This window comes from Patagioenas fasciata, chromosome W (genome assembly GCF_037038585.1).
Source record: "Patagioenas fasciata isolate bPatFas1 chromosome W, bPatFas1.hap1, whole genome shotgun sequence".
Lineage (NCBI taxonomy): Eukaryota > Metazoa > Chordata > Aves > Columbiformes > Columbidae > Patagioenas > Patagioenas fasciata.
In genome coordinates this window covers 2,819,228-2,891,316 of record NC_092559.1, presented here as the reverse complement: position 1 = coordinate 2,891,316, position 72,089 = coordinate 2,819,228, and the positions used below count along the sequence as shown (strand labels likewise).

Sequence of the window (72,089 nt, the reverse complement as noted above, 5' to 3'; positions counted from 1 at the left end):
AGCAAATACTACACTGACAGATCTGAAACAGGACTTTAAATTACTTAGAGTCTTTTAAGGAGGAATCTCTAAATTTGGTTTGTGATTCTGAGTACGTAGTCAAGGTCCAACGCACGTATCTGATTCTGAACTGGTTTGTTCTTGTTTTTGTTTTTTTTTGTTTGTTTGTTTGTTTTTTTAAACAAAAAGGGGGGAGAAGTAGGGATAACACCACAAAATCAATTGTCAAAAGCATTGTATGTGATGAATCACTTATATCTAAGTGGTGCAGCCCAAATTTGCCCTGTGATGAAACACTTTGCAAGTATGACCCAAAACCATGCTAAATCAGGAAGAACCTACATTAGTTATAGTCATATCACTGGTTAATGGTAAATGGAAAAGGCCACATCAATTGATAACCTAGGGAAAAGGTTATGCTTGTGTCATTACAGGCTGAGGATTCAAGTGGATTCAACGAACAGGACAGGAGGGAGATAAGTTGTGAGGACTATTTCGGATGTAAACCATGGATCCTAATTCAGTGTTATAGATGCTCACAGACCCGGTGGTCTAGAAGCCTATTAGCAAGCAGGTGGTGTACCTTCTGTGGAGAATGGCAATTTGAGCAAACAGCAGGAGAATCAAAAGGGTGATATTATACTTAGATAGTCAATGCAAAAATGAGGTAAAATTATGAGACATTCCTACCATAGTATCTACTGCACTCCTTCTCCCTAGTCTAGCAGCTGGTAAAGCTTTAGGAGACATATCAAAGTTAAGCTATTGGTCTTTTAAACAGGCTGATCTAACTTCTGAGATACTAACTCAATTAATAGTAGATGTTGATGGTATTAGGCATGTTACACTTCAAAATCATGTTGCTATAGATTTTTGTTGTTATCGTAAGGACATGGTTGTGATGAATTTAAGAGAAAGATGTTGTATTAACATGTTTAATCATTCTGGATCTATTCATAGTACTTTAGACAAACTAACCCAGTACGTTAATAAGATTGTCATAGTAGAATTAGGGTTTGACAAATGGTGGGTAGTTGTTTGATCTTATTATGTAAGGTTTAGCTACATTATATGTAACTGTAATCATTGTTGTTAATCATATGTTGTATGCTGCAGTGTATTTCAAAGATGATTCAGAGCGTTGTAAACAAGGCCTGTCTGGTTCAAAAAGAAAAAGGGGGAATTGTGGGAGATTTGAGGGATTTTCTTGAGGTTGTTGTGTGGATGGGTTTCTATTAGATGGAGATTTATTTATGAACTAGCCAGACTTAAAGGAATTTCAAATAGTTGCATATATAAGGAGGCTTTTTTCTGTAATAAATGGCTTTGCGTGACTCACATTGAATCAGAATGCTGAGTCCTTTATTTGATCCAACAGATGGTCTCTATCAGGCTTTTTCAGCTTCTGTCTGACTCTGGAGGGCTCTGTAAGCCCCTTTTCGGCTCTGTCAGTGTCTGTCACAATGTGTAAGGCTCTGTTGGGCTTAGCTGGGCTCTGTAGGGCTGTGTCAATCCCTGTCAAATTCTGTCAGGCTGTTTCAGGCACTGTCAGTCTCTGTGTGGCTTTCCAAAATCTTTCGGTCTCTCTTCTGCTCTGTCAGGCTCTGTCAGGCTCTGTCATGCTTTTTCTGGCTCTCTTTTGTCTGGAATGTCGGCCTTAGTTGGCTCTGTCAATTCCTATCAGGGTCTGTTTGGCTCTTTCAAGCTCTGTCTGGCCCTGTTGGACTCTGTCAATATTTGTAAGGCACTGTCAGGCTGTGTCAGGCCCTGTCAGGCTCTGTCAGTTTCTGTCGGGATCTGTAAGGCCCTGTCAAGATGTGTTAGGCCCTGTCGGGCTCTTTCAAGCTGTGTCTGGCACTGTGGGCTCTGTCAAGATCTGTAAAAGCTGTGTCAAGCTGTGTCAGGCCCTGTCAGGCTTTGTAATGCTTTTCTGAGTTCTTTGAGCATCTTAGTATCATCTTCTGCTTTATACAGATCACAGGCTAAAGCATACCACCATACATTTAAACAGTAATTACTCTAAGTAGCACACACTCACACAGCTCACACAGACATGGTTGGTTGGTTGGTTTTATGACTTATGATTTACTTTATAATTTAGAATAGAATGCATGGAATGCCCAGGCACTTACAAAAGATAACACACAGTTACAGATCAACTATTACTCTTTTTTCACTGACTATTACCTTTTCCAGCAGCTGCAAAAAGAGACATCTCTGCATTATCTTTCACCCCACTATAATCATCAGCCCCCACTTCCCACGTACCTTTACCACTGTGGACACACTGGCCATGCGTGAGGCATCTCATCGCTTCTTACTGGCTCCCCACCAAATGCAATTAAATGCAATTTTATTAAAACATGCCTTATTGGCTGTTTTTGCCTTATGTCTTTTGTCTGCTCCCACAAATGAACAATTGGGAGCAGAGTTCTTCCGAAAAAAAAAATCGGGGCCCGCTAAAGCCAGCCGTTCTCATCTGTTCATGCAGCCAAGCAAAACGGCCTCCTGGCTGGATCGCCAAAATGAGGAGCTGAAAAAGACCTTACAACCCATAAGATTGTAAAGAAAGTATGTATTTACAGCACTGGACACACAGGGATTAATTTCATGTGTGTAAATTTTCAGTAGCTGTGAGCTTGGTTAAACGCAGTAAAGTGTTACATATTCATGAAAGTTTTAGGAACGGCTATACATATTCATAACCTCTCCCCGAGAAGGTGGTTCTTATTACAATGAGTTGTAGGAGACCATTTCTATAGTCTCCACCTCTGGCTCCTCCTGGTTGCTGCTGCGCAGTGATCGTGAGCCCGGGTCCTCTTCTCTGTACATGGTCACCTTTGGTCCAGTGTGATGAGTTGGTTGGGACTCAGACTGCTGAGTTGGTTAAAACTGGCGTATCTCCTGTCCTGTGCTCAAGTTTCTGTTACCTAGTTCACCCAAGGATTATTATCTTTGCAAGGTGCCAGCAAACTCCTGTTTCTTGCACAATAAATTACACAAAGCTAAGCAAGCTAGGCAATAGTAATGCAAGTTAAATGTTTGCTCTCTGTTAGCTCTTTAAGTCCTTAAGTGTTAGTTCTTTAAGTGTTAATTAGTTAATTGTTTATTCCCTGTAACACTGCTGGACTCTACATTTCAGCCAGGTGCTGTCAGGATTTGATGGGCCCTGTCGAATTCTGATGGGCACTGTTAGGCCCTGTGAGACTCTGTCGGGCTCCATCAGGCTTTCTCATTTTCTGTTGGGCTCTGTCAATCTTTGTCAAAGTCTGTCAGGCTCTTTCATGCCCTGCAGGCTCTCTCAGTTTCTGGTAGGCTCTGTTAGGCCCTGTCATGCTCTGACAGGCCCTATCGGACTCCTTCAGGCCCTGTCATGCTCTTTCGGGCTCTTTTATGCTTTATCTGGCTCTGTTGGACTTTCTCGAGCTTTGTCGGTCGCTGTCGAGCTTAGTTCAGCTTTGTCAATTCCTTTCCGGTTCTGTTGGGCCCTTTCAAGATCTGTCTGGCCCTGTCAGGCTCTGTCGGGATCTGTAAGGCTCTGTCAAGTTATGTCAGGCCCTGTCAGGCTCTGTACTGCTTTGTTGAGCTCTCTTAGTCTCTGACTCACTTTGTCAGCCTCTGTCAGGTCCTGCCAGGCTCTATCATTCGCTATCAGGCACTGTCAGGATTTGTCGAATCCTGTTGAGCTTTTTTGGGCTCTGTGAGGCCCTGGTGTGCTCTGTGAGGCCCTGGTGGTCTCTGTCAAGCTTTGTCGAGCTCTGTTGGGCTCTGTCAGGTTCTGCCAGGATCTGTCAGGCCTTGTCATGCTCTGTCGGGAATTGTCAGGCTTTGTTGGGCCTTGTCTTGCTCTGTGAGGTCCTGTTGGATTCTGTCAGGATCTGTTGGGCTTTGTTGGGACCTGGCGTGCTCTGTCAGGCCCTGTGTAGTTCTGTCAGGATCTGTCAGGATCTGTTGGGCTTGCGCAGGCTTTGTCGGGCTCTGTCATGATCTGTTGGGCAATATAAGGTTTTGTCAGGATTTTTGGGGCATGTAGGGCATTGTCAATCTGTGTCATGCCCTGTCAGGCTCTGTGAAGCCTTGCCAAGCTCTATCCATGTTTTTTTTGGCCGTGATGAGATCTGTCTATCTATGTTGGGCTCTCTAGGGCATTTTTGGGCTGTGATGTTCTGTATCAGGCTTTGTCGGCTTCTATCTGACTCCGTGGTTCCTACTCGGGCTCTGTTGGGTTTTGTTTGGCTCTGTCAGGCTCTACAGTACACTGTCAATCCCTGTCAGGTTTTGTCAGGCTTTTTCAGGCCCTGTCGGTCTCTGTGTGGCTTTGTCGAGATCTGTCGTTTCTCTCGAGCTCTGTCATGCCCTGTTGGGTTCTGTCAAGCTTTTTTGGGCTTTTTCTGCCCTACCAGGCTTTTTCAGGTTCTGTAAAGCCTTGCCATGCTGTGTCAGGCCTTGTCAGACTCTGTTGGGTTCTGTCGGGCTTTGTCAGGCTTTTTCAATCCTTGTCAGGCCCTGTCAGGCTTTGTCAGTCTTTGTCAACCTTTAGTGCCATTATTCAGGCTTTGTCAGGATCTGTTAGGCTTTCTTGGGGTCTATAAGGCTCTGTGAGGTCATGTCAGGATTTGTAGGACTCTGTCGAGTTTTGTCAGGCTCTGTTGGGTATTTTCAAGCTCTGTCAGGCTCCATTGGGGGCTTTTGGGTTCTTTCAGGCTTTGTTGGGCCCTGTCAGGCTCTGTCAGGTTCTGTTGGGATCTGTAAGGCTCTGTCAAGCTTGGTCTCAATCTTCGCCTTTGGCCCTCTTGCATATACGAACAAGGCCAAGGGCAAAGGAACGGTTAAATCCTTTTGAAACTGTGGGAAACTGCAGCGGGTCTGTGGAATCCTTGACAGAAAGTATGGGAGTAGAGATCAGCCTTGAAGAAGGATGGGAGTAAAGGAGTATCCGGAGATATGGAGTTGTACCCGTGAGAGAGAAGGGGATAGAAGAATATCATGGATGATAGCAAAATTAACCAATGAGATGTTAGTGCTGTAACTTGTAACCAATAGTGAAAAGACACATGAACTGGTAGAATTGTATAAAAATGCACTTGTAGCAATAAATGGCATCTATTACTTTCATCCTGGAAGAACTTGGTCCATGTTGTTTGTCCGTCTCAACCGCGACATGAAACCCTGTATGGGAGACCCTATAGTTTACAGAAGGGGATGTCTGCACAAGAAGGGGATGAATTTATGGCTACTTATATGGTAGTATTGGGTAAACAACTTAAAAAAATTGGGAAACCTGTTTGGAACTCGGAACAGGGGTTTGGATGGGCCAGTACATAACAACCAATTGGGAGATTATGTGTATGTGAAGTCTCTTGCAGAAAAGACTTTGGAACCACAATGAGAAGGTCCATTTCAAGTCATCCTGACATCTTTCATTGCTATCAAGATTAAAGAACAGAACGCCTGGATCCATCATTCTAGAGTGAAGAAAGCCTGGAAAACACCATGGAGGGTAACCCAGGTGCAGCCTGGAAAATTGTATTCTTCGCAATCATAGCTTTAGGACACGGCTGGCATGGAAAAATTGGCATGTAAAGCTCACCCAAATGATTGGGAACAATTTGAACCTTTCAGACTGTTGGATATGCACAGTTCTCCCAATAGGAATGGAATTTCCACTTTTCAGAGTACCCCATCCATAATGGAGTAGAGAAGGGGGTGGGGGGGAAAGTTGGATACAAACCAGAAGCAAACCTGTCTTTATGGGCAGGACCTGAGTAAAAGGATAGGAAGACATTTCAAATTGGTACTTTGGAATCAAACTGAAATCACAATTTATTCTAGATGTATGAAACAGGTAGAAACAGATATTCAAAAGATATGGGAACAATCTCAGATCTTCCATCTAGTTACTAGAGACAATATAATACAACATGGGGATTCTCTAATTTATGGGAAGGCCTCACTTCCTGGCTTCCCAACTTAACCTAATTATGATCCTTATTTGTAGCTTTAGTGGGAATATTAGCTTTAGGGATACTGGTCTGTATGATGATGAGGTGTTTCTTGTGGTGTTGCCACAGTACCGGGAATGCTTATAGCAACTGGAAGAAACATCAACTAAGACAGGAGCTAGAATCTAAAAAGTGTTTTGTAAAGACATTAGATAAAGAATCATCACATGACTAAAAGAATTTACTGACCTCTTAGAAAAGGGGGGATTGATACAGGGAATTAACAATTAATTAACTAACAATTAACTAACTAACACTTAAAGACACTTAGAGAGCAAACCCTTTAACCTACATCACTATTGCCTTGCCTTGCTTAGCTTTATGTAACGTATTGTACGAGAAACAGGACTTCACTGACGCCTTGCAAAGATAGTCCTTGAGTGCATCCTTGGTGCATCTTTGGGTGAACTAGAAAACAGAAACTTGGGCACAGGACAGGACAGCCTGCAAAGCACCATGAAGGGTAATCCAGGTGCAATCTAGAAAATTGTATTTCTTATGGTCATAGCCTTAGCACACGGGTGGGATGAACATTGGCATGGGCAAGATCTGAATAAAATCGTGGGGGGACGCTTTAAATAGGTATTTTGGAATCAAACCAATCAGAGTATATATATTACATTACCCACTTCTGCATAACCGAGTTTCAAGTTTGTAGTAATTAACCAAAACCTTTCTGAAATTCTTTCAAGAAATTAGGTTATGTCCACCTTGACATGTTTTGGTCCTTCTGGACCTTCTGGGTGACCTTTTGGTCCCTTTGGTCCTTTTGGTCCTTCTGGATGACTGGCCTGGGTAGCACTTACTACCTCAGCAAAAAGAAAGCCAAAAGAGAAGACAAATGCTACAACTGCAGTGAGCAGGGTCACCATGCCAAAGAATGCAAGTTCCCGTTGCAGCCCAGAAGAGGCCGTTTCTTCCAGAGCACCAGCCATATGGTCGCCAGCTGCCCCAAAAGACCTTAGCAGCGCAGCGGACAAACACCGGGAGCCTGACCTTTGCATTAGCATTAAAAATCTGTTTAAGGATAGAGATGGGTTTTCTAAGGTAGAAATAGCCTTCTTACCTGTGGCCAGAGAAGACATAGATAAAGAATCATCACCTTGGTAAAAGAATTTACTACCCTCTTAGAAAAGAAGGAATGATACTGGGAATTAACAATTAACCAATTAACACTTAAAGAATTAACACTTAAAGATTTAAAGAGCTAACACTTAGAAAGCTAACCCTTTAACCCGCATCCCTATTGCTTAGCCTTCCTTAGCTTTGTGTAACTTATTTTATGAGAAAAAGGAGTTGGCTGACACCTTGCAAAGATAATAATCCTTGGGTGCATCCTTGGTGCATCCTTGGGTGAACTAGGTAACAAAAGTTTGAGCAGGACAGGACAGGACAGGAGATACACCAGTTTTAACCAACTCAGCAGTCTGAGTCCTAACCAACTAATCACACTGGACCAAAGGTGACCGTGTACAGAAAAAGAGGACGCGGGTTCACGATCACTGTGCAGCTGCAACCAGGAGGAGCCAGAGGTGGAGACTGTAGAAATGGTCTCCCGCAACTCATTGTAATAAGAACCGCCTTCTCGGGGACAGGTTATGAATGTGTATTTGTGTTCCTACAACTTTAATGAGTATGTAACACTACACTGCATTTAACCAAGCTCAGAGCTACTGTAAATTTACACACGTATTAGGTGAAATTATTCCCCGAGCGCCTGGCGCTGTGAAAATAACCATAACTCTTTACAATCTTACGGGTTGTAAAGTAATTTCCGTGCCTCATCTGACTCCGTCAAGCTGTGTCAGGCCCTGTCGTGCTCTGTAATGCTTTACTGAGCTCTTTCAGGCTCTGTCGAGCTTTATCGGCCTCTGTCAGATCTTACTGGACTCTATAGTTCGCTGTGAGGCCCTGTTGGGTTCTGTCAGGATTTGTCTGACCCTATAACACTCTGTTGGGCTCTGTCAGGCTTTCTCAGTTTCTGTCAAGCTCTGTCAAGCTTTCTCCAAATCTGTCGATCTCTCTCGGGCTGTGTTAGGGTCTGTCGGGCTCTGTCAAGCTCCTTTGGGCTCTTTCTGCCCTGCTAGAATTTTTCAGGTTCTGTAAAGCCCTGTCATGCTGTGTCAGGCCTTGTCAGGCTCTGTTGGGCTTTGTCACGCTCTTTCAATCCCTGTCAATCTCTGTCAGGCTTTGTGAGGCCTTGTCGGGCTTTCTCGGGATCTATCAGGCTCTGTCAGGCCATGTCAGGATTTGTAGGGCTCTATTGGGTTTTGTTGGGCTCTGTTAAGTATTGTCGTGCTCTGTCAGGCTCCATTGGTGCTTTTGGGCTCTTTCAAGCTTTGTTGGGGCCTGTCGGGCTCTCTAAGGTTCTGTCAGGATCTGTATAGGCTCTGTCAAGATGTGTTAGGACCTGTCAAGCTTTTTCAAGCTCTGTCTAGCCCTGTCAGGCTCTGTTGAGGTCTGTAAGGCTCTGTCAATCTCTGTCAGGCCCTGTCAGGCTCTGTAATGCTTTGTTGAGCTCTTTTAGTCTCTGTCGCACTTTGTCAGCCTCTGGCCCTGGACTCCATAGTTCACTGTCAGATGTTGTCTGGATTTGTCAGGCCCTGTCGACTACTCTCGGTCTCTGTCAGGTCCTGTTGGGCTTTTTCAGGCTTTGTTGGGCACTGTAAGACTGTTTGGGGCTCTCTCAGGCGTTCTCAGGTTCTGTTGGACTCTGTCAAGCTTTGTCTCAATCTGTCGGGCTCTGTCATGCCCTGGCAGGTTGTCTCAGTTTCAGGTAGACACAACAGATCCTGACAGATCCTGACAGGGCCCGACAGAGCCCAACACAGCCTGACAAAGACCACCAGAGCTTGACAAAGCTTAACAGAGCCCAGCAGGGCCTGACAGAGCCTGACACAGCTCAACAGGGTTCGACAAATCCTGACAGCGCTTGATAGTGAACGACAGAGAGCGGCAGGACCTGACAGAGCATGACAGGGCCCAACACACCCTGACAGAGCTTACCAGGGCTTGACAGATCCTGAAAGAACCTTACAGAGCCAACCAGGGACTAACAGAGTGTGCAAGAGCCACACAGAACCCGACAAAACCCAACAGAGCTTGACAAAGCTTGACAGAGCCCACCAGAGCCTGACAGAGCATGACAGGGTCTGCCAGATCCCAACACAGCTCAACAGGGTTCAACAAATCCCGACAGTGAACGATAGAGCCCAAGAAGGCCTGACAGAGACTGACAAAGCGTGACAGAGCCTGAAAGAGCTCAGCAATACATTACAGAAGACGACAGGATCTGACACAGCTTGAGAGAGCCTTACAGATCCCCAGAGAAGCTGTCAGAGACCGATAGAGCCCAACAAAGCTTGAAAGAGCCCAAAAGCACCCAAGGGAGCCTGACAGAGCTCAACAATACCCAACAGAGCCCGAAGAAACCTAACAAAGCCCTTCAAATCTTGACATGGCCTGACAGCCTGATAGACCCTGAGAAAGCCTGAAAGAGCCCCACAAAGCCTGACTAAAGGCAAGAAAGTCTGACAGCATCTCACAGAGCCCAAAAGCCTGACAGAACCTGACAGGGTCTGACAGTGTACGACAGGGCCCAACAAAGCCCCACAGAGCCTGACAGCGCATGACAGATTTTGACAGACAGATGTCAACAGAGCCCAACAGAAGATTCGACAAAGCTTGACAGAGCCCAACAGAACCGTATAGAACCTGAGAAACATGACAGACACCGACATTGTATCACAAGGCTTGACAAAGCCCAACAGAAAACAACAGGGCCTGGGGATATAGCGGAAGATTTGGCGAGGAGGTTAGTTAAATGTAAATACACTCAAGTGACTTGCACCTGTCTGTAGAACAAGCACATACATCACACTATTTGTTTTACTGACCTTGTGTGCTTGATGAGCAGAACCTCTGTGTTAGGCCACATAGGCCTCTGAGAAACTCTAGGCACCTTATCACTATGTCTGAGATTCCTGTTTTGTTGTGAGAAAGAGTGGGAGGCTGCGCCTGCCTGAAGCCTTGAAATACAGGTGAGCTCAGCAGGCCTGGCGATCTTCCAGCAGGGCTGAACTGACCAGCGCCTGTGTCCCCGCTTGTGTCACCTCTGCCTGGGAGCTTAGGTGTGGCTTCGGAGATCCCCCAGTAGAGAGGTAACTAAAATAAAATTTGCTCTTTGCAAATGCATCCATGGCCTCTGGCTCTTCTTGCAATGTGCCTGCGTATGTGTACACATTTGGCGTTAGTCAGCAGTCGGTAGAACCAGCCATGCTGTGGTTTGCAAAAAAAACGGGGACAGGGGAGGCCTCGAGGGTGACTCCCCAAATTCCAGGATGGCCCAGTACGGAGCGCTGGGCTCCCGTGGCGGCTCTCCTGTCTGAATTCACTCCGCCGGAGGCATGGCCTCAGCTTGATGATGGGGCGGTGATTACCCCCCAGGTAATTCAAGCAACTATGCTAAAGCTTCCATGGAGAGCGGCATCAACTTCTTCTCGCAAATTAGCGGGGAGATTGGGATGGTTATTTGTTACCAGTCTTAGAGCTCTTGATCGTGATGTTGTTGCATTGAAGAGTAAAATAAGAGAATTGGAAAAGGAGGTTGAGATTTTACAGGATGCAAAGGTGATCGCACAAGAAGTAATTACTGTTCAAGTAGAGCGGTGCTATGAGCTGCAAGATAATGTAGACCGGTTGCTAGCATGTATTGCTAAGGAACAAAAGGAAAAATATGCCAAAACTGAGTTTTTGTGTTCTCAGGTTTGTACTCTTACCACAAAACACTCTCGGAATCCACAGGAATGGGATGGAAATATTTGGAGTGAATCCTCAGACTCCAATATTGAGTCTGAATTTGATCAGTGTACTGTAGAGCCTGACAGAGCCAAACAAAACCCAACAGAGCCCGAGTAGGAACCACGGAGTCAGATAGAAGCCGACAAAGCCTGATACAGAACATCACAGCCCAAAAATGCCCTAGAGAGCCCAACATAGATAGACAGATCTCATCACGGCCAAAAAAACATGGATAGAGCTTGGCAAGGCTTCACAGAGCCTGACAGGGCATGACACAGATTGACAATGCCCTACATGCCCCAAAAATCCTGACAAAACCTTATATTGCCCAACAGATCATGACAGAGCCCGACAAAGCCTGCGCAAGCCCAACAGATCCTGACAGATCCTGACAGAACTACACAGGGCCTGACAGAGCACGCCAGGTCCCAACAAAGCCCAACAGATCCTGACAGAATCCAACAGGACCTCACAGAGCAAGACAAGGCCCAACAAAGCCTGACAATTCCCGACAGAGCATGACAAGGCCTGACAGATCCTGGCAGAACCTGACAGAGCCCAACAGAGCTCGACAAAGCTTGACAGAGACCACCAGGGCCTCACAGAGCACACCAGGGCCTCACAGAGCCCAAAAAAGCTCAACAGGATTCGACAAATCCTGACAGTGCCTGATAGCGAATGATAGAGCCTGGCAGGACCTGACAGAGGCTGACAAAGTGAGTCAGAGACTAAGAGAGCTCAACAAAGCAGTACAGAGCCTGACAGGGCCTGACATAACTTGACAGAGCCTTACAGATCCCGACAGAGCCTGACAGGGCCAGACAGATCTTGAAAGGGCCCAACAGAACCGGAAAGGAATTGACAAAGCTGAACTAAGCTCGACAGCGACCGACAAAGCTCGAGAAAGTCCAACAGAGCCAGATAAAGCATAAAAGAGCCCGAAAGAGCATGACAGGGCCTGAAGGAGTCCGATAGGGCCTGTCAGAGCATGACAGGGCCTAACAGAGCCTACCAGAAACTGAGAGAGCCTGCAGGGCATGAAAGAGCCTGACAGACTTTGACAAAGATTGACAGAGCCCAACAGAAAATGAGAAAGCCTGATGGAGCCCGACAGAGTCTCACAGGGCCTAACAGTGCCCATCAGAATTCGACAGGGCCCATCAAATCCTGACAGCACCTGGCTGAAATGTAGAGTCCAGCAGTGTTACAGGGAATAAACAATTAACTAATTAACACTTAAAGAACTAACACTTAAGGACTTAAAGAGCTAACAGAGAGCAAACATTTAACTTGCATTACTATTGCCTAGCTTGCTTAGCTTTGTGTAATTTATTGTGCAAGAAACAGGAGTTTGCTGGCACCTTGCAAAGATAATAATCCTTGGGTGAACTAGGTAACAGAAACTTGAGCACAGGACAGGAGATACGCCAGTTTTAACCAACTCAGCAGTCTGAGTCCCAACCAACTCATCACACTGGACCAAAGGTGACCATGTACAGAGAAGAGGACCCGGGCTCACGATCACTGCGCAGCAGCAACCAGGAGGAGCCAGAGGTGGAGACTATAGAAATGGTCTCCTACAACTCATTGTAATAAGAACCACCTTCTCGGGGAGAGGTTATGAATATGTATAGCCGTTCCTAAAACTTTCATGAATATGTAACACTTTACTGCGTTTAACCAAGCTCACAGCTACTGAAAATTTACACACATGAAATTAATCCCTGTGTGTCCAGTGCTGTAAATACATACTTTCTTTACAATCTTATGGGTTGTAAGGTCTTTTTCAGCTCCTCATTTTGGCGATCCAGCCAGGAGGCCGTTTTGCTTGGCTGCATGAACAGATGAGAACGGCTGGCTTTAGCGGGCCCCGATTTTTTTTTTCGGAAGAACTCTGCTCCCAATTGTTCATTTGTGGGAGCAGACAAAAGACATAAGGCAAAAACAGCCAATAAGGCATGTTTTAATAAAATTGCATTTAATTGCATTTGGTGGGGAGCCAGTAAGAAGCGATGAGATGCCTCACGCATGGCCAGTGTGTCCACAGTGGTAAAGGTACGTGGGAAGTGGGGGCTGATGATTATAGTGGGGTGAAAGATAATGCAGAGATGTCTCTTTTTGCAGCTGCTGGAAAAGGTAATAGTCAGTGAAAAAAGAGTAATAGTTGATCTGTAACTGTGTGTTATCTTTTGTAAGTGCCTGGGCATTCCATGCATTCTATTCTAAATTATAAAGTAAATCATAAGTCATAAAACCAACCAACCAACCATGTCTGTGTGAGCTGTGTGAGTGTGTGCTACTTAGAGTAATTACTGTTTAAATGTATGGTGGTATGCTTTAGCCTGTGATCTGTATAAAGCAGAAGATGATACTAAGATGCTCAAAGAACTCAGAAAAGCATTACAAAGCCTGACAGGGCCTGACACAGCTTGACACAGCTTTTACAGATCTTGACAGAGCCCACAGTGCCAGACACAGCTTGAAAGAGCCCGACAGGGCCTAACACATCTTGACAGGGCCTTACAGATCCCGACAGAAACTGACAGAGCCTGACAGGGCCTGACACAGCCTGACAGTGCCTTACAAATATTGACAGAGTCCAACAGGGCCAGACAGAGCTTGAAAGAGCCAAACAGACCCTGATAGGAATTGACAGAGCCAACTAAGGCCGACATTCCAGACAAAAGAGAGCCAGAAAAAGCATGACAGAGCCTGACAGAGCCTGACAGAGCAGAAGAGAGACCGAAAGATTTTGGAAAGCCACACAGAGACTGACAGTGCCTGAAACAGCCTGACAGAATTTGACAGGGATTGACACAGCCCTACAGAGCCCAGCTAAGCCCAACAGAGCCTTACACATTGTGACAGACACTGACAGAGCCGAAAAGGGGCTTACAGAGCCCTCCAGAGTCAGACAGAAGCTGAAAAAGCCTGATAGAGACCATCTGTTGGATCAAATAAAGGACTCAGCATTCTGATTCAATGTGAGTCACGCAAAGCCATTTATTACAGAAAAAAGCCTCCTTATATATGCAACTATTTGAAATTCCTTTAAGTCTGGCTAGTTCATAAATAAATCTCCATCTAATAGAAACCCATCCACACAACAACCTCAAGAAAATCCCTCAAATCTCCCACAATTCCCCCTTTTTCTTTTTGAACCAGACAGGCCTTGTTTACAACGCTCTGAATCATCTTTGAAATACACTGCAGCATACAACATATGATTAACAACAATGATTACAGTTACATATAATGTAGCTAAACCTTACATAATAAGATCAAACAACTACCCACCATTTGTCAAACCCTAATTCTACTATGACAATCTTATTAACGTACTGGGTTAGTTTGTCTAAAGTACTATGAATAGATCCAGAATGATTAAACATGTTAATACAACATCTTTCTCTTAAATTCATCACAACCATGTCCTTACGATAACAACAAAAATCTATAGCAACATGATTTTGAAGTGTAACATGCCTAATACCATCAACATCTACTATTAATTGAGTTAGTATCTCAGAAGTTAGATCAGCCTGTTTAAAAGACCAATAGCTTAACTTTGATATGTCTCCTAAAGCTTTACCAGCTGCTAGACTAGGGAGAAGGAGTGCAGTAGATACTATGGTAGGAATGTCTCATAATTTTACCTCATTTTTGCATTGACTATCTAAGTATAATATCACCCTTTTGATTCTCCTGCTGTTTGCTCAAATTGCCATTCTCCACAGAAGGTACACCACCTGCTTGCTAATAGGCTTCTAGACCACCGGGTCTGTGAGCATCTATAACACTGAATTAGGATCCATGTTTTACATCCGAAATAGTCCTCACAACTTATCTCCCTCCTGTCCTGTTCGTTGAATCCACTTGAATCCTCAGCCTGTAATGACACAAGCATAACCTTTTCCCTAGGTTATCAATTGATGTGGCCTTTTCCATTTACCATTAACCAGTGATATGACTATAACTAATGTAGGTTCTTCCTGATTTAGCATGGTTTTGGGTCATACTTGCAAAGTGTTTCATCACAGGGCAAATTTGGGCTGCACCACTTAGATATAAGTGATTCATCACATACAATGCTTTTGACAATTGATTTTGTGGTGTTATCCCTACTTCTCCCCCCTTTTTGTTTAAAAAAACAAACAAACAAACAAACAAACAAAAAAAAACAAAAACAAGAACAAACCAGTTCAGAATCAGATACGTGCGTTGGACCTTGACTACGTACTCAGAATCACAAACCAAATTTAGAGATTCCTCCTTAAAAGACTCTAAGTAATTTAAAGTCCTGTTTCAGATCTGTCAGTGTAGTATTTGCTTTATCAAAACATTGGCTGTTAATACTAGTGGAAATACAGCATTTGAAATTTCCTTGGAGATTCCTCACTTGCACAAGCAGATCTGCACCATCTAAGCAGCTTCTTGTAGGCCATGCAACTAAACAGAATTCTCAGAAAACGTTATTTGAGCTTACAATTTACTTAACAAATCTTGACCCAAGAGAGGTATAAGGTTTTATGGCAAATACAAGAATTCATGTATTAAAACTTTGTTCCAAATTTGGCATTCTGTTGGTCTCAAAAAACAACCTTTCTTTCATTCTCTCCCATGACCTCAAAAACTAGCATGGTGAATTTACTAAGAAGTCTCTTACAACCAGTTACCACAGAATAAGTCTACTAAAAAAAAATTTGGTTTAATTTCCCAGTTTCATTAGAACTATGGATCCACTGGAAATGCCTCAATTTTCAACCCTCAGCCTCCTTCATGCAGTATTACAGTTCTCTAGCAGTAACATTGCTGGATGGGGGGGGGGAATAAAACCTCCCTCTCGCCCACGGGACCGTGTTTGTATCTCTGAGACAATACTCGGCAAGTATATTGCTTTTGTTGCCAGGTAAAGGCAAACTGGTCTTGCACTGAGGTGGCAGGTGGGGTGGAGGGTGGGTGCAGTGTTGGCGGGGGGGCTAGGGCTGGTTGGCTTTTCTGCATAAGCATTAACTTTTGCAAGCAGCAAAAAATTTGTGATGGCATGATCCCGCTTATTTCTGATTGTGGGATACCAGCTTGTACTAAATCATTCCACATTAGTGTTCTCATCACCTGTGCTGTAACTCTTCTCAGTTTTGCCAGATTTCCATTATCCACCACCCAAACAGAGGGTCCTGAAATTACAGCCCCAATTCCCCTCAAGGCATTTGCTAGAGTGCCTGCATTACCTGTAGCATTTGTCACTGCTACCCTGTCCGAATCAGATCCCATAATCAATGCATACACCACCCCCATCTGCTGCACTAAATCAATACTTTCCTCCACTGTGCACCAATTTCCACGGGACAACACAGATTCAACAGGTTCAGCATATGCTGTTAAAACTGCTGCACACAAACACTGATACAGCATAGGTGCAATAATATCTTGCCTGTCCGGACCTCTGACAATTTGTAGCTGAGCATATTGTTGTTGTATCTGATCATCATAGGCTATAGGGCTTAAGAAAACTTTTTCATCTGCTACTAAATGGATAGACACAGCTCCACTATCCCAAGCTGGCAAAATCTGTGCCGGAATTCCTTCCCCGCTCATCTGCTGAGAGATCTCTGAAAATGCCGTTAACTCCTTCAGAGAGTGAGCATGCGCGATCTGCCCCCCCTCATCTGCTTGTTCCTGCTGCAGCATCATTTGTATGGGGGGTTGTGCTCCCACCACTTCCTTGCCATTTAAGTCAGGATCAAATTCAGACTCAATATTGGAGTCTGAGGATTCACTCCAAATATTTCCATCCCATTCCTGTGGATTCCGAGAGTGTTTTGTGGTAAGAGTACAAACCTGAGAACACAAAAACTCACTTTTGGCATATTTTTCCTTTTGTTCCTTAGCAATACATGCTAGCAACCGGTCTACATTATCTTGCAGCTCATAGCACCGCTCTACTTGAACAGTAATTACTTCTTGTGCGATCACCTTTGCATCCTGTAAAATCTCAACCTCCTTTTCCAATTCTCTTATTTTACTCTTCAATGCAACAACATCACGATCAAGAGCTCTAAGACTGGTAACAAATAACCATCCCAATCTCCCCGCTAATTTGCGAGAAGAAGTTGATGCCGCTCTCCATGGAAGCTTTAGCATAGTTGCTTGAATTACCTGGGGGGTAATCACCGCCCCATCATCAAGCTGAGGCCATGCCTCCGGCGGAGTGAATTCAGACAGGAGAGCCGCCACGGGAGCCCAGCGCTCCGTACTGGGCCATCCTGGAATTTGGGGAGTCACCCTCGAGGCCTCCCCTGTCCCCGTTTTTTTTGCAAACCACAGCATGGCTGGTTCTACCGACTGCTGACTAACGCCAAATGTGTACACATACGCAGGCACATTGCAAGAAGAGCCAGAGGCCATGGATGCATTTGCAAAGAGCAAATTTTATTTTAGTTACCTCTCTACTGGGGGATCTCCGAAGCCACACCTAAGCTCCCAGGCAGAGGTGACACAAGCGGGGACACAGGCGCTGGTCAGTTCAGCCCTGCTGGAAGATCGCCAGGCCTGCTGAGCTCACCTGTATTTCAAGGCTTCAGGCAGGCGCAGCCTCCCACTCTTTCTCACAACAAAACAGGAATCTCAGACATAGTGATAAGGTGCCTAGAGTTTCTCAGAGGCCTATGTGGCCTAACACAGAGGTTCTGCTCATCAAGCACACAAGGTCAGTAAAACAATTAGTGTGATGTATGTGCTTGTTCTACAGACAGGTGCAAGTCACTTGAGTGTATTTACATTTAACTAACCTCCTCGCTAAATCTTCCGCTATATCCCCAGGCCCTGTTGTTTTCTGTTGGGCTTTGTCAAGCCTTGTGATACAATGTCGGTGTCTGTCATGTTTCTCAGGTTCTATACGGTTCTGTTGGGCTCTGTCAAGCTTTGTCGAATCTTCTGTTGGGCTCTGTTGACATCTGTCTGTCAAAATCTGTCATGCGCTGTCAGGCTCTGTGGGGCTTTGTTGGGCCCTGTCGTACACTGTCAGACCCTGTCAGGTTCTGTCAGGCTTTTGGGCTCTGTGAGATGCTGTCAGACTTTCTTGCCTTTAGTCAGGCTTTGTGGGGCTCTTTCAGGCTTTCTCAGGGTCTATCAGGCTGTCAGGCCATGTCAAGATTTGAAGGGCTTTGTTAGGTTTCTTCGGGCTCTGTTGGGTATTGTTGAGCTCTGTCAGGCTCCCTTGGGTGCTTTTGGGCTCTTTCAAGCTTTGTTGGGCTCTATCGGTCTCTGACAGCTTCTCTGGGGATCTGTAAGGCTCTCTCAAGCTGTGTCAGATCCTGTCGTCTTCTGTAATGTATTGCTGAGCTCTTTCAGGCTCTGTCACGCTTTGTCAGTCTCTGTCAGGCCTTCTTGGGCTCTATCGTTCACTGTCAGGATTTGTTGAACCCTGTTGAGCTGTGTTGGGATCTGGCAGACCCTGTCATGCTCTGTCAGGCTCTGGTGGGCTCTGTCAAGCTTTGTCAAGCTCTGTTGGGTTTTGTCGGGTTCTGTGTGGCTCTTGCACACTCTGTTAGTCCCTGGTTGGCTCTGTAAGGTTCTTTCAGGATCTGTCAAGCCCTGGTAAGCTCTGTCAGGGTGTGTTGGGCCCTGTCATGCTCTGTCAGGTCCTGCCGCTCTCTGTCGTTCACTATCAAGCGCTGTCAGGATTTGTCGAACCCTGTTGAGCTGTGTCAGGCTCTGTCAGGCCCTGCTGGGCTCTGTTAAGCTTTGTCAAGCTCTGGTGGTCTTTGTCAGGCTGTGTTGGGCTCTGTCGGGCCCTGTCAGGATCTGTCAGGATCTGTTGTGTCTACCTGAAACTGAGACAGCCTGCCAGGGCATGACAGAGCCCGACAGATTGAGACAAAGCTTGACAGAGTCCAACAGAACCTGAGAACACCTGAGAGAGCCCAAAACAGTCTTACAGTGCCCAACAAAGCCTGAAAAAGCCCAACAGGACCTGACAGAGACCGAGAGTAGTCGACAGGGCCTGACAAATCCAGACAACATCTGACAGTGAACTATGGAGTCCAGGGCCAGAGGCTGACAAAGTGCGACAGAGACTAAAAGAGCTCAACAAAGCATTACAGAGCCTGACAGGGCCTGACAGAGATTGACAGAGCCTTACAGACCTCAACAGAGCCTGACAGGGCTAGACAGAGCTTGAAAAAGCTTGACAGGTCCTAACACATCTTGACAGAGCCTATACAGATCCTGACAGAACCTTAGAGAGCCCGACAGGCCCCAACAAAGCTTGAAAGAGCCCAAAAGCACCAATGGAGCCTGACAGAGCACGACAATACTTAACAGAGCCCAACAAAACCCAATAGAGCCCTACAAATCCTGACATGGCCTGACAGAGCCTGATAGATCCCGAGAAAGCCCGACAAGGCCTCACAAAGCCTGACAGAGATTGACAGGGATTGAAAGAGCGTGACAAAGCCCAACAGAGCCTGACAAGGCCTGACACAGCATGACAGGGCTTTACTTTACAGAAACTGACAGAGCCCAACAGGGCCCAACAAAGCTTCAAAGAGCCCAAAAGCACCCAGTGGAGCTTGACAGAGATCGAGAATACTCAACAGAGCCCGACAAAACCCGACAGAGCCCTAGAAACCCTGACATGCCCTGACAGAGCCTGATAGAGCCCGACAAAACCTGACAGAGCCCAACAGAGTTCAACAGGGTTCAACAAATACTGACAGCACCTGATAGCAAACGATAGAGTCTGGCAGGACCTGACAGAGGATGACAAATTGCGACAGAGACTAAAAGAGCCTGACACAGCTTGACAGAGTCCTACATGCCCCAAAAATCCTGACAAAGCCTGATATGGCCCAAGAGATCACGACAGAGCCTGACAAAGCCTGAGAAAGTCCATCACATCCCGAAAGATCCTGACAGAACCCGACAGGGCCTGACAGAGAACGACAGGGCCCAACAAAGACCAACAGAGCTTTCAGGGCCTGACAGAGCACGACAGACCTTGACAGAGCCCGCCAGGAACTGACAGAGCATGCAAGAGCCACACAGAGCCTGAATAAACCCAAGAGAGCCCAACAGAGCTCGACAAAGCTTAACAGAGCTCACCAGGGCCTGACAGAACATGACAGGGCCTCCCAAAACCCAACACAAATCAGTTCAACAAATCCTGACAGCTCCTGATAGAGATCCATAGAGCCCAAAAGCACCTGACAGAGGTTGAGAAAGTGCAACAGAGACTAAAAGAGCTCAACAAAGCATTACAGAGCCTGACAGGGCCTAAAAGAGCTTGACAGAGCCTTACAGATCCTGAAAGAGCCCGAGAGGGCCAGACAGAGTTTGAAAGTGCCCAACAGAACCTGACAGGAACCGACAGAGCCCAATTAAGCCTGACACTGCCCAAGAGCTCTTGACAAGACCCAGCAGAGCCAGATCCAGCATAATAGAGCCCAAAAAAGCATGACAGGGCCTGAAAGAGCCTACCAGAAACTGAGAGACCCCACCAGAGCATGACAGATCCTGATTGAGCTCGACAGGGCCTGACAGATCCTGAAAGAACCCGACAGAGCCCAACAGAGCTTGACAAAGCTTTACAGAGCCCACCAGCACCTGACAGAGCATGACAGGGCCTTCCAGAGCCCAACACAACGCAACAGGGTTCGACAAATCCTGACAGCACCTGATAGCGAACAACAGAGCCCGGCAAGACCTGAAAGAGGCTGAAGAAGCGCTACAGAGCCTGAAAGAGCTCAAAAAAGCATTACAAGTTTCGACAGAACCCAACAAATCTTGAAAGAGCCCAACAGTGCCCAATGTAGCCTGACAGAGCTGACAACACCCAACAGAGTCCCACAAAACCCGACAGAGCCATACAAGCCAGAATAAGGGCAAGAAAGCTCGACAAAGCCTGACAAGGCCTGACAGAGCATGACAGGGCTTTACAGAGCCTGACAAAGCCTGGTAGGGCAGAAAGATCCAAAAGGAGCTTGACAGAGACCGACAGCGCCCGACAGAAACCGAGAGAGACCAACAGATCTCGAGAAAGCAATACAGAAACTGACAAGGCCTGAAAGAGCCTGACAAAATCTGACAGGGATTGACAGAGCCCTGCAGAGCCCGACAGAGCCTAACAGAACCTGACAGATCACGACAGAGACTTAAAGAGCCCAAAAAGGGCTTACAGAGCACCACAGGTTTTGACAGGAGCCGTCAAAGCTTGACAAAGACCGACAAAGCTTGACTGGGATCAAAAAAGCCCAGAAAAGCCTAACACTGCCTAACAACACTTGACAGGGTCTGACAGAGCCAGACAGAACCCGACAGAGCCCGCTAGGGACTGATAGAGCACACCAGGGCACAACAAAGTCTGACTCTGTGTTGCCTGCTCAGGCTCTTTCAGGTTCTGTCAAGATCTGTAAGACTCTGTCAAGCTGTGTCAGGCCCTGTCATGTTCTGTAATGCTTTCTTGAGCTCTTTCAGGCTCTGTCGCACTTTGTTGGCCTCTGTCAGGCCCTACTGGACTCTGTAGTTCACTGTAAGTAGCTGTGGGGATTTGTCTGGCCCTGTTGAGGCCTGTCAGGCTCTGACAGGCTTTGTTGAGCTCTGTCGGGCCCTATGAGACTGTGTTGGACTCTGTCAGGCTTTCCCAGGTTCTGTTGTGTTCAGGAATAGCTTAAAGATAAGGGACATGGATCTGCGGACTGGTTGTACGAGCAGAGCCCATTTTGAAGACTTTAGTACAAGTAGTAAGGTTAGGCCGCGGTGGGAACCACTGACTGTTTCAGTAAAATCAGCAAGGTCACTGAGACCTTGGCAGAGTTTCACAAACAGCTTTCAACAGCACAAGAATGTAGAATAAGCATAGCTAGCAGCTGCAAGTAGGAGGACCATGCAAATGTACTGTTAGAGCTTAAACCAATTAGTAGGTGACAGGTATGCATAACTATCATGAACTATATAAGTATATGCTATTTGGGCTAATAAATCGAACTATGCTTTATCACTCATATTGGGTCAACCTGCGTGTTCCTCCGCCGCTCAAACTGTTGGGCTCTGTCAAGCTTTGTCGAAGTATGCAAGGCTCTGTCATGCTATGGCAAGGTCTCTCAGTATCTGGTAGGCTATGTTAGGCCTTATTGTGCTCTGTTAGGCCCTATCAGTCTCTTTCAGTTCCTGTCAGGCCCTGTCAGGTTCTGTCAAAATCTGCCGGGATCTGTTGGGCTTTCTCAGGCTTTATTGGGCTCTGTCATGGTCTGTCAGGCCATGAGCTTTGACGAGATTTTTTGGGGCATGTAGGGCACCGTTGATCTGTGTCATGCCCTGTCAGGCTCTGTCGGGCCTTGTCAAGCTCAGTCCATCTCTTCTACGGGTCTGTGAAGTCTTCTTGAATTTTGTCAGGTTCTGTTGGGTATTGTCGAGCTCTGTCAGGCTCCATTGGGTGCTTTTTGGCTCTTACAAGCTTCGTTGGGCCCTGTCGGGCTCTGTCAGGTTCTGTCAGGATCTGTAAGGCTCTGTCAAGTTGTGTCAAGCCCTGTCCTGTACTGTAATGTTTTGCTGAGCTCTTTTAGGCTCTTACACAGTTTGTCGGCCTCTGTCAGGCCCTGCTGGACTCTATAGTTTGCTGTCAGGTGCTGTCGGGGTTTCTCGGGACCTGTTGTTGGAAAGTAAAAATGTGAGAAAGCAAGATGTGCGGTTCCAGCCACCTGGATGATAAAGGAAGATCAATACTAACATGACCATCTGGACGGTCAAAGACATAATACTAACATAATAATATATAAGTGCCTTGGAGAGATTACTTTGAAGTACGTTTCTTGTAATTGTAAAAAGTTATAGCCCAGACTCACAAGAATGGTATCTCGGGCCGGATAACCGCCCCCAAGTGCATGGGATGTGTGAATGTCCTTGGGCCTGGTCTGTGAATGAGTGGAAAAACAAGTGAGACAAATACCACATGAGTTTAGTGTGTTCTTAATAACAATTAGTGGAAAAACACCTTTTTGTAAACATCTTAGTCCAGGCCTGTACCTGTAAATCCTATAAATTGTCAATGGTGAATAAAGAAGACAGCCTAAGCCTAGGTCAGCTCTCTGTTCAGCCAGGCTCTGTGCTCCTTCCTGAAGAAGATCTCTGCCTCTGCGTGAATTTCTGTCTGCGTCCTGGTATGCGTCGTTCCTAATCACCGCAAATGGTGCCCCGTGTGAGTTGGTGACCCCTGGAAGCTCTTCATTGAGCAGTGTGTTTGGCGGCGACCACGCAGTCCGAGGGGTGAGTAAATTTTATTTGTGGCCACATTAATCCCTATGGCATAGATAGGGACAAGCAGTCCTCGTTGAACGAGAGAGCTGCAGGGTTGCATTAGTATAGGGCAAGCCGCTTCTCAGGAACATAAAATGTATTTGCAGGTTTTACTGCAACTATTACATTCTTCTGGATATTGTACTTCTGAGAAGCAGGTAGCTTTGCTCCTCATATGGGTGAGAGAGAATTGTGCTTGGTTTCTGAGTGAGGGGACGTTTGACAGTAAAATTTGGAAACAGGTTGGGGAACAGCTACACACACAAAAGAATTCAGTTCCCAATAGTTTACATATTACTTGGAGATTTGTATATTCTGCACTATCGCAGTTGCAGTTGGCAGAGCACATTCTGCAAGGGCAAACAGGGGAGGATGGACAGAAAAACACAAATGAGCAGGTTGCTAATGATTTGAGTCTTGACAGCACTCATCCTCTGTAGATCTCGAAAAAGAGTCAGTTTTATATCCATCATTAATGCCATCACAGATAAGGCTGGAATTTGTGTGGAGCTGGATCAGGAGTCTAAAACTCTGCCCTCAGTACCTCCTTTGCATGATTTTAATGCACCCAGTAACCCCTTCATGACTAAGACAGCAGAACACAAAGGGGTGATGCAAAATGCCGTAAAAAGGCTATGGAGCATGACGATTTTTCTTTCGCCTTTCCAGTTACTTACAAACCATAACAACCACCAGAACATGATGGAATACCTGCTTCTGTGTATTGCCTTTCTGAAAATCAAGCAGCTTGTCAAGAATGTGAGTTAATTGTTTTCTTGGTTGTTGTTACAGTTGTTTCTTTGTGATATCGTTTGTATAAATGCACTGTAAGCCTTCTCCCCACTTTTCCCACTCGCACCACAAGCCGCTCCGTGCTTTCCCCCCCTCCCTCCCTCTTCTCATGGTTTTTACTTACGAGATGGGGTCGGGAACGACTGTTTTCAGTCATATTCCTAAGAAATTAGTATTGGGAGGTGTTTTAGAACATAGGAAAGCACTTGGAAATATGAGGAAGGAAGATCTCTTGAAATATTGTAATTAATGGTGGCTGCTGTGTAAGTTTGATGATTGGGAAAAGTGTCTGGAGAATAGAACCTTGAAGTATAACACTTTGTTGTTTCTAAAGCGAGAAGAGCAAGACCAAAATAAAACTCTACAAGAGATCATTGAATCATTTCAGACAATTTTACAGGCGGAATGGTTTGAACTTCAACAAGCTGGGAGAGAATTAACTTATAACACACAAGTCATGGAAAACTTGCTGAACTCTGCAAGATACTTTTCCTTATTAACCTGTTTTCTTTGTAGGTATCTGTTTAAGCATATTACAGTTTAATAGGTCTTTGCCTGTTATATGGTGCAGTAAGTTTGTAGACTGTTAAATAATGAGAATCCATGGACTCAAAATGTGCGTTTTGTGATTATACAGAAGACCATGAGTAATTCAGTTCTTTACTGCGTGAATGTGATGATAAGATTTTGTGTGTGACAGCTGTTACTTTTCTTTCTAGCATGCTAGCTTTATTCCAATATCCAGACTTGCACAACTCTGTGATAGGCTGTGTCTCATCTCGATGTGCTGGATTTGGCTCTTTTGTATGCACACCAAGTAAAGAATCCTGGTTTTGGGATAACAGTTGTAGCACACCAGATGAGACACTAATAAAAGCCTTGCCCAGTCCAACTTGCTGCGGTGGCGGGGGGGCAGGTGCTGGTTGGGCTCCAGCGTGCGCTGACCTGTTCTGTCAGGGAGACCCAGTGGCACCTCCACTTGGCCGAGCAGTAAACGGCCCAAAGGTGCAATGCTAAAATTGAGATATTGTCTTGAATAAGTGTAACTGTGATCTATCTGCATATTTGAACCTGTTGTTTGGTTTTCATATCCGAGCTCAGTATTTTAATTTGCATATGCATATATTTGGTACTAAAGAGTTTTGCTTGGGTGATAATTACAAAATGGGAATCGGTTCCGCTACTAAAATAACACCTTGCTCCCCCTTAGGATGCTCTTATTGTTATTTAATAATTTTGAGACATGAAAAGAATTGAAGTAGTTGAACTCTGATTCGCATTGAATTTATGTGCTAGTTGGAGGTATGGGAAAGAAAACTAAATGCTATGATAGATGTGAACTTGGAGGAGTTTGTATTTAGAAGCTGCTAGAATATGACCTGATTTGGATCTAGGAAAATTAAAGTAATCAATTGATAGTTAATATGCTGTTTATTGACATCTGTAAGACATTGCAAAAGGTTCACGGGGCTGAGGAATGTAACTATCGCTCAGCTACTTGGAATTGCATGTAGAGTGTATTATGGCTGGAATTAAAGGGGAAAATAAAAAATAAAGCAAAATATCCCAGGCCTGTATCAAGCTGCAAGATAAACTTAACTCCCTGGCAGCTCCCACTTAGGACCAGCAATTAACGCCACCTGCGTGGCCTTGCCTGTATCTAAACTGCAGCAAGAAGAAAAAAACAAACAAACAAAAAAAAACACCTGGCTGCCCACTTTTAAAGCAGTGAAAGGGGGGTTTTCTTTCCCTTCTACTGTAGCAATGTTGTAATACTGAATAGGGCAGTCTGAGGGTAAAATTTAAAGGCATCCCTAGCGTATCCATAGTTCTAATGAAACTGGGAAATTAAACCAAAAATTTGTTAATAGACTTATTCTGTGGTAACTAGTTGTAAAAGACGACTTAGTAAATTCACCATGCTAGTTTTTGAGATTGTGGGAAAAAAAACCAACCATTTTTTGAAATCAGCTGAATGCTAAATTTGGAACAAGATTTTAACAGCTGAATTCTTGTATTTGCCAGAAAGCCCTATACCTCTTTTGGGTCAAGATTTATTAAGTAAATTGTAATCTCAAATAATGTTTTCTGAGAATTCTGTTTAGTTGCACGTCCCACAAGAAGCTGTTTGGATGGTGCAGATCTGATTGCTGCAAGTGAGAAATCTCCAAGGAAATTTTGGATGCTGTATTTCCACTAGTATGGGCAACAAAAGTATCGGTAAAGCGAACACTACACTGATAGAACTGAAACAGGACTTTGATCCGGTAAGAGAAAACAATATCCAATAAATTTGACAGCCAAAATGGAGTTAGAAACTTTGATGAATAAATCTATGACAACCTTACAAGCTAACTGCATTCAACTGAACTTGCAGATTTGTCTATTTATAGCTACAACATAGAAACAACCTGTGGCTATTGCAGGACAGTATGATGAAAATGCAAACAGACTGATATATTTGGAATGGATTGTTTTGCACAATTCTTTTCGTAAAACTGTTACTGAGCCCCTGGAATTGATTGTTACTCTGATCAAAAAAGGCAGAGAATGGATTCAGGCTTTAGTAGGCAGTGATCCATCTGTCATATATGTGCCTTTTGTGAAAGCAGATTTTGATTTTTTTTATTCACAATCTCTGTCCTTGCAAATTGCGCTAGCTGATTTTCTTAACAGCATAGCTTTTGGCATGCCTAAATGTAAATTGCTTCAAAATCTGCATGTCTTTGATATCAGACCACAGACCGTACTTATATTCGGTCCTATTCCAAATGCTTGCACAGTTTTTGTTGATTGTTCGGGGAAGTCTCATAAAGCTGTAGTGGTCTGGCGTGAAGATAATGATTGGCATAATTCTGTTAAAATTGTTGAAGGTTCAACCCAATTAGTGGAACTTGGTGCAGTTTTTCATGCCTTAGAGCTTTTTAGGGAGGAACCTCTAAATTTGGTTTGTGATTCTGAGTACGTAGTCAAGGTCCTACAGCGCATCCCCTCCGCTTTTCTTAAAGAAATCTGCAACAACAGCTTTTTGATATGTTTGTATCATTGCAAACTGCATTACAGCTTCGCAAACACCCACTGTTTGTTACTCATATATGCTCTCATACAACTTTACCAGGTCCTATAACTGAAGGCAATGCAATTGCGGATTCTTATACTGTAGTTACAGTCCGTTTCCAGTCTGCCAGGGCTTCACATTCTTCCATCAGAATGCTGCTGCCTTAAAAAAGGTGTTTGGTCTCACTCTTGAGCAAGCGAGAGACATAGTGCGCTCTCGCCCGGAATGTCAAGGTCTGATTACAAGCTCGCCCTCCCTTGGAGTTATTCCTCGTGGACTCTCAGCTAATGACATTTGGCAGTCTGATGTTACACGTTTCATTTTTTGGCCATTTGAAATATGTACATTTTTCTGTAGATACTTTTTCAGGTATGCTTTGTACATCTGCGCATACAAGTGAGAAAAGCAGAGATGTTTAGCCTCACTGGACCCCTTGTTTTGCTATACTGGGAGTGCCACAACAGATTAAAACTGACAACGGTCCTGGATACACTGCTAGATCCACGCAATATTTTTTACAGCAATGGTGTGTTTCGCATGTCACAGGTATTCCACATTCTCCCACTGGACAGGCTATTATTGAACAGGTGCACTCCACGCTGAAACAGATGTTATTAAAACCAAAAAGGGGGAATATGATGCCTCAGGAACAATTAGAGAGTGCAACATATACTTTAAATTTTTTTGAATCAAACTATGCCTCCCTTCTCTATCGCAGCAGTGGAAAAACACTTCCATTTTCCAGATTCACTGTCTCAGAGACCAAAGGTTTTATATCGGGATCCCCTGCACAACAGTCAGTGGCAAGGGCCTGTAGAACTAATCACCTGGGGAAGTGGGTATGCTTGTATTCTTCTTCCAACAGGACCAAAGTGGTTTCCTGCGAAATATGTTAAACCTTTCTATGAGTTGGACCAACATGATGCAGGACCTAATGCCAGAGATAAAGAATCTGTCCCTGCAGCAGAGGACAACAAAGAAACAGAAGAGACCAAAGGAAGAGGCACTAGCATTATCAGAATGATACAGATTTACATTATTTGGACTGGGGACGAACTGGTGAAAAAACTTTCAATGCATTTGTTTTCCTTATTAGGATGGTTAACCAGCTTTCTCCAATATTTGTTAATAACTGTAATTGTTGTAATTTGCATTATTCTGTTCTATTGTAGGTTGATTTGCAACAGGAAAATGACACATAAGGTATGATGATCCACAGTGGGCATTCAAACTCACCAACAGAATGCCCCCTTTTGACTTTGGAGGCATGAGGTGACTGTACCACCACTCCAAAGTAGTTTGTCAGATGACTGTGGTCACAGGCTGGATTGTGAGGCAGTACACATTCCCCTGAAATCTGGAGCTTTCAATGAGGAGATTGATGGCTCTTTAGCACCTTGTGTGCCCCACTGTGCCTGTCTCCACATATATACACCTATAATGGCACCAAGGTGTTGTCAACCAGTTTCACCTCTACCAAGTGATGGGTCAGGAGGGGTGGGACCCTCGGTCAATTGACAGGGTCCTTAACAAAGGAGGTGCCCAGACTAGCTGAGAAGCTTCTGGACTATGTTGTAATGCCCACAGCCACATCTGGCCAAACAATGAAACGGGGTTCCTGCCGAAGACACCCTTTGAGTGGTCTTCTCGGAGCTGCGGGTCTGTGAACTGGAGTCCTTTCCTTAGACAGGAACACCATCTAAGGAAACTTGATGGGATTAATGACACCTCACTTCTTTATTTGAGTGAGTGACTATTTCTTGTGAGTACCCTGAAGTAAAAGGCCTCTAGTTTTGTTTCTTGTGACTGACTACATGCATGTTGTGGATCCTCATTATCCTTATGATACTGTATTTAAATAATCTCCTTAGCTGATATCTGAACCTGTATTTTCTGTTATCAGAGTGCTAAATATGTGTAATACCATTGAAATTGAATTATAGTGTTTATGAGTGATATGAAGTAAAATAGCAGACTCAGCTAATGTGCGAGGCCTGATTTAGGATTTAACCAGTACCCTGCAAAATAATTACATAGTTTGTAAGAATTAGGACTGTACGACAAAATGGCTGACATTATCTGATAGCATAAGGTGATTAGGCCCTAAATCTTCATTTTCAGCTCTCAATCTGCATATATGGGTTTTTCTGGGAATTGGATATGCTTGTATGATGTTTTTTCTTGTAGTCCTTCAAATCATCTGGAGAATGATACAGAATGCAAAGAAGAACAAAGCCAGTGTCCTTACTGGGCTCACTGAGAACCTGATGTTTAAAACAAAAAAGGGGAAAATGTTGGAAAGTAAAAATGTAGGAAAGCAAGATGTGCGGTTCCAGCCACCTGGATGATAAAGGAAGATCAATACTAACATGACCATCTGGACGGTCAAAGACATAATACTAACATAATAATATATAAGTGCCTTGGAGAGATTACTTTGAAGTACGTTTCTTGTAATTGTAAAAAGTTATAGCCCAGACTCACAAGAATGGTATCTCGGGCCGGATAACCGCCCCCAAGTGCATGGGATGTGTGAATGTTCTTGGGCCTGGTCTGTGAATGAGTGGAAAAACAAGTGAGACAAATACCACATGAGTTTAGTGTGTTCTTAATAACAATTAGTGGAAAAACACCTTTTTGTAAACATCTTAGTCCAGGCCTGTACCTGTAAATCCTATAAAGTGTCAATGGTGAAGGCAGCCTAAGCCTAGGTCAGCTCTCTGTTCAGCCAGGCTCTGCGCTCCTTCCTGAACAAGATCTCTGCCTCTGCGTGAATTTCTGTCTGCATTCTGGTATGCGTCGTTCCTAATCGCCTCACCTGTCATGTTCTATTGGGCTCTGTCAGGCCCTGCTGGGCTCTGTCAGGCCCTAGCATGCACTTTCAGGCCCTGTCATGCTCTTTCAGGCCCTGTACGCTTTATCTGGCTCTGTTGGTCCTTGTCGACATTTGTCAGGCACTGTCGGGCTTAGTTGGCTCTGTCAATCAGGTTCTGTTGGGCTCTTTCAAGTTCTGTCAGGCTCTGACAAACTTTGTTGAGATCTCTAACGCTCTGTTAAGCTGTGTCAGGCCCTGTCAGGCTCTGTAATTCTTTGTTGAGCTCTTTTAGTCTCTCTTGCACTTTGTCATCCTCTCTCAGGTCGTGCCGGGCTTTATCGTTCGCTATCAGGTGCCGTCAGGATTTGTCGAACCCTGTTGAGCTGTGTTGGGTTCTGTCAGCCCTGGTGGGCTCTGTTTAGCTTTGTCGAGCTCTGTTGGGGTCTGCCGGGTTTCGTCGGGCTCTATCAGGGTATTGCAGGCGCTTTCAGTCCCTGGCGGGCTCTGTCAGGTTCTGTCTAAATCTGCCAGGCCCTATAGGGCTTTGTTGGTCCCTGTCGTGCTCTGTAATGTGCTCTCAGGTTCTGTCAGCATCTGTCGAGATTTCTTGGGCCCTGTCATGGTCTGTCAGGCCCTGTTGGGTTCTGTCAGGCTCTGTCGGGATCTGTTTGGCTTTCTCAGGCTTTGCTGTGCTCTATTGTGCCATATCAGGCTTTGTTGGGCTTTTTTGGGGCATGTAGGACACTGTCAATCTGTGTCATGCCCTGTCGGGCTCTATCATGCATTTTCAAGCTCTGTCCAGGTCTTTTAGGCCATGACGGGCTCTGTCAGGCCCTATCAGACTTTTTCAGACCCTGTCATACTGCTTTGAGCACTGTCACACTTTATCTGGATCTGTTGGGCCTTTTCGAGCTTTGTCGGGCACTGTCAATTTCTGCAAGGTTATGTTGGCCTCTTTCAACCTCTGACTGGCCTTGTCATGCTCTGTCAGGCCCTGGTGGGCTCTGTCAAGCTTTGTCAAGCTCTGTTGGTTTCTCTTGGGTTTTGTCAGGCTCTATGTGGCTCTTGTACACTCTGTCAGTTCATGGTGGGTTCTGTGGGGTTCTATTGGGAATTGTCAGGCCTTGTTAAGCTCTGTTGGGCTTTGTTGGGACCTGTCGTGCTCTTTGAGTCCTTGTCGGTTTCTGACAGGATCTGTCGAGATCTGTTGGGCTTTCTCAGGCTTTATCGGGCTCCGTCAGGACATATTAGGCTTTGTCGGGCTTTGTTGGGCATTCTTGCCCTTATTCAGGCTTTGTGAGGCTCTGTCAGGCTTTCTGGGGTTCTGTCAGGCTCTGTCAGGCCACGTCCAGGTTTGTAGGGCTCTGTTGTGTTTTGTCAGGCTCTCTTGGGTATTGTCAAGCTCTGTCAGGTTCCACTGGGTGCTTTTTGGCTCTTTCAAGATTTGTTGGGCACTATCGGGCTCTCTCAGGTTCTGTCAAAATCTATCAGGCCTTGTTGGGATCTGTCAGGCTTTGTTGAGCCCTGTCCTGCTCTGTCAAGCCCTCTCGGGTTCTGTCAGGATCTGTGGGATCTGTAAGGCTCTTTCAAGCTGTGTCAGGCCCTGTCGTGCTCTGTAATGTTATGTTGAGCTCTTTCAGGTTCTGTCGCTCTTTGTCAGACTTGTCAGGCCCTGCTGGACTCTATAGTTAGGTGTCAGGTGCTGTCTGGATTTGCTGGGCCCTTTCGAGTTCTGTTGGGCTCTGTCGGGTTTTGTCGGGCCCTGTGAGACTGTGTTGTGCTCTGTCAGTCCCTGTCATGATCTGTCAGGATCTGTCGTGTTTTATTGGGCTCTGTCATGCTCTGACAAAACCCAAGAGAGGCCAACAGAGCTTGACAAAGCTGACAGAGCCCACCAGGGCATGACAGAGCCTGAGAGAACCTGAGAAAGCCTGACAGAGTTTGACACAGTCTCACAGGGCCCAACAAAGGCCAACAGAGCCCAGCCTGGCCTGACAGAGCCTGACAGAACTCCACAGGGCCTGACAGAGAACGCCATGGCCCAACAAAACCTGAGAGAACCCAACAGGATCTGACAGAGCACGACAGAAAACAACAGAGCCCGCCAGGAACTGACAGAGCCTGCAAGAGCCTGATAGAGCCCGACAAAACTTGACAGAGTCCAACAGAGCTCAACCAAGCTTGACAGAGCCCATTAGGGCCTGACAGAGCACGACAGGGCCCACCAGAGCCCAACACAGCTCAATAGGGTTCGACAAATCCTGACAGCACCTGATAGCAAACGATAGAGCCCGACAGGACATTAGAGAGACTGACAAAGGGTGACAGAACCTGAAAGAGCTCAACAAAGCATTATAGAGCCTGACAGGGCCTGACACAGCTTGACAGAGCCTTTGAGATCTCGACAAAGCCTGACAGGGTCCAACAAAGCTTTAAAGAGCCCAACAGGGCCCAATAGAGTCTGACAGAGCTCGACAATACCCAACAGAGCCCTACAAATCCTGACAAGGCCTGAGAGAGCCTAATAGAGCACAACAAAGCCCGATAAACACGACAAAGCCTAACAGAGCCTTGTAGGGAAGAAAGATCCCAAAAGAAGCTTGACAGACTACACAGAGCCTGGCAGAGCCCGAGAGAGATAGACAGATCTCAACAAAACCAAACAGAGACCAACAAAGCCTAGAGAGAGCCTTACAAAACCTGACAGGGATTGACAGAGCCCGACAGAGCCTGACAAATCCCAACAGAGCCTGATAGATCACAACGGAGACTGACAAAGCCTGACAGGGATCAAAAAAGCCCAGCAAAGCCCAACACTGCCCAAAAATGCTTGATAGGATTTGACAGAGCCCAACAAAACTGGACAGAGCCCGAGCAGGCCCCACAGAGTCAGAGAGAAGCCGACAAAACTTGATAGAGCCCATCGCAGCCCAAAAATGTCCTAGAAAACACGACATAGATTCATAGAGCCCGTCACAGCCTAAAAGACCTGGAAAGAGCTTGACAAGGCCCGACAGACCCTGACAGGGTATGAAACAGATTAACAGTGCCCTACATACCCTAAAATAGCCCAACATAGACTGATATGATCTGAGAGATCACGACAGAGCCTGACAAAGCCTGAGAAAGCCCAAAAGATCCTGACAGAACCCGACAGGGCCTCACAGAGTACAACAGAGCCCAACAGGGTTCAACAAATCCTGACAGCACCTGATAGCAAACGATAGAGCCTGGGAGGAACTGACAGAGGCTGACAAAGTGCAACAGAGACTAAAAAAGCTCAGCAAAGCATTACAGAGCCTGACAGGGCCAGGAAGAGCTTGAAAGAGCCAAAGAGCCTGACAGGAATGCACAGAGCCCAACAAAGCTCGACAAGGCCCCACAAAGCCAGATAAAGCATGACAGAGCCCGAAAGAGCATGACAAGGCCTGAAAGAGTACACTAGGGCCTGACAGAGCACACTAGGGCCTGACAGAGCCTACCAGAAACTGAGAGAGCCCGCCAAGGCATGACAGAGCCTGACACACTTCGACAGAGCTTGACAGAGCCCAACAGAAACTTAGGAAGCCTGACAGAGCCCGACACAGTCTCACAGGGCCCGACAAAGTCCTACAGAGCACAGCAGGGCCTGACAATGCTTGACAAAACTCGACGGGGCCTGACAAATCCTGATAGCACCTGACAGCGAGCTCTCGATTATAGCAGGGCCTGACAAGGCTGACAAAGCACGACAGAGTCTGAAAGAGCTCAAGAATATATTACAGAGCACAACAGGGCCTGACACACCTTGACAGAGCCTGACAGGGCCTGACAGATTTTGAAAAACCTCAACAGAGCCCAAAAGAGCTCGACAAAGCTTGACAGAGTCCGCCAGGGCATGACAGAGCCTCACAGACTTAACAAAGCTTGACAGAGCCCAACAGAAACTGACAGAATCTGAGAAAACCTGACAGAGCCTGCCACAGTCTCACAGGGCCCGACAAAGCCTGACAGAGCTGAACATGGCCTGACATAGCCCAACAGAACTCGACAGGGCCCAACAAATCCCCACAGCACCTGACAGCGAACTATAGAGTCCAGCAGCACTTGACAGAGGCAGACAAAGCATGATAGAGCCTGAAAGAGCTCAACAAAGCATTACAGAGCCCTACAGGGCTTGAAAAAGCTTGAAAGAGAGTAACAGCACCCAGTGTAGCCTGAAAGACATCGAAAATACTCAACGGATCTTGACAAAACCTGACACAGCCAGACAAAGCCTGAATAAGGGCAGAAAAGCATGAAAAAGCCTGACAAAGACTGGCAGAGCCTGACAAGGCCCGACAAGGCTTTACAGAGCCTGAAATAGACTGGTAGGGCATAAAAAGCTTAAAAAAGCTCGACAGAGACCAACAGCACCTAACAGAGCTTGCGACAGACTGACAGACTTCAACAAAGCCACACAGAGACTTACAGGGCCTGAAAGAGCCTGACAAAACTTGACAGAGCCCTACAAATCCTGACATGGCCTGACAGAGCCTGATCGAACCCCAGAAAGACCAGTATAGCCTGATCGAGCCTGATAGAGCCCGACAATATCTGACAAAGCCTGAAAGAGGTCGACAAAGCTTGACAGAGACCATCAGGCCTTGACAGAGCACGACAGGGCCTTCCAGAGCCCAACACAGTTCAAGAGGGTTTGCCAAATCCTGACAGACCCTGATGGCGAACGATAGAGCCCGGCAGGTCCTGACAGAGGCTGACAATGTTTGATAGAGACTAAAAGAGCTCAACAAAGCATTACAGAGCCTGATAGGGCCTGATACAGCTTGACAGAGCCTTACAAATCTTGAGAGAGCCTGACAGGGCCAGACAGAGCTTGAAAGAGCCCAACAGAATCTGAAAGGAATTGATAGAGCCCAACTAAGCCCAATAGTGCTCGACAAAGCTTGAGAAGGACCAACAGAGCCAGATAAAGCATGACAGAGCCTGAAATAGCATGACAGGGCCTGAAGGAGCCCGATAAAGCCTGACAGAGCACAACAGGGCCTAACAGAGCCTACTAGAATCTGAGAGAGCCTGCCAGGGTATGAGAGAGCCTGACAGACTTCGACTAAGCTTGACAGAGCCCAGCGGTACCTGAGAAAGCATGACACAGCCCGACAGAGTCTCACAGGGCCTAACAGTACTCGACAGAACTCGACAGGGCCCAACAAATCCCAACAGCACTTGGCAGTGAACTATAGAGTCCAGCTGTGTTACAGGGAATTAGCAATTATCTATTTAACACTTAAAGAACTAACACTTAAAGAGCTAACAACCTTCTCGGGGACAGGTTATGAATATGCATAGCTGTTGTTACTAAAACTTTCATGAATATGTAACACTTTACTGCATTTAACCAAGCTCACAGCTACTTCAAATTTACACACATATTAGGTGAAATGATTCTCCGTGTGTCCAGCACCGTAAATAAGTAAATACATACCTTCTTTACAGTCTCAAGGATTGTAAGGTCATTTCCGCACCTCATTTTCGAGAGCCAGGCAGGAGGGCGTTCTGGTTGGCTGCGTGAATAGGTGAGAACAGCCGGCTTTGGCATGCCCCGAAGTTTTTTTTTCCGGAAAGATCTCCATTTGCTTTGTTAATTGAGGGAGCAGACAAAAGACCTCCGGCAAAAACAGCAGATAAGGTATGTTGTAATAAAATTCCATTTAATTGCATTTGGCAGGGAGCCAGTAAGCCATGGAGAGATGTCTCACGAGTTTCTGCAGTCTCTTTGTGGGTCGCAGCTAGCAATCTTGGGAGTAGATCGAGTAACTCCAAGATTTCTGTGTCTATATTTCGAGAGGCAGGATGGACTTTTGGTAATGACTAATTTTAGCAAGAGTGAAGGGTGATGCAGAGATCTCTCTTTTTGCAGCTGCTGGAAAAGGTAATAGTCAGTGAAAAAGGAATAATTGGTCTAAAACTGCGTGGTATCTTTTGTAAGTGCCTGGCATTCCATGTATTCCATTCTAAATCATTAAGTAACTTGTAAATTATAAAACCAGCCAGCCATGTCTGTGTGAGCTGTCTGAGTGTGTGCTAATTAGAGTAATTACTGTTTATGGTGGTATGCTTTAGCCTGTGATCTGTATAAAGCAGAAGATGAGTTTAAAACACCTTGATTTAAGTCACATGGCATGAGTTAAATTACAGTGTGCGCGGTGTAAGAAAGTATATGCGGATATGTTTTTCACTTTCCAAAATCAGGGACATAACAACAAAATGGGAACCGGTTCTGATAGAATACTAAAGTACCATCTTGCTCTCCTTAGGATGCATCCTTACACATTAGAGTAACTTAGTGGGGAATCCTAATAAAAGAAAGTTTGAAACAATATTGTATTCACTTTGAGGCGCGGAATGACCTTACAGCCCTTGAGGTTATAAAGAAGGTATATATTTATTTACGACACCGGACACACGGGGAATCATTTCACCTAATATGCGTGCAAAATTACAGTAGCTGTGAGCTTGGTTAAATGCAGTAAAGTGTTACATATTCATGAAAGTTTTAGGAACGCCTATACATATTCATAACCTGTCCCCAAGAAGGCAGTTCTTATTACAATGAGTTCCAGGAGACCATTTCCATAGTCTCCACCTCCGGCTCCTCCTGGTTGCAGCTGCGCAGTGATCATGAACCCGGGTTCTCTTCTCTGTACATGGTCACCTTTGGTCCAATGAGATGAGTTAGTTAGGTCTCAGACTGCTGTGTTGATTAAAACTGGTGTATCTCCTGTCCTGTGCCCAAGTTTCTGTGATCTACTTCACCCAAGGATGCACCAAGGATGCACCCAAGGATTATTATCTTTGCAAGGCATCACTGAAGTCCTGTTTTTTGTACGGTAAGTTACAGAGAGTTAAGCAAGGATAGGCAATAGTGATGTTGGTTAAAGGGTTAGTTCTTTAAGTGTTAATTAGTTAATTGTCAATTCCCTGTATCAACTTGTGGTTTGAATGTGGGGTTATATCAATGAGTGGCAATTAAATGTTGTTCCACAGAACTTGGAAAATAGGATGAGATACAGTACTTTAAGTTAATTTGCTTTTTTTAATTATCCAATAATTTTGAGACCAGGAAAGGATTTAAGTTGTTGAACTCTGATCCTTATTGAATTTATGTGGTAGTCGGAGATACGGAAAAAGAACAAACTAAATGTTATGAAAGTGGCTAGAGTATGAACTGAATCGGATCTAGGAAAATAATGGAAATAATGGACTTATGTATACTATGCTGTTTTTCTGACATTTGCAAAAGGTAAATGGGACTGAGAAATGTAACTATTGTTGAGCTAAATGAAATTGCATATGAAGTGTATTATGACTGGAATTAAATGGAAAACCAAAAAAAGCGAAATATCCCAGGCCTGTGCTGTAAAATGTATTTCAGGTCTGTGCTAAGCTGCAAGATAAACTCAACCTCCCTTGTTCACGTGGCTTTGCCTATGTCTAAACTGCAGCAAGGAGAGAAAGGAAAAAAAAAAAAAAGAAAAAAAATGAATAAAACAAAAACACTGCTAAAAGCAGCAGAGGGGGAAGGAGGTGGGGAGAAGACAAGCCGTATGCCTCTCAGGGTAGCCTGACACTTGAAATGGTGCGAGTTCCCCTAGAGAAGTAATAGAAACTGAAGGCAACAGAAAGTAGAAATTTGGAAATGTTGTTATATGAAGCTTCGAGAGTATTCAGTAACAGGGAAAAGGAAGATTGTTGAAAGGATAAGAAAGTAGGGAACTAAAGAGATTGCAAGGCTTTGAAAGCCTTTAGAGAGAGGTCAGTATATATACTGGGAAAAGGAATGTTGGGGAAGGTACAGAGGAAGTAGGCAGAGAGAGAAATGGACAGTAGCAAGTTTTGAAAAAGACTGATGGGAACCTGGAATGAACAGAAACAAGTGGAATTTTTGGTGGATTGACAATAAGTAACAATTACATAGTAGGTAAAGGGAGTCACCGGCCAAAGTGAAAGGGCGTATTTCTGTGAACCTTTGAAATACAAATTGGGTAAACAAGCAGGTATTGATAAATTTCTATATATGTCCAATTCCTTGAAACCTTTTGTATGTGTACGTGTTGCCCCGAGATCAGATAAAAACCATGGAAGACTCAAGCAAAATTAGACCTATGCAATGTAACAGCTCTAGATCATTTAGGACGGAACGATGGGGATTTGTTGAAAGGGGCGGGTATCCCCCAACTCTTGGAAGAGACGCTAATTGGCACACCACAATTACAGGCAGGATAAGTTTCTGAAATCCTGAGGCAGTCAGTAGACCTTGCATGTCAAGCTATGATAGAGGTGCCTGAAACCGACAAAGCAGCCAAATCATTTATGACAATTAATCAGGGTCCCAATGAGAATTACATGCAGTTTATTGACCGTCTTCAAGAGGCCATCAATAAGCAGGTTGAAAACGTAGAAGCTACGGGAGCACTAGTGTTGAAATTAGCAGTAGAGAATGCTAATGTTTGCTATCAACGTGTTATCTGCGAGTTTTACAGTACATATTATGTGCTTCTGTGTATCGCCTCTCTGAAAATCAAGCAGTTTGTCAGGAATGTGAGTTAATTGTTTTACTGGCTCTTGTTACCGTTGTTTCTTTGTGGTACTGTTTGTGTAAGTGCTCCATAAACCTTCTCCCCACTTTTCCCACTCGTGCTGCAAGCAGCCCTGTGCTTTCCCCCTCCTCCCTCCCTCTTCTCACGGTTTTTACTTATGAGATGGGGTCGGGAATGACTGTTTTCAGTCATGTTCCTAAGAAATCGGTATTGGGAGGTGTTTTAAAAGGTCGGAAAGCACTTGGAAATATGAGGAAAGAGGATCTTGTGAAATACTGAAATCCGTGTCGGCTGCTGTATAAGTTAGATGATTGGGAAAACTGGCCGAGAATAGAATCTTTAAGTACACAGCAGTCATAGAGGTTTTCCTTATTAATCTGTTCTCTTTGTAGGTATCCGTTTAAGCATATTGCAGTTTTAATAAGTCTTTGTCTGTTATATGGTACAGTAAGTTCACAGACTGTTAAATCATGAGAATCCATGGACTCAAAATGTGTGTTTTGTGACAATACAAAAGACCATGAGTAATTTAGCTCTTTGCTGCGTGAATGTGATGATGAGATTTTTGTGTGCAATAACTGTTACTTTTCTTTCTAGCATGCTAGCTTTATTCCAGCATTCAGACTTGCGCGACGCTGTGACAGGCTGTCTCTCATCTCGGTGCACTAAATTTGGCTCTTTTGTATGCATGCCAAGTAAAGAATCCTGGTTTTGGGATAACAGTTGTATCACCCCAGATGAGACACTAATAAAAGCTTTGCCCAGTCCAGCTTGCTAGGGCAGCGGGGGGCAGGTGCCGATGGGGCTCCAGCCGCACTGACCTGTTTTGTCAGGGAGACGCAGCGGTGCCCCCACCTGGTTGAGCAGTAAGCAGACCAAAGGTGCAACGCTAAAATTGAGATATTGTCTTCAATAAGTGTAACTGTGATCCATCTGCATATTTGAACTTGGTGTTTGGTTTTCATATCTGAGCTCAGTAGTTTAGTTTGCATATATATATATATATATATATATATATATATATTTGGTACCAAAAGAATTTTGTTTGGGGAGATAATTACAAAATGGGAACTGGTTCCGCTACTAAAATACCACCTTGCTTCCCCTTAGGATGCATCCTTACACATTAGAGTAACTTTGTGGTCTGAGTTATAGTGCTGTATTGCAATTAATGTTAAGGAATTAATGCTAAGGAATGTAATGATTGCTGAGCTAATTGGAATTGCATATAAAGTGTATTATGTTTGGAACGAACTGGAAAAACAAAAATGCAAACGCAAAATATCCCAGGCCTGGGCTGTACAGCTTGAACATAAATTTCAGGCCTGTGTCAAACTGCAAGATAAACCTAGCTCATTGTAATCCAGCAGTCTGGCAGCTCCCACTTAGCACCAGCGATTACGCCACCTGCGTGGCCTTGGCTGTGTCTAAACTGCAGCAAGAAGAGAAAGGAAAAAGAAATGGAAAAACCTGGCTGCCCACTGCTGGAGCGGTGAAAGGGGGGCTTTATTCTCCCCCCCCCCAGCAATGTTGCTGCTCGAGAACTATAATACAGAATGAAGGAGTCAGAGGGTGAAATTTAATAGACTTATTCTGTGGTAACTGATTGTAAGAGACTTCTTAGTAAATTCACCGTGTGTATGGGAATGTAGCGCAAGAACGGCGAGGAGGTTAGTTAAATGTAAATGTTTTACTGACCTTGTGTGCTTGATGAGTAGAACCTCTGTGTTAGATGACATAGGCCTGTGAGAAACTCTAGGCACCTTATCACTATGTCTGAGATTCCTGCTTTGTTGTGAGAAAGAGCGGGAGGCTGCGCCTGCCTGAAGCCTTGAAATACGGGCGAGCTCAGCAGGCCCGGTGATCTTCCAGCAGGGCTGAACTGACCAGCACCTGCGTCCCCGCTGGTGTCACCTCTGCCTGGGAGCTTAGGTGTGGCTTCGGAGATCCCCCAGTAGAGAGGTAACTAAAATAAAACTTGCTCTTTGCAATGCATTCGTGGCCTCTGGCTCTTCTTGCGACGTGCCTGCGTATGTGCACACATTTGGCCTTGGTTGGCAGTCGCTAGAACCAGCCATGCTGTGGTTTGGAAAAACACTGGGGACAGGGGAGGCCTCGAGGGTGACTGCCCAAATTCCGGGATGGCCCAGTACGGAGCGCTGGGTTCCCGTGGCTGCTCTCCTGTCTGAATTGGCTCCGCCGGAGGCATGGCCTCAGACTGATGATGGGGCAGTGATTACCCCCCAGGTAATTCAAGCAGTTATGGTAAAGTTTCCATGGAGAGCAGCATCGACTTCTTCTCGCAAATTAGCGGGGAGATTGGGATGGAAATATTTGGAGTGAATCCTCAGGCTCTAATACTGAGTCTGAATTTGATCCTGACTTAAATGGCAGGGAGGTGGTGGGAGCACAACCCCCCATACAAATGACACAGCAGCACGAACAAGCAGATGAGGGGGGGTGGATCACACGTACTCACTCTCCGAAGGAGTTAACGGCATTTTCAGAGATCTCTCAGCAGACGAGCAGGGAAGGAATTCCGGCACAGATTTTGCCAGCTTGGGATAGTGGAGCTGTGTCTATCCATTTATTAGCAGATGAAAAAGATTTCTTAAGCCCTATAGCCAATGATGATCAGATACATCAACGATATGCTCAGCTGCAAACTGTCAGAGGTCCGGACAGGCAAGATATTATTGTGCCTACGCTATATCAATGTTTGTGTGCAGCAGTTTTAACAGCATATGCTGAACCTGTTGAATCTGTGTTGTCCCGTGGAAACTGGTGCACAATGGAGGAAAGTATTGATTTAGTGCGGCAGATGGGGGTGGCGTATGCATTGATTATGGGATTTGATTTGGACAGGGTAGCAGTGACAAGAAGTATTAAAATGCAACTTTTGAGAGGAGCGCCTGCCTCACTAATACTCGTGATTCTGCCAGCAGTGACAAATGCTACAGGTAATGCAGGCACTCCAGCAAATGCCTTGAGGGGAATTGGGGCTGTAATTTCAGGACCCTCTGTTTGGGCGGTGGATAATGGAAATCCGGCAAAACTGAAAGTGGTTGCATGTGGAGAGTCTCTGGCTGTGTGCTGTGAACAAGCCAGGGCTTGATGCGGCTGTGCTACACGGAAGGATTTCCCTGAGACACCAGAGACAAAAGGAAAGTAAACAGAAGCTGCTCTGCCCTCGACCCAGGCTGCAGGAGGGGCGTTGCCGCTGCGCATGAACAGTCTGTGAACAGTGCCCTGCAGCCAATCACCATAGTGGGGGGGGATGAGTGACTGTGAGTGTAACCAATTGTAGCCTGCACTTGCCGCATGGCCTTTTGGTATAGAGTATATAAGGCTTGGAAAAACGTGGTCTCGGGGACATTGATATTCAGTGTTGTTTAAGAGTTCATTAAAGAGTACGGATGGTAAATTCACATTGAATTAGACTCCTTACTCTCGCCCGGCCCGCCCGTTCGATCAAAGAGCTTATGCCGGCGTCTGGATTCGTCGAATTTGCTACCGCTACAGTTGCAGCACAGGTGATGAGAACACAAATGTGGAATGACTTAGTACAAGCTGGTATCCCACGATTGGAAATAGGTGGGATCATACCATCAGAAATTTTTTGCCGCTTGCAAAAGTTAATGCTTATGCAAAAAAGCCGACCAGCCCTAGCCCCCCTGCCAACACTGCACCCACCCTCCACCCCACCTGCCACCTCAGTGCAAGACCAGTTTGCCTTTACCTGGCAGCAAAAGCAATATGCTTGCCGAGTATTGTCGCAGAGATACATAGTCCCTCCGTTTGCCACCAAATGATAGTAGCTGATAGAGCACTATGGTCGGGTACCATTACTGATTGCCATTATATTGATGATCTGTTGATTATGGCAGTGTCACAACAAGAAACTGAAACAGCTGCTGAATTTTTGAAGGTGCATTTGCAGGACCAAGGCTGGGCAATTAATCTGACTAAAATGCAGGGCCCTAGTGCTACTGTACTATTTTTAGAAATAGTTTGGCATAGGCAGCTTAGAGCAATACCAGATAAGGTACAGCACACAGTCCAGCAGTTTTCCGTACCAGCTGCTATAAAACAATTACAGACCTTTTTAGGATTTTTAGGGCATTGGAGAATTTTCATCCCTACATCTTCTGTGGAGGAGGATTCCCCTTGTGAAGGGTTAATAGCAGAGCACAATAAAGTTGATTCACTTGAGTCTCAAAACAGTAAGGAAGCAGATAATGTGACCTCTGCCGAGCTGCATGCTCAAGCTCTAAATGTGCATATAGCTTGTGGACGTGGATCAGCTTATGCTGCACACGCATGGGGCATTGCTCACAACAAACCCCTTTGCTGTTATATACTTGTAAAACATGCTCACATCATTGTGCTGCTTGTACACAGCTACATTTAAGAGCATGGGGAAAGGTAAAACTGGGTCAGTGGGCCTTGAATACCCGTCAGGTTGATTATATTGGCCCCCTACCCCCGTCTAGGGGGTGGCAATATGTATACACTGCTGTGGATATAGTGTCAGGACTAACTACAGGGGAAATGGAATTATTCACGCCAATGGATTGTGAAGTGGGACTGCAGCCTATTGATCTAGATGTAAAAATTCATATGACTCCAGAGAATGCTGTATGGTTTTGTACCCTGACTTCTCCTCTTATGTTACATCCTTTGCTAATATCAGATTCTCGAGTTCTTGTATTTCAGGTATCTTCAGTGAACACCTGTGTTTTATCTAGAGGAGACAGCACTGGAACAATGTTATTGGTGTCACAGACCCAACATCCAACTGAAGTCCAATCTGAAAAAGTGCAGGCCATAACTTTCCAGTCTGTGTGGGCAATTAACCCACAGCAGGTTGTTAAACCCAGAGTGATACCAGCTGAAGGACCTGGAGCAGCAGCCTATGTATTACTGGAAGGTGACAACGCTCCTGTTGATTAACTTAGATTTGTCCTGGTAAAGTTAGTTTTGTTCAGCTGCTACCGTACCCTAATAATTTGCCTTTAATGTTTAGGAGAAATTAACCACTGCAGATCTCTTAACAATGTGTTTCACTAGCATGACAACCCTCATAGCTGTATTACAGAATTGTGCTATGCTAAGGGGTTTTAACATTAATGCTTCTTATTGTTGTTTCTCTGAGTAGGTAGTGGCTGCAAATGCTGCTTTGATTTTGAAGGCATATGTTGCTTCAACATAGATGATGAACTAGCCAGCATGGAAGACAACATCCCACATCTTTGGAACTAATGCAGCAAGTGAAACAATCTACTGATAATGCCTGGCTGAATGACTCGTTTAATTCCTTGACAAGATGAATGGGACACCTGATTATTGTAGAAATTATGCATTATTGTAGAAATATGTTTTTTCTTTTTTCTGTACGTGTTTATTGTGTGCCCCAGTAAATTGCTCTGTGCTACACCTCACAAGCCCAAATGAACAACTCTGGCTTTGTCGGCCCCAGCAGGAGCAAGTCACATGAGCGAGGGGGTGGAATGCATGGGAATGTAGCGGAAGATTGGCGAGGAGGTTAGTTAAATGTAAATATGCTCAAGTGACTTGCACCTGTCTGTAGAAAAAGCACATACATCACACTAATTGTTATACTGACCTTGTGTGCTTGATGAGTAGAACCTCTGTGTTAGATACCATAGGCCTGTGAGAAACTCTAGGCACCTTATCACCATGTCACAGTATCACAGTATCACAGTATGTTTGGGACTGGAAGGGACCTCGAAAGATCATCTAGTCCAATCCCCCTGCTGGAGCAGGAACACCTAGGAGAGGTCGCACAGGAATGTGTCCAGGCGGGCTTTGAATGTCTCCAGGGAAGGAGACTCCACAACCTCCCTGGGCAGCCTGGGCCAGGCTCTGTCACCCTCACTGAGAAGTTGTTCTTTCTCAAATTTAAGTGGAACCTCTTGTGTTCCGGCTTGATCCCATTACCCCTTGTCCTATCATTGTTTGCCACCGAGAAGAGCCTGGCTCCATCTTCGTGGCACTCACCCTTTATATATTTATAAACATTAATAAGGTCACCCCTCAGTCTCCTCTTCTCCAAACTAAAGAGACCCAGCTCCCTCAGCCTTTCTTCATAAGGGAGGTGCTCCACTCCCTTAACCATCTTTGTTGCCCTATGCTGGACCCTCTCCAGCAGTTCCCTGTCCTTCTTGAACTGAGGGGCCCAGAACTGGACACAATATTCCAGATGGGGTCTCACCAGGGCGGAGTAGAGGGGAAGGAGGACCTCTCTCGATCTACTGACCACCCCCCTTGTAATACACCCGAGGATGCCATTGGCCTTCCTGGCCACAAGGGCCCAGTGCTGGCTCATGGTCATCCTGTTGTCCACCAGGACCCCCAGGTCCCTTTCCCCTACACTGCTCTCTAATATGTAATTTCCCAACCTATACTGGAACCTGGGGTTGTTCCTGCCCAGATGCAGGACTCTACACTTTCCCTTGTTAAATTTCATCAGGTTATTTCCCGCCCAACTCTCCAGCCTGTCCAGGTCTCTGGATGGCAGCACAGCCTTCTGGCATGTCAGCCACTCCTCCCAGCTTAGTGTCATCAGCAAACTTGCTGATAGTACACTCAATTCCTTCGTCTAAATTGTTAATGAATATATTGAATAATATTGGCCCCAGTACTGACCCCTGTCTGAGATTCCTGCTTTGTTGTGAGAAAGAGCGGGAGGCTGCGCCTGCCTGAAGCCTTGAAATACGGGCGAGCTCAGCAGGCCCGGTGATCTTCCAGCAGGGCTGAACTGACCAGCACCTGCGTCCCCGCTGGTGTCACCTCTGCCTGGGAGCTTAGGTGTGGCTTCGGAGATCCCCCAGTAGAGAGGTAGCTAAAATAAAACTTGCTCTTTGCAATGCATCTGTGGCCTCTGGCTCTTCTTGTGAGATGCCTGTGTATGCGTACACACCATGCAAGTTTTTGAGGTCATGGGAAAGAATGAAAGAAAGGCCATTTTTTGAAACCAATGGAATGCCAAATTTGGAACAAAGTTTTAACAGCTGAATTCTTGTATTTGCCAGAAAGCCCTATACCTCTCTTGGGTCAAGATTTGTTAAGTAAATTGTAAGCTCAAATAACATTTTCTGAGAATTCTGTTTAGTTGCGTGCCCTACAAGAAGCTGCTTGGATGGTGCAGATCCGCTTGCTGCAAGTGAGAAATCTCCAAGGAAATTTCGAATGCTGTATTTCCATTAGTATTGGCAGGCAATGTTTCGGTAAAGCCAACACTACACTGATAGAACTGAAACAGGACTTCGATCCGGTAAGGGAAAAAATATCCCATGACTATGACAACCAAAATGGACTTAGAGACTTTGATGAATAAATTTATGACAACCTTACAGGCTGACTGCATTCGATTGGACTTGCAGATTTGTCTGTTTATAGCTACAACACAGAAACGACCTGTGGCTATTGTGGGACAGTATGATGAGAATGCTAACAGACTGATATACCGATTGTTACTCTGATCAAGAAAAGCAGGGAATGAATTTAAGACTTAATAGGACATGATCCTTTTGTCATATATGTACCATTTGTGAAATCTAATTTTGATTTTTTTTTTTTATTTGGAATCTACATCCTTGTAAATTCCACTAGCTGATTTTCTTAACAGCACAGCTTTTGGCATGCCTAAATGTAAATTGCTGCAGAACCTGCAAGTCTTTAACATCAGGTCACAGACCATACTTGTATTTGGTCTGATCCCACATGCTTGCACAGTTTTTGTTGATGGTTCTGGGAAGTCTCATAAAGCTGTAGTGGTCTGGTATGAAGATAACAATTGGCATCATCCTGTAAAAATTATTGAAGGTTCAACCCAATTAGCAGAACTTGGCGCAGCTTTACATTGCTTAGAGCTTTTTAAGGAGGAGCCTCTAAATTTGATTTGTGATTCTGAGTATGTAGTCAAGGTCCAACGCACGCATCTGATTCTACAATGTTTTCTGTAAAAACAAAAAGGAGGAGAAGTAGGGGAAACACCACAAAACTGATTGTCAAAAGCATTGTATGTGATGCATCACTTATATCTAAGTGGTGCAGCCCAAATTTGCCCTGTGATGAAACACTTTACAAGTATGACCCCAAAACAGGCTAAATCAGAAAGAACCTACATTAGTTATGGTCAAATCACTAGTTAATGGTCAATGGAAAAGACCACGTCAATTGATAACCTGGGGGAGAGGCTATGCTTGTGTCTTTACAGATCAAGGGCCACAATGGTTGCCGGCGCGAAACGTGAAACCTGTGTTATCTTCCTGACGATGATTGCTGCAGCTGCTGCGTTTTGTGTGCCTCCACAGACAAAGACTAACATGTGGATTACTTTAGCCAATGTGACTGACCAGGACTCCATATGCCTAGCTATGGTGTCTCCAGAAAACCCATTCCACACATGCTTGGTTGGCATCGCCCTTGATGACTACAGCAGCATCACACGACTGTTTCAAAATAGCGGTCGGTGCAGAGGCATTGGAACAAACTGTAATAATACCAACATGGCACTTTGGATTAATCACCTCCCGGAAGCAGATATCGAACCACAGGAACTGGAATTGCTGGGATCTATGCCCATGGACGCTTGTATCCAGCTGGTTTGTGAAAAGTGTCAGAACAATATGCAAGAGCATGAATGGATAAAACTGCAAAATGTTAATGCTACCCTTGGTGACTAAAGAAATGAAACTCGATGGTGTAATGCCTCGCAGAAGAATCCAAGGGGTGTCGTTGATAATGTGGGACAGCGACCCCAAAAACTCCCGTATAGTGTATTCTTGATCTGCGGAGATGGAGCCTGGCCAGGAATTCCTTCTAATGCTGTTGGAGGACCGTGTAGTTTGGGACGATTAACTCTCTTAACACCCAATATATCTATGATAATAGATCACAGAAGAGCAAGATGGGAAAAACATTTTTTGCATGTATGTGAGTCAAAATGTGATGATAATGTAGATTTTTGGGGTTTTAGGATCTCTTGTACCTGGTGCTGGCACAGCTAAAGCTTTAAATACTTTAGAAAAATTAGGATGCTGGCTAGCTAAGCAAACTAACAGAACTTCTAAGGCTTTAAGTGGGCTTTTGTTAGATGTAGATTCTGTAAGACATGCTACACTGCAGAATAGAGCTGCAATAGACTTTTTGTTATTAGCTCAAGGACATGGGTGTGAAGATTTTGATGGTATGTGTTGCATGAACTTGTCTGATCATTCTGAATCAATTCACAAAGCAATTAGATGGCTAGATGACATGACCAAGAAATTAACCTATGAAGACTGGGGTTTAGGCGAATGGTTGAATGGTTGGGGTATTACAGGATGGATTAAGGATTTAATAAAAAATGGTCTAATTCTATTGACGGTTGTATTAGTAATATTAATGCTTGTCCCTTGTATCTTACAATGTGTACAGCGTAGAGTAGAAAAATCTATAAAAGCTCTATGACTAGTTGAAAAACAGAAAGGGGGAATTGTGGGGGACTACGGTGGGTCTGTGGATTCCCTGATGGAGGGTATGGAAACAGAGATTGGCCTCTAAGATATTAAGGTGTACCCGTGAGAAAGATGGGAGTAAAAGAGTAACATTGACGATAGCAAAATTAGCCAATGATATGTTACTATTGCATCCTGTAACCAACAGCAAAAAGACACTTGAGCTGGTAAAGACTATATAAAAAAGTGTTTGAGGCAATAAATGGAGACTGCTGTTTGTACATAAGAGGAACTTTGTCTATGTCGTTTGTCCGTCTCAACCGTGACAACATACCATCTGAATATTTTGTAAATAATTGAATTCAAAATTTTAAAAAGTCTATACTAATTTAACAGTAAAAAACCCATTCCCAAACTCCACTTGTTTCTGATTTTTTTTTTACGAACAATAATATTGTATAATAGTATAGCTTTGTAGTATTTTACTAATATCTGAAATCACTGGGGTCTGTTTCAAGCAAAATGAAATAAGAAATGGGGGTTTTTTTGTATATATATAAATAAAATGTCTGTCATCGTAATACTTAAGTGCTACAACTATAGTAGAAGCACATAGAAAGAAAAGCGGACATTTAAATAAGTAACCCCTAAATCATTTATGATTAAAAAGCTCAAGAATAAGTCTTTAAACTCTCCAAAACCCACCTTAATATCTATATATTGAGCGCAGAACACAAACATAATGGGCTAACAGAGAGATTTTAGTCAAGAGAAGGCTGCTACATCAAAGCTTCCTATATCTTTGGTTTTAAAATTACTATTATATCTGTTAACCACCTGTTATAATTTCAGATATATGCCTGTAGGAAATCGGTTAAACATCTCATTCCTAATTACCGTCAGAGACAGAACAATACCTATACAATACAATACTTATGCAAAACTTGAAACCATATGATAAATGCTTATTTAATTTGGATCACATCTTTCATTATATTGTGGCAGTAAGCAGTGCAGGGAAATGTAGCAAAAAGACCAGAAATTACTAAGAAAATAATAAAACAGCTGAGATATCAGCCAAATATATTTCAGAATGGCTCTTCTTGGTGACTACCAGTGATAGGACAAAGGGCAGTGGGTTCAAACTGGAACACAGGAGGTTCCACTTAAATTTGACAAGAAACTTCTTCATGGTGAGGGTGGCAGAGCCTGGCCCAGGCTGCCCATGGGGGTTGTGGAGTCTCCTTCTCTGCAGACATTCAAACCCGCCTGGACACCTTCCTGTGGAACCTCAGCTGGGTGTTCCTGCTCCTGGATGAGCTTTCCAGGTCCCTTCCAACCCCTGACATTCTGGGATTCTGTGATTCTGTGAAAGGGTTATTAGACATTGGAACAGGCTGCCCATGGCAGCGGTGGAGTCACCATCCCTGGAGGGGTTTAAAAGGCACATAGATGAGGTCCCGAGGGACATGGGGCAGTGCCAGGGGTGGGTTGACGGTTGCACTCGATGGTCTCTTCCAACCAAAATGTTTCTATGATCCTATCTATTTTTTGCATTGTAATAGTGTCTGAATTTCAGGGTTCATGTGATCTTGTCCCGGTACTTTTGCAAGGACATTAAAAGTAAATGTGTTGCTATCTGCAATTCAAAACTGTTTTTCCGTTGTTTTCTAACAGGCTCGGAACTTCCCCTTTCGGAACCTGTCTCTTTGGAGATGCTGGAGAAGACCAAGGAGGAGGACACCCAGGCAGAAGAGACATGAGGAAGATGTGGAGTCTCTGCACAGCCTTGAGGAGACTCTGACCAAGCCAACCAAGGAAGAAGTGGAGAGCCCAGAGTGTACTGAGGAGACTCCAGAGCGCGTTGAGGAGGCTCCAGAGCGCATTGAGCAGACTCTAAGCGAGACAAGAGAGGAAGATGTGGAGACTACAAGCAAGGTATCAGACAAAGACGCAGAGACTGCAGAGCGCGTTGAGAACGGTCTAAGCAAGGCAACAGAGGAAGACACAGAGACTGCAGAGTGCACAGAGGAGACTCCAAGCGAGCCAACTGAAGAAGACGTGGAGACTCCACAGAGCCTGGAAGAAAATGTGAGGAACCAACCTGGGGAAGATGTGGAGGTTCCACAGAGCGTTCAAGAGGCAAGTCACTGGTGCACAGACAGTTCTATATGACTTAGGGATATTTTAGAGTTAAAAGAGGTAAAAAAAAACCAGAAAAGCAACCCCCAAAAAAACCCCAAACCCCAGCTTCCCCAAACCAGGATTTGGTTGCACTGCACTCAAATCCTTTCTAATTGAGTTGTTGCTGTGCTTAAGGCTATGGTAGTCAGTAAAGCCCTGAAACTTTAATTATTCAAGTGGTATGTATGAAGAAAAAGCATTATGTGGTTGCAGGGGGACCAGTATATGTATTTCTGAAGTTAATTGTTACATCTATTTTCAATTCTCTAGTGCTTTGCTCCTCAACATGTATCAGCATGTTAATACAGTGGCTGTTAGTGGTGGGGTTCAGGAGATCTGGACTCTCTGGTTTAATTCTTACCTCTTTCATTGACTTGTGCAGTAAGTTGTGCACTCAGCTCCTCTCTGCTTTCAGTTAAAAGCCCAAAAAGGCCCAGGTAACTGAAGGCAGCTAAAAAGTGGCAACTGAAGTGAGCGTTGTTGAGGTGTTGTGAGATCCTGGTGCTGGCATGCTGGTGTCTGCAGCCTGCGCTTGTGCAGGGACCATGTTCCTTTCTCTCTGACTTGTTTCTCGTGGCCCTTTTCCTGGCAGAGCACAACTGAGGATGGAGCTGAAGACGCACAAGAAGGAGCTGTTGACTGCGACAGCCTGAGAAGAGCGCAGATCCAGCAGACTGACAGCGAAGGAAGGAGCAAGATGGCTCGGGGTAAGTAAAGCTGGCATGGTGGCCAAGCCCCCAGCTGATCAAAGTGTCCTCACTTCATTGCAATCAGTGCAGCTGTGGCAGTTTGAGCCAGAGGGTCAGGAGGTGGGTAGAACTTTGATGTTATGTTGCGATGTTTCTACATTTTCTTCAGGATCCAAGGCAATAATATAAGAACTTGCTTTGGTGTAGTGTCCAGGTTGGTAGTATAGAGACTGTGAGTGGCAGATTTCCCATCTCTGCCTCCTGTTTTTACCGGGAGAAATAGCAGAAAGTATTTTTGACCTCCTGTACATTTTCCAGCTGATGGGAAGAGTTCTTAGTGATGCTGCATTTGTAGAGTGATTTGGAGGCTTTTCAGCTGAAAAGCGTTGGCTGGTAGTGGACGTGTCTGAGAGAAATGCAGCTCTAACTGAAAATTTCATAGAACCCGTGTTGAAAGGAATACAACTGTTTTTGTTCATTTTGAGTGAGTTGGGCTTTATTACCAATTCCTTTAAGTACTGAGAAGCTTGAAATCTTGCTTAGTATCTTCTTGCAGAGGTTGGAGTAAGTGAAGGAACTTAGATCTTTCATGCTGCAAGAAGTCTGATAAACCTTTCTTAAACTTCTGGATGCTAAGAAAGCATCTGGGGTTTTTGAATGGTTGGCCCTGTTATGAGAGAATGGTCAGTTTCAAAGCCAACCAGGAGATTACAGCTTAAGCACTGGAAACACTTGCCTGTTTAAATAAGAAATGTCTTTATTGTCCTCCAGTATTTGATACAGCATTTGGTGTTTGGAGAGCCCAAACCGACAAAATTGTTTAGTAACTAGAGATAGACTATTCCTGTGAAAAGGCGGAATGGAATCTGTGTTTCGTTGTGCAAGCTCTGTCGGGGCTCTGGCTTCTGTCTGAGTTTTGTGCTTTGTCTTTGTTTCCACTTTGTAGGCTGAAGGGGAGCAGTTACCTGCAGAACACACTGTCAGCCCGGACGAGACGTGCAAAAGCAGGGCCCTGAAAGCTGGAACTTTGGAAAAGCTGGTGGAGACGCTTCCGACGGCCTTTGCCGATAATGACTTCACATACATCAGCATCTTTCTCTCCACGTACAGGGCCTTTGCTTCCACCAGCACAGTCCTGGAACTGCTCCTGGACAGGTGAGAGCCGGGACAGAATGGAAACTGAGCCGTCATTTATTATACACGACAGGGGGATGTTGACAGAAAAGAATCCTGCAAAATTCAGGATTTCAGCGTAAACACACCATGTGTAAATGCGCGTTGCCCACATCCCAAATCTCATTAAAGCTTAAGCGCCAGGTGGGGAAAGCGTGCGTGGTCTGACCGCTAAGGAACCAAACTGGGACCGACACAAGAAAACCAATACAGCTTGTCCCTTAAAAAAAGACCAGTGCACGGGGGATATGTGCAAACCCTTCATCTCTGCCGCAGCTTCCCCAGCCACGGTGGAATTGTCCAGCATGAAGCCCTTGTCTTCATGCCAATTGTATATGAATATGCCAATATCTATATGTTTATGCCAATTGTATATGGATTACGCTATTTGGGTTGCTCAGCAGAGGTTCCTCTAAACAGCCATCTCATTTTTTCAGATACGGAAACCTGGAGATCTCGGGCTCTGAAGAACATGGAACCCAGAATTCCCCCGGATCCAGCACAGTGCTCAGGACGTAAGTTTGGTTTTGCAGCGCCCAGCGAGCCCCAGTCAGGGTTCGGTGCTGGAGCGGGACGTGGGCAGCAGAGCTGTTGTTTCATTTGACAATTCACAGCCCTGTTTGCTTCAAGGAGCTTGTGTAAAGGCCAAGTATCAGCTGTCTCATAACACATCCAATAATACAACGCAGAGAAAATATGAATGACTGCGCTGGTTTCTCAAGGTGTAATTGAAGAAGCAGCCTTTAGTTTCCTATGAAGTATTATCTTAATAATATTTCTTGCCTAAAAAGAACAAATTAAATTCTGTGCTCACAGAAGTGTCCACACTGCCTTCACGTGGGGGATGAATGTCTCAGTGTTCCTGTTGTTATATTAGGTACAGATCCATGCGATTGCATCAATACCTGCTGCATACAACCCATGTGTTCTCTCTGAATTTGCTCACAGTGCGATGGCATCGATTTTACAAGCCTGGCTCGACCGATGTGCCGACGATTTCCGAGAGCCGCCCGACTACGTGTGTCTGCAGAAGGTGCTGAGTTATCTGAAGAAGAACATGCCCGGCTCTGACCCGGAGAAGAGGGCGCAGAACCTCCTGGAGCAGTTCCAGAAAGAAGAATGGGAGAATGATGGTAAAGTACCTTTCTCTGCTGTCTGTGTGTTCTCCCAGCGTCAAGCCTGACACATCCCCTTATCCAGGGCACAAAGCTTCCTGTGCCGTGAGCCGAAAAGTCGTAAGAGCTCACGTGGTATGTGAATGAGTACTGGAATCAACTTCCAGCCTTAGTAGACAGACTGAGTTCTACTACATGCATTATTCTCACGTTACCTGCGTGTTTTTCAGACCCCGTTGGCTCTGGAGCGCATAACGGTAGGACTGGTGTGCAGAAAAGGCCCAGGTTTAGACTTAGTGCTGCGGCAGCCAAGGCTGCTGATCAGTTCTGTACAGCCCTGCAGCCCTGAATCCAGCTCTGGTTTACTGCCGAGTCCAGCCCAGGGCGTCCGGGGGCCTGTCCTGAAGCTGCTGGAGCCACGATTGGTTTCGTATATTTTGCATTACTTTCTCTCCTCATCAGTAGTACTAGCAAAGCATGTTTTAACTTTCCAAGTGGTCTCTCTCCCTTCTCCTCCTCTTCCCTTGAAACGTGGACATAAGAGCATTCTCAGCATAATGTTTTGGGGGTATAATTGCAGTCTTGTCTCTTTGCAGTTCAGCTGTTTTTCAGAGTATAGAATGCATAGATGCTGACAAGCCGATTATCAAAGTTCTGCAGTGTTAATAAGGAGTTGTTGTGGGGGGGTTGGTGGGTTTGTTCTTTCCAAAGAATGGTTAGTGAATGGGTTAAGGCACTTCTCAGCTAAGAGACCCTGAACAGCTCAGTTCTCCCTATTTCTTTTTCTTCTACCTTCTCTTTGCCCATTTAATCTTCTGGACCTTCTCTATCTCCCTAAAATATGCAGCACGGTGAGGCCGTTACCCCAGGCAGGTCCCTTTGCATGTTCTGTTCTTCTGTGTAGTGATTTTCCAAATATCTGCTTTGATTACTTGTTTTCTGTATAAATTCACTGACTCGTGTTTTCCCCGCTGGCCAGACGCGTTCCACAGCCTTTCTCCCTGCAACCCAGACGAGGAAGAGGAACTGGAGATCAGCGGCCCAGAAGAATTCTCGTTGTTCCAAGAAGACCTGGTGGCAGAACAGCTGACATACATGGGCGCGGTATGTAGATCATACGTATTACTTGAAATGCTCGGGGAAAGAGTTCTGGGCTTCTCATTGTTTGTTTGTTTGTTTGTTTGTTTTTTAACTTATATCAGTGTAAGTCTGTTGTTCCAGAACCGCTCTGTTGCTGGGACACAGAGCGCAGCTCTGCTTGGTTATCCAAACTTGCTTCATTGATTGGGCTTTTCCTTCAGTTCTTCTGAAGGTGTTTGTCTTTTTGTTATACAGTGTGAATGTAGACTGTGTGGCCTCTTTTGCAAAGTTTAACATTTGACCCCTCAGAAATAGCGTATTTTGACTGTATCTTAGGCTACCTCACCTGAAGATGTAGAAGTACTTTGTAACTGTAGTGCTCCGATTTGGCTTATTTGTATCAATCTCTTTCAAAAGTATCATTATATAGAAATCTTTCCCCCTGGTAATGTAAGTGATAGAAAGGTGTCTTGTATTTTTCCAGGACAGTTTAGCTGACAGTTCTTTTAGGGCGTCAGGCCTAAAGAGTTATACCAAAGTGTATATTTTAAACTGGAGAGAAAACCAATATTTCCCTTTTAATACCATACTGGATTCAGATGCAGTTTGTACTGTAACCATGCATTTCTTGCTGTGGGCAGTAGCGATCCAGGCTGAGTTGGACACCTCTGTTTCCCTCTAGACACTCTTCCAGAACGTTGTGCCCCACCACTGCCTGGGCTGCACCTGGTCCCGAAGGGACAAGAAAGAGAACAAACAGTTGGCACAGAGCATCAGAGCCACCATCTCGCAGTTCAGCGCCATCACCAGCTGCGTGCTCAGCACCATCCTGGAGAGCAAAGAATTAAAGACACAGCAAAGAGCGAAGATCTTGGAGAAGTGGATCCGTATCGGACGTGTAAAGCGTTTATTCACGACTGTTTAACGTTCCTTGTGCGGGTGCCGTGGAGCTGGGAGGGGACAGGGGGGTTGTAGGGGGGAGTGATATTTTTGATGCTCAGTATTTGTAGAGCTGCCCGCTTAGCAGGGAGAATGTGCAGCAAGCAGGACACGGGGCAGACAGAAGAGCACTGACTATTGGTGATGCTGACGTTTAACGCTCCTGTGTTTCTAACCGCTCCTTTCACAGCAATGTAGGATCCTGAACAACTTTTCGTCTCTGAAGGCCATCGTTTCCGCCTTGCAGTCCACCTCGGTTTATCGCCTGAAGAAGACCTGGGCCTGCGTTCCAAAGTAAGGCTGTGCAGTGTGTCACTGGATGTGTTTTGGTGCTTTTATCTTTTCTGTGCCCAACTGTTAACGATTCTTGAGAAAAAAATTGTACCCTGATCTGATTCAGAGTGCTTACAAACAACTTAAATCATTTAATCTTTTCCTGTACAGGGACACAATGCTGATGTTCGAAGAGCTTTGCGAAATCTTCTCCGACTGTGACAACTTTGCGACGAGCAGGGAGCTGCTGCTGAAGGTGGGAATTAGCTTGAGTTGCCAGGTTGTGATCTCACCCAAAGCCGAGCTCAGCCCTGTTCCTAACCAATGAGCTCCCGTATGCGGTGCTTTGGGGAAGACGGGTCTGTAAATCCCGGCTTTTCTGCTGGGGCGAGAGGTGCCGCACAGCGAGATTTGACGCAGAGGAGTTACGAATGGGCACTTTGGCTTATATACCGCTCTGTGCAGACATGAACCGCTGGCTGAGATACCAAGGATGATGTCGTGAAAGCATCATTTACAAGAGCGCTGTTTGGTGAAGCAGACTAGTTGTATTTTGTTTGCTTCCACAGGAGTATTCTAATTAGTATAATTATTACTTCTCAGTCAATTAATCCACCATTGCTCTGACCGTTTGCAGGGAGTCACACAAGGCATGGTACCTTACCTGGGTACCTTCCTCACTGACCTCGTCATGCTGGACACAGCCCTTCAGGACTATCTCGAGGTAATTTGGGGCAATTTTTGGAATCCTATATCTCCTCCCTCCCTTGCAGACACTGTGTCTGCTCCGGCATCTTCCACTGGGTGCTAGTGCAGTTCTTAAAAAGAGAGGAATGTATTTAACAAATAGACTCAGGTACACGAGTGCTGTGGCTTATCCTAGAGCTGGAAACGGGTCTTTGTAGAGGCCTTTGGTCAGGGCAGCTCTGGCCCGTCCCTTGGTGTCGCTACTTCATCCTGTTCATCCTGTTTGTGATTAACTCCAGCCGAGCCTGTGCTCTTCTCCTCTGATCCCTTCTCTGTCCTTCCAACAGGGCGGCCTGATCAATTTTGAGAAGCGGCGAAGGGTAAGTGGAACGGTGACTGTTCTGTGATCGTTAGTGCCTGACGCTCTCTGCTAGAGCGTTCTCTTGGCGAGGCCTGTTGTCTTTGCTGGGGCGTATCCAACAGGCGCTCACGTTACTCAGAGGGTGAGGAAGGAACAGTCCCCGGCACGCTGTGAACCTCTGCCGGGCTGTGAGGGGCAGCGCGGGAAGAGAAATTCCTTTTAGATGCGGGCAGCAGGGGAAGAGGAGCTGCAGGGCACTCGCTGCCGCGGGATTTACGTCTGGGGCACGTTCCCCCCGTTTGGTGTTCACGGGAACACGTTACACGAGCGTGTTCTGTGTGCTGGGAGCGCATCAGACCTGCTGGCGTGAGACCTTTGCTGGCCACAAGATACAGTCTGTGACCATCTTCCTCGTGCTGCAGTAAATAGTTGTGGGTCAAAGGTGCAGAGAGCGAAGCGGGTACCTGGGACCGAGAAATCAAGGCTGAGCGTTGCCTTCCAGCCTGAGCCTTGTTGGTCAGAGATCAGTAGGAGCGAAGGTGCCGGGGTTTCCTCTGTCCGAGGGCAGTTTGTCCTGGATCTGTTGCTGCGTGTGTTTAGTGTATTAACGAGACTGGCTTTATTTTTCTAATTCGAATTCCTACTTTATTATTTGTTTTCTTAGGAGTTTGAAGTAGTCGCACAAATTAAGCTGTTGCAGTCCTCATGTAACAGCTATTGCATGACAGGAGATGAGAAATTCGTGCAGTGGTTTAGGAGGCAGCGGCATTTAAGTGATGAGGAGAGGTAGGGTCTCAGCCCAGCTGGCGAAGCAGCTTTTCTTCCCCCGCAGGCAGGTTCAGGTTCTCTCAGCCTTGAGCTCTGCGCTGCCAGGAGCTGCTCCCGGAGAGTGGAAATACACACGCACAGAGCTGCGCTCCTCCTCGTGGGGATGAACCCTCTGGGACGTGGGAGTGACCCAGGGCTTCTCAAATATGGCCACTTTGAGATATTTAACTAACGGTATTGCCTGTTCTGCAGTTTCCGTCTGTCACGTGAAATCGAAGGAGCAGCTCCTGACAAGAGCACCGCAGCGGGCAGAGCTCAGAAGAGCGTGGTGAAGAGATTCAGCCTGTGAGTACAACGGGGAGGGGGTTTGGTGTGTGAATATGAACTGGAATAAATCAAACACCAGCTGACAAACCTGGCTGGGGATCCAGAGCACTGCAGTGCTGCGAGGAGACACCGCCAGCTAGAAATACGTATTTCTGTTGTCTCTTTCTGTTGGTGTAAGTAGCCATGAGGGTTATCGACTAAAGACTTCAGAAATAACTCTAAGGTGTCAGACAAAGGAACAATTTTAGTGCTGGATTATAAATTCAATTCAAATTTGCAGCAGCAAAACAGAGCAAATAAGGATAGAGTCTAATTTGCTGTACACACACAAACGATAGGCCACTCGAGATAGGAAAACACAACAGCAGGTCAGATTGTTGAAGCAAGTGACAGCTGTGCTCAGCCCAGCTCTGTTGTACTTTCTTTTCTCCCCTAGGCCGTTCCTGGGCTTGGGGGTGAGCGCCCACAGCACCCCCGTCAACGCGCAGCCCAAACCTGCTCCAGGTGGGAGCTCTGGGGACAGCACCGTCACCATCGTCCCTCCCACCGACACTGCTGAGGAGCCTCAGCACAAGGTAGGGCCCGGGCCCTGTGTTCAGCACAAACAGCCTGTGCGAGGCTGCTGACGCTGCCGGCGGCCCCAGGCGCTTGCCCAAGCCTGTGGATCTTGACTGGAGCGTTGCTGGCAGTGGAATGGAGGGACCTGAGCTCTGGGAAAGGCGATTTTGGGGGGAGGGCTCATGTACATCAGCCCAGCCTAATTCTGGGGCAGGCAGAGCAGCTGAGCAAGTGAGAAGCAGGTGAGGTCAGAGCTCACCAGCCCTGTGGTTTGACCTGCCAGGAACTGCCCAGACCAAGCCTTGTCTGGGCTGGGTTCCGTTCCCAGGGAGCTTTGTCCTGCAGACTCTGCTCTCTTGACCTAAGCTGCCTTAACTGGGTTGCCGAAGCCCTTGTTAAGGCTGTTGTGCTGAAGAGTGTCATCTTTAGCTTTTGGATCTTTGAAATTCAATGGTAATGAACGTGTTTGATCTTGTCTCCCCCCTTGCTGCCATCTGATGACAAGTGCTCCAAGAAGTGCCCCGGCTCCGTGACTCCCATTCCATCAAAAGAAGTGCCGCCAGTCCTGCCAGTCTACAACCAGCAGAGCGGAGAGAGCTGCATCATCCGCACCAGCGTAGAAGAGGACAGAAGCGGCAACATCTACAGGAGCATCCTGGTGAGTGGTGGGAACAGCAAAGCGCTGTTACTGTGGGTGGTGTTTTCACCCCAGGTGACTTGAATGGTGCTTTTAGTTTCGGAAACACCTATTCCCTGATCAGACCTCCTTGAGAGGGAACATGACCGATGTTACAAATCAAAACATGTGGAGCAGGGGATGAATGAGAGGTTTGCAAAGAGCATCTCTCAAGGTTTCTGGCCTTGAAATTGAAGCTTGTAGTTGATCAACAATGCCAAGGGAAGCACTCTGAGCAAGTGCCGGCTTTGCTGCCCCTGCTCTTCTGCCAGCGCCGGCTGTTGTGTGTCCAGCTCAGCACTGGGGTGTGTGAGCTGTGACACAAGGTGCCCCTTCCCCAGCAAACCCAGCTCCAAGGCCCAGAATCTTTGCAGGACATCGCAGAAAGTGTTTAGCAGGGGAGACTGTGGATTAATGGATGTCTGCAAACAGCAGCTGGGGCAGCTCTTGCTGCGGATTCGATGGCTGCTGAGAACAAGGTCTCACCTCTCCGAGTGGGTTGCTCAGGAGAGCAGAGGCTGTGATTTCCTGCTGCATTTCTAGAGCAGTGTCTGTTGTCTTGAACTAACTCCACCACCAGGTGTCGCAAAGAGCGTGTTTTAGTGTCTGGCAGAATCTGCGACTTGGTTACCAAGCGACTCCTTGCAACTCCCTCTTTGCAGCTGAGTAACCAAGAGAAGGCTCCTGCTGTCATCCAGCGAGCCATGGAGAAGCACAGCCTGCAGTCTGGCTCGGCTGAGGATTATGAGCTGGTCCAGATCATCTCCGAGGACAAAGGTGGGGAAGCAGAACTCTGCTGCTGCTGCTGCTGCTGCTTGAAGAGCTCTGCTGCATTTTGCCGGCAAGAGTAACATGCGAAGCGACGTCAGAAACGCCATCGCCACGTTGTCCCAGCTGCCGGTGAGAATAAACCCCTAACGCTGAGTGGGGCGCCCATTAACGCTCGCTCTGCTCCCTCTCTTGCAGAGCTGGCGATCCCACCCAAGGCGAACGTGTTCTACGCCATGAACACCCAGGCCAACTTCGACTTCATCCTGAGAAGAAAAGCTGCAGCACAGGAGGAGCCCGCACTTCATGGATTGTAATGGCTGAGCTCTGTATAAGATTTACTGTTTATATTATAAGTATGTAAACTTTTTTCCCCCCAGTTTTAGTCTGGAGTTCATATATTTTAATATGTGACCTGTATATAATGTTTGAGCTTTGTATAATATTTAATATTTATATAACGAGTATATTAACTTTTTTCCAGTTTTTGTCTGCAGTTAATGTATTTTAATACTTGATGTGTTTATCATATTTAATCTTTCCATACTTCTACAGAAACCTTCAATATTATATAATCTTTTTGCTACTGATTTCTGCTTGGAGTTACTATATTTAAATAGCTTAGCTTTATAGAATATTTTAGCTTTGTATAATATTTAGTATTCATAGAATAAGTACGTAAACTTTTTTCCACTAATTTCTCCTTGGAGTTAATATATTTCAATGTTTTAGCTGTATATAGTATTTGAGCTTTATTTAATATTTTTTATTTAACATACTGATATTTAATATTTATGTGATATTTTTATTTGATGTACTAATGTTTAATATTTATTTAATATGTTTATTTAATGTACTAATATTTAATATTTATTTACTATGTACATAGACCTTCCCCAATAATCATTTTCTGGAGTTGATATATTTTATGATTAAATCTTTATATAATATTTGATCTTTGTATAATATTTAATATTTATATGATAAGTATATCAACTTTTTTCAACCCATTTTTGTCTGGAGTTAATGTATTTTAATGTTTCTTCTGTATATAGTGTTTGAGCTTTATATCACATATATATAGATGCATAGAAAATAAATAGATAAACTTTTTTCCACCCTTTTTTTCTGGAGTTAATAGATACTAATAATTGAGCTTTATATAACACATAATCTTTATTTAATATTTGTGTAATAAATACTTGAACTTTTTTCCACCAATTCTTGTCTGGCATTAAAATATTCTAATATTTGATCCCTATGTCATATTCAATCTTTACATAGATGTAACATCTCTATAATAAATACGTAACTTTTTTTCCACTAATTCTTCTCTTGAGTTAATATATATTAAGATTTGAGCTTTTATATCGTACATAATCTTTATTTAATACATAATCTTTATTTACATAATAAATATGTGAACTTTTTTTCCCCACCAATTCTTGTCTGGCGTTAAAATATTTTAATATTTTGGACCAAACAACCCACAGGGGACAGACCCAGACAGAATCAATTGTACACGACCTCTGTGGCTCAGATTTGTACAAAGTGCATTGCCTGAATATGCTAAGTCATTGGCATCAACAATCAGGACACCAGGAGTACAAACCATTTCCATCACAATTGAACAACTTTGGGAATTTGAGGACAGCCTTGCTGTTTCTCTACGGGCTTGTGTCTCTTCTGTGGAAAAACTGTGTGAAAAATCTTATGACAGGTTTGAAAAGCTGTTGCAAGATATCAAAGAAATCAGAGAAGATATGTACCATTCTTGACCTGTACGAAACTATGTTTCAGCTATTAGGAGAAGGCATTTCCAATCTCAAGAGAGAGGACAGAGGCAGTCCACAAAAGAGGTTGACTGTGATTATTCCTACTGAAGGAGGAAGAGGGGGGAGAGGAGGTTAACAATACATCTGCCACGGTTTTACTGTCACCCCGCAATCAAAAACCTTGACAACATGTCGAGGTAAAAATCAAGGAAGGAGAAAAGCTGGTAAGAATAAAACAATACCCTTAGAAAAGGGAGGACAGGGAAGTAATTCGGCCAGTAATAGAGCAATTCATACAAACTGGGTTATAAACAGAATAACAGAGGACATTTACCCAGTGGCAGCAAACCCATACACCTTTCTGACTGTATTAACTCTGATTTGGTTTACTGATTTAGATGTAAAAGATGCCTTTTTACCTCCCTCTCTGCAAAGCTAGCCAGACAATATTTACGTAAAACCCAGCTCACATGGATGGTGTTGCCACAAGGATTTAAGAACAGCCTGACAATATTTGGAAATCAGCCTGAATCTTGGGAAGCCCCATCTGATGAAGGATAGATGTAACAATATGGGGATGACATTTTGATAGCTACCAGAAAAAAGGAGATGTGCATAAACTGAACTGTATGTTTCCTGAACTTTTTGGTGCTCCAAGGATACCGAGTATCACAGAGGAAAGCCCAGATGATACAGCAACAAGTAACTTCTTTGGGCTATGAAATTAGTGCAGGGCAGAGGACCCTGGGACAGGCTCAAAAGGCGTCTATATGCCAAACTCCAAAGCCTCAAATTGGAAAATAATTATGGACCCTTTTGGGGCATGACAGCGTGGTGCCGGTTGTGAATTTATGATTATGGATTGCTTGTCAGCCACAGATCAGAAACACCTGCAATGAAATAAAGGATCTACAGAGCCTTTGAAGAACTTGGTAAGGCTTTGATGACAGCGCCTGCTTTAGGACTCCCAGATGTGAGTAAACCATTTTTTCTATTCTCTCTCGAGAAGCAGGGAATAGCCTTGGGTATACTGGCACAGGATCTTGGCCCGTACTTATGAGCAGCGGCCTATTTCTCCAAACAATTAGACGCAACTGCAAAGGAGTGGCCTGGATGCCTACAGGCTGTTACAGCAGTGGTACTGAACATACAGGAGGCCCGGAAATTTACCATGGGTCAGAAAATGACTGTTCAAGTATCCCACACGGTGTCCACAGTTCAGGAAGCAAAAGGGGGACATTGGCTTTCCCCACAAAGATTTCTCAAATATCAGGCTAAATCATCGTCACTAACATTGTCAATCCAGATTCTTTCTTCAGTAGTAACGTCGGAGAATCAGTTCATCATTGAAGCAACATACTCCAGTCAACCAGATCTAAAGGACTATCCTATGGAAAACACTGAGAACTGCTTTACGGACGAAAGCAGCAACATACTGCACAGCAAAAGGCATGCTGGTTATGCTATAACCATGAAGTGATGGAATCTGGACCTCCGCTGTCCTGGTTTTGTTAAAAAGAAGACCAGTTCTCTTTTAGTGATTTTTCTTTCAGCTGTGTTCTTCTAGATGGCTGTTCTTTTCTGAGTTTTAGCCTGCATATTTTTTCTTAGGATGCTGTACTCGGTGCTGATAAGACCAAAGGAATACTGAAGAAGCTCATGTTTAGATTTATTACTATGGTAGCCAAGAAAGACTGATAAGTTTTCCCACGTTCCGTTGTGAGAGGGGCGTGTTTGAGATGGGGTGGATGTAACAGGTGACGAACTGACCAAGTGAAGTATTCCATCCCAAAATCATCGTACGCCCTGTATAAGAGGGTGATCATGAGGGTCAAGCTCTTCGACAATAGCCGGCATCTAGAGAGGACCCTGTCTGTCTGCCTGTGATCTACAGGCCTCAGGCCCTGCATCCCTGCAACCAGTTTCCAGTTTGCTGTGAAGTCCCGCCCATGACTTCTGGGGGCCTGAACCACACCTGCTGGAGCCACGTCAGCACTGCACACCCAGCTCTGCCGCTGCGGGAGTGACGCCAACTCCATATCGAGCATTTGAGATTGGTTTTGTATATTATGTATATATTCTCTATGTATTAGTAGCATTAGTAAAACCCTTTAGAACCTTCCAACTTGAAGTCTCTGTCTCTCTTCCTTTCTCCTTATCTTTCCTACCATCTTTCCGATCTAAAGTAAAGGGGTGGCGGGAGGTAAAGGGGATAACAGAGAGCGTCTGCCACGGTTTATTGCTGCCTTGCCTTAAACCTAGACATCTGCCTAGAAGTACTTCCACACAAAATGCAGAAATAATCGCCCTTATTCATGCTCCAGAACTAGCTCAGGGTAAAACTGTGAACTTTGATACGGATTCTAAGTATGCTTTCAGGTGGCAATCATGCATTTCAAGGCACACCAGAAAGTGATCTCTAAATTGGAAAAAGGAAATTAGCTGGTGGACAGAGAGGCCAAACTGGTGCCTAAGCAAAAGATAAAAGTAGAAAGTGCCCTAGTTTCCGACGGACAGGTCGGACAGAAAGACTGGAAGCTTATTATAGATCTAGAGGGATCATATAATTAGGAAGGGTGGGCTCACACCCCACGGGGAAAACCTGTTGTTACCTCCTATTTAGTTTGGCCTTTAGTAAGGGAAGAGCACAGAAAGATACATTGGGGAGCAGAAGCACAGCAATGCAATCTTTGCCTCCAGGCTAATCCTAAGAATATACCCAAGCCAGAAATGGGTCAAATTGGGACAGGAAATGGACCTGGGCAACAATGGCAAATTGATTTTTTGGAACCCCCAAGAAAGGGGGGGTGCTGATATTTGTTGGTAGTAACCGACACCTTTTCAGGTTGGCCAGAAGCATTCCATACCAGAACATTAAAAGCTCAGGAGGTAACTAAAAAAAGTACAAGAAATAATACCAAGGTTTGCATTTAACCAGGCTCACAGCTACTGTAAATTTACACATGTATAAGGTGAAATTATTCCCCGTGTGTCCAGCACCGTGTAAATAAACATAACTCTTTACAGTCTTACGGGTTGTAAAGTAGATTCCGTGCCTGATCTGGCTCTGTCAAGCTGTGTCAGGCACTGTCGTGCTCTGTAATACCATGTTGAGCTCTTTCAGGCTCTGTTGTGTTTTGTTGGCCTCTGTCAGGCCCTACTGAGGCGCGGAAATTACCTTACAACCCTTGAGATTGTTAAGAAAATATGTATTTATATATTTAGTTACGGCACCGGACACACGAGGAATCATTTCAGCTAATACATGTGTAAATTTCCAGTAGCTGTGAGCTTGGTTAAATGCGGTAAAGTGTTATATATTCATGAAAGTTTTAGGAACACCTATGCATTTTCATAACCTGTCCCCGAGAAAGCAGTTCTTATTACAATGAGTTCTGGGAGACCATTTCCATAGTCTCCACCTTCGGCTCCTCCTGGTTGCAGCTGCACAATGATCGTGAACCCGGATCCTCTTCTCTGTACACGTTCGCCTTTGGTCCAGTGTGATGAGTTGGTTAGGATTCAGACTGCTGAGCTGGTTAAAACTGGCGTATCTCTTGTCCTGTGCCCAAGTTTCTGTTATCTGTTTCACCCAAGGATGCACCAAGGACGCACCCAAGGATTATTATCTTTGCAAGGTGTCAGCGAACTCCTGTTTCTCGTACAATAAATTACACAAAACTAAGCAAGGCTAAGCAATAGTGATGCAGGTTAAAGGCTTAGCTTTCTAAGTGTTAGCTCTTAAAGTCTTTAAGTGTTAGTTCTTTAAGTGTTAATCAGATAATTGTTAATTCCCTGTGTCATTCCTCTGTGGGAAACTGCAGCAGGTCTGTGGAATCCTTGACAGAGAGTATGAAAATTCAGATCAGCCTTGAAGATATTAAGGTTTACCCTTGAGAAGGGTGGGACTAAAGGAGTATCCGGAGATATTAAGTTGTACCCGTGAGAAAGAAGGGAGTAGAAGAGTAACATGGATGATAGCAAAGTTAGCCAATGAGATGTTACTGCTATACCTTGTAACAGTAGTGAAGAGACACATGAATTGGTAAAACTGTATAAAAATGCACTTGTAGCAAGAAATGGCATCTACTGCTTTCATCCTGGAAGAACTTAGTCAATGTTGTTTGTCCATCTCAATTGCGACATTCCCCCCTTTTTTAAGAGGTTAGTAATTTCTTTTACTAATGTGATGATTCTTTATCTATGTTTTCTCTGGCCACGGGTAAGAAGGCTACTTCTATCTGAGAAAACCCATCTCTATCCTTAAACAGATTTTTAATGTTAATGCAAAAGTCAGGCTCCTGGTGTTTGTCTGCTGCGCTGCTAAGCTCTTTTGGTGCAGCTGGCAACCATATGGTGACGGGAGCTTGCATTCTTTGGCGTGGTGACCCCACTCACTGCAGCTGTAGCATGTCTTCTCTTTTGGCTTTCATTTTGCTGAGGTAGTAAGTGCCACCCAGGCCGATCACCCAGAAGGACCAAAAGGATAAAAGGGACCAAAATGTCACCCAGAAGATCCAGAAGGACCAAAACATGTCAAGGTGGGCATAACCAAATTTCTTTGATCGAATTTCAGAAAGGTTTTGGTTAATTACTACCAACTTAAAACTCTTTTGCAAAAGTGGGCAATGTAATATATATACTCTGATTGATTTGATTCCAAAGCACCAATTTAAAGCATCCCCACACGGTTTCATTCAGATCTTGGCCATGCCAATTTTTGTCCCATCCGTGTGCTAAGGCTATGACCATAAGAAATTTTCCAAGTTGCACCTTGATTACCCTTCATAGTGCTTTGCAGGCTTTCTTCACTCTAGAATGATGGATCCGGGCGTTCTGTTCTTTAATCTTGATAGCAGTGAAACATGTCAAGAGGGCTTGAAATGGACCTTCCTATTGTGGTTCCAAAGTCCTTTTATGCAAGAGACTTCCCATACACATAATCTCCCAACTGGATCTTATATATGGGATGTATATATAGGGTGTCCCCTACTTGTGCAGACATCCCCTTCTGTATGCTGTAGGGTCTCCCATACAGGATTTGAAAAGGACTCAACCCTTCCTTTGCCCTTGGCCTTGTTCGTATATGCAAGAGGGCCAAAGGCAAAGATTGAGGCCAAGCCAATTTGTCCTCCTGCCCCAGTTTTACAATTTGTGGTTTAATTATAGGATTCTTTTTTTTTTTTTTCCTACCTGACCACTGGATTGAGGATGATAAGGGGTATGTAGTTGCCAGTCTAACCCCAAGTGCTGAATGATTTGCTGTACAACCTTTGAAATAAAATGTGGCCCTTTATCAGGGGATATAACAGCCGGAACTCCAGACCTTGGTATTATTTTTTGTACTAATGCTTTACTTACCTCCAGAACTTTTGCTGTCCATTTTACTGTCCTTTTGCAGGTCCATTTCCTTTCCCAATTTGACCCATTTCTGACTTAGGTATATTCTTAGGATTAGTCTGAAGGCAAAGATCGCATTGCTGTGTCACCTGTCTTACAGTAGTATACAAATTTCTAGCTACTATTTTTGATCTGCCACTAAAGGTCAAACTAAATAGGACATAACAACAACTTTTCCTTGTGGGTTGTGAGCTCACTCTTCCTCATTATATGATTCCTCTAAGTCTATAATAAGTTTCCGGTCTTCCTTAGTATATTCTGGCTTACCTTCTAAAGTAACCTGCCTGTTGGGGATGAGGGCGCTTTATACTTTTACCTTTTGCTTAGGCACCAGTTCGACCTCTCTGTCCACCAGCTCATTTCCTTTTTCCAATTTTGACCTCACTTTCTGGTGTGTCTTGTTATGCATGATTGCCACCTTCTTAGGAAGCTGAGCTGCCAATATTTCTTCTGCATGTTTGATATTTTTGCCTTGAGATTTCAAAAGTCCCTTTTCTTTCCAAATTGTTCTGTGCACATACACGATCCTGAAAGCATGTCCGTATAATTATTCACAGCTAGTTCCAGAGCAGAAGTAAGTGCGATTATTTCTGCCTTTTGTGCTGAAGTACTTCTAGGCAGAGGTCCAGATTACATCACTTCATGGCTAGTAGTTACAGCATAACCAGCATGCCTTTCACCATTCAGGATATTGCTGCTTTCATCCATAAAGCAATTTTCAGTGTTCTCCATAGGATTGTCCTTTAGATCTGATTGACTGGAATATGTTGCTTTGATGGTTTCCAGGCCAATTATGATAAACCAGTTTTCCAACGTTACCACTGAGGAAAGAAGCTGGATTGACAATGTTAGTGACGATGACTTAGCCTGAGAAATCTTTGTGGGGAAAGCCAATGTCCCCCTTTTGCTTCCTGAACTGTAGACACCGTGTGGGATACTAGCACAGTCATTTTCTGACCCATGGTAAATTTCCGGGCCTTCTGTATGTTCAGTACCACTGTTGTAACTGCCTGTAGGCATCCAGGCCACTCCTTTGCAGTTGCGTCTAATTGTTTGGAGAAATAGGCTGCTGCTTGTCGGTATGGTCCAAGATCCTGTGCCAGTATACCCAAGGCTATTCCCTGCTTCTCGAGAGAGAATGGAAAACATGGTTTAGTTACATCTGAGAGTCCTAAAGCAGGCGCTGTCATCAAAGCCTTACCAAGTTCTTCAAAGGCTCATGTAGCTCCTTTATTCCATTGCAGCTGTTCCTGATCTGGCTGCTAGTACATAAAATGGCTTGACAAGCAATCCATAATCATAAATCCAGAACCGGCACCACCCTGTCATGCCCCAAGAGGGTAAGTAATTCCTTTACAGTTTGAGGCTTTGGAGTTTGGCATATAGGCTCCCCTCGAACCTGTCCCAAGGTCCTCTGCCCTGCACTGATTTCATAGCCCAAAGAAGTTACTTGTTGCTGTATCATCTGGGCTTTCTCCTATGATAGCTGGTATCCTTGGAGCCCCAAAAAGTTCAGGAGACTTAAAGTTCAGGTTATGCACGTCTCCTTTGTTGTGGTAGCGATCAAAATGTCATCCCCATATTGTTGCATCTATCCTTCATCAGATGGGGCTTCCCAAGATTCAAGATCTTTAGCGAGCTGATTTCCAAATATTGTCGGGCTGTTCTTAAATCCTTGTGGCAACACCATCCATGTGAGCTGGGTTTTACATAAATATTGTCTGGCTGGCTTCATAGAGAGGAAAGCAAAAAGGCATCTTTTACATCTAAAACAGTAAACCAAATCAGAGTTAATACAGTCAGAAAGGTGTAGGTTTGCTACCACTGGGTAGAGATCCTCTGTTATTCTGTTTATACCCCGATTTGTATGAATTTCTCTATTACCGGCCGAATTGCTTCCCTGTCCTCCATTTTCTAAGGGCATTGTTTTATCCTTACTGGCTTTTTTCCGTCTTTGATTTTTACCTCGACGAGTGCAGCATTTTTGCCCTTCCAGGTACAGCAGTAACCCAGACACCAGGATGCACTTTGTTCACAACTTCTTCATTAATTTTGCCTTGTGTGGGAACAGTTGCTATATTCATATATTGCTGATCATTTACCTCCAGAATAATTTCGCCTTTTTCAAATCTGGTTACTGCATCCATTTCTTCCAAAAAATTTCTTCCAAAAAGGTGTCAGGGAATTGGAGATATATTGAAATTTATCAATAACTGTTTGTTTACCCAATTTGTATTTGTTCACAAATATACGCTCTTTCACTTTGGCCAGTGACTCCCTTTACGTACTATGTAATTGTTACTTATTGGCAATCCACCAAAAGTTCCACTTGTTTCTGTTCATTCCAGGTTCCCGTCAGTCTTTTTCAAAACTTGCTACTGTCTGTTTCTCTCTCTGCCTACTTCTTCTGAACCTTCCCCAACATTCCTTTTCACAGTATACATTGATCTCTCTCTAAAGGCTTTCAAAGCCTCTTTAGTTCTCTACTTTCTTATCCTTTCAACAATCTTCCTTTTCCCTGTTACTGAATACTCTCCAAGCTTCATCTAGCAACATTTCCAAATTTTTACTTTCTGTTGCTCTCAGTTTCTGTAACTTCTCTAGGGGAGCTCGCACTATTTCAGGTGTCAGGCTACCCTGAGAAGCATATGGCTTGTCCTCCCCCGCCTCCTTCCCCCTCCGCTACTTCTAGCAGCATTTTTTTTTTTTCTTTCTCTCCTTGCTGCAGTTTAGACACAGGCGAGGCCACGCGGACGTGGGAGGTTGAGTATATCTTACAGCTTGGCACAGGCCTGTAATTTATGTTACAACACAGGCCTGGGATATTTCACTTTCTTGTTTTTCCATGTAATTCCAGTCATAATACACTTCATATGCATTTCCTATTAGCTCAGCAATAGTTACATTCCTCAGTCCCATTTACCTTTGCAGATGTCAGAAAAACAGCATGTTAAACATAAGTCCATTATTTCTATTTTCCTAGATCCAATTCACTTCATATTCTAGCCACTTACAAACCACTTTTAAACCCAATCTCCCAAGCTCCCATCCATCATAACATTTAGTTTGTTCTTTTTCCATATCTCTGAATAGCACATAAATTCAATACGAATCACAGTTCAACATCCTAAATCCTTTCCTGGTCTCAAAATTATTAGATAACAATAAAAGCAAAATAACTTAAAGTATTGTATCTCATCCTATTTTCCAAGTTCTGCAGAACAACATTTAATTGCCACTAATTTATATAACCCCACAATCAAACCACAAGCGAATACAATATTGTTTCAAACTTTCTTTTATCAGGATTCCCCACTAAGTTACTCTAATGTGTAAGGATGCATCCTAAGGAGAGCAAGATTGTATTTATTATTTTAATGGAACTGGTTCCATTTTGTTATTATGTCCCTGGTTTCAGAAGGTGAAAAACATATCAGCATATACTTTCTTACATCGTGCGCACTATAATTTAACTCATGCCACGTGACTTAAATTAAGGTGTTTTAAGCTCATCTTTTGTTTTATACAGATCACAGGCTAAAGCGTACCACCATACATTTAAACAGTAATTACTGTAACTAGAACACACTCACACAGCTCACACAGACACGGCTGGTTGGTTTTACGACTTACTATTTATTTTATGATTTAGAATGGAATGCATGGAATGCCCAGGCACTTACAAAAGATAACACACAGTTACAGATCAACTATTACTCCTTTTTCACTGACTATTAACTTTTCCAGCATATGCAAAAAGAGAGATCTCTGCATTACCTTTCACCCCGCTACAATCATTAGCAAAGGTCCATCCTGGCTCCCGAAACCAAGATGCAGAAACCTCGGGGTTGCTTAATCTACTCCCAAGATCTCTAGCGGCCGACTCTCAGACAGCAGCCCCCGCTTCCCAGGGACCTTTAGCACTGCGGACACGCTGGCCATGCGTGAGGCGTCCCATCACGTCTTAGTGGCTCCCCACCAAATGCAATTAAATGCAATTTTGTTACAACATATCTTAGCTACTGTTTTTGCTGGAAGTCTTTTGTCTGCTCCCACAAATGAACAGATGGGAGCGAAGTTCTTCTGAAAAAAACTTCTGGGCGCACCGAAGCTGGCCGTTCTTAGCTGTTCCTGCAGCCAAGCATAATGCCTTCCTGGCTGGCTCGCTAAAATGAGGAGTCGAAAATGACCTTCCAACCCATAAGACTGTAAAGAAGGTATGTATTTACATGACGCCAGACACACAGGGAATAACTTCACCTAATATGTGTGTTAATTTATAGTAGCTGTGAGCTTGGTTAAATGCAGTAAAGTGTTACATATTCATGAAAGTTTTAGGAATGCCTATACATATTCATAACCTGTCCCCGAGAAGGCGGTTCTTATTACAATGAGTTCCGGGAGACCATTTCTATAGTCTCCACCTCCGGCTCCTCCTGGTTGCAGCTGCACAGTCATCATGAACCTGGGTCCTCTTCTCTGTACACGGTCGCCTTTGGTCCAGTGTGATGAGTTGTTTGGGACTCAGACTGCTGAGTTGGTTAAAACTGGCGTTTCTCCTGTCCTGTGCTCAAGTTTCCGTTATCTAGTTCACCCAAGGATGCACCAGGGATGCACCCAAAGATTATTATCTTTGCAAGGTGTCAGCAAACTCCTGTTACTTATTGTACAATAAGTTACATAAAGCTAAGAATGGCTAAGCAATAGTGATGCGGGTTAAAGGGTTAGCTTTCTAAGTGTTAGCTCTTTAAGTCTTTAAGTGTTAGTTCTTTAAGTGTTAATTAGTTAAGTGTTAATTCCCTGTAATACTGCTGGACTCTATAGTTCACTGCCAGGTGCTGTCAGGATTTGTTGGACCCTGTTGAGTTCTGTCGTGCACTGTTTGGCCCTGTGTGACTCTGTCAGGCTTTCTCAGGTTCTGTTGGGCTCTGTCAAGCTTTGCCGAAGTCTGTCAGGCTCTGTCATGCCCAGCAGGCTGTCTCAGTTTCTGGTAGGCTTTGTTAGGCCCTGGTGTGCTGAGTTGTGTTGGGCTTTGGCAGGCCCTGTCGTGTTCTGACAGGCCCTGGTGAGCTCTGTCAAGCTTTGATGAGCTCTGTTAAGTTCTCTCAGTTTTTTTCGGGTTCTGTGTGGCTCTGGAACACTCTGTCAATTCCTGGAAGTTCTGTCAGTATCTGTCAGGCCCTGTAAGCTCTGTTGGTCTTTGTTGGGGCCTGTTGGGCACTGTAATGCTTTGTTGTGGTCTTTTAGTGTCTGTCACACTTTTTCGGCCTTTGTCAGGTCTGGCCCGGCTCTATCGTACGCTATCAGGCACTGTCAGGATTTGGCAAACCCTGTTGAGCTGCGTTGGGCTCTGACAGGTCCTGTCGTGCTCTGTCAAGACCTGGCGGCCTCTGTCAAGCTTTGTCGAGCTCTGTTGGGCTCTGTCAGGTTTTGTCAGGCTCTGTCAGGCTCTGCTGGGCTTTCTCGGGTTTGATCAGTTTCTGTCAGGCGATGTCAGGATTTCTAGTGCTCT

The 72,089-nt window shown here is 44.8% G+C and overlaps 1 protein-coding gene across 1 annotated transcript; it reads left to right on the top strand.

Moving 5' to 3' along the window:
* The first annotated feature begins 48,104 nt into the window (after nucleotides 1–48,104).
* LOC136114488 (ral guanine nucleotide dissociation stimulator-like 1) lies at nucleotides 48,105–59,833 on the top strand. The gene is given in 17 exon segments (XM_071801575.1): nucleotides 48,105–48,152; nucleotides 50,581–50,664; nucleotides 50,666–50,695; nucleotides 51,624–51,832; nucleotides 52,288–52,365; nucleotides 52,799–52,983; nucleotides 53,945–54,069; nucleotides 54,728–54,943; nucleotides 55,175–55,278; nucleotides 55,429–55,513; nucleotides 55,895–55,981; nucleotides 56,292–56,324; nucleotides 56,970–57,091; nucleotides 57,326–57,418; nucleotides 57,837–57,975; nucleotides 58,464–58,616; nucleotides 59,297–59,833. Coding segments are annotated over 17 exon segments (1,980 nt in total). The 3' UTR covers nucleotides 59,486–59,833.
* The last annotated feature ends 12,256 nt before the right edge of the window (nucleotides 59,834–72,089 follow it).